This window comes from Rissa tridactyla, chromosome 5 (assembly GCF_028500815.1).
Source record: "Rissa tridactyla isolate bRisTri1 chromosome 5, bRisTri1.patW.cur.20221130, whole genome shotgun sequence".
In the NCBI taxonomy this organism is placed as follows: domain Eukaryota; kingdom Metazoa; phylum Chordata; class Aves; order Charadriiformes; family Laridae; genus Rissa; species Rissa tridactyla.
In genome coordinates this window covers 32715503-32786207 of record NC_071470.1, presented here as the reverse complement: position 1 = coordinate 32786207, position 70705 = coordinate 32715503, and the positions used below count along the sequence as shown (strand labels likewise).

General features: G+C 46.8%; 1 protein-coding gene across 5 annotated transcripts; it reads left to right on the top strand.

Moving 5' to 3' along the window:
- The first annotated feature begins 12019 nt into the window (after nucleotides 1–12019).
- FGFR3 (fibroblast growth factor receptor 3) lies at nucleotides 12020–69202 on the top strand. Of its 5 annotated transcripts, XM_054203363.1 has the most exons (18): nucleotides 12020–12153; nucleotides 12338–12563; nucleotides 34826–35089; nucleotides 39510–39563; nucleotides 45717–45886; nucleotides 50524–50647; nucleotides 51065–51255; nucleotides 54960–55110; nucleotides 59063–59250; nucleotides 60177–60325; nucleotides 60417–60538; nucleotides 62120–62230; nucleotides 62389–62579; nucleotides 63902–64024; nucleotides 65692–65762; nucleotides 67224–67361; nucleotides 67840–67945; nucleotides 68032–69202. In XM_054203363.1, the coding sequence occupies exons 2-18, from the start codon at nucleotides 12386–12388 to the stop codon at nucleotides 68194–68196; spliced, it is 2496 nt and encodes an 831-aa protein (XP_054059338.1). In that variant the 5' UTR covers nucleotides 12020–12153; nucleotides 12338–12385; the 3' UTR covers nucleotides 68197–69202. The 5 variants fall into 5 exon arrangements, with proteins under 5 accessions (XP_054059338.1, XP_054059339.1, XP_054059337.1 ...); XM_054203364.1 differs by having other exon boundaries at nucleotides 12074–12563; nucleotides 60180–60325; XM_054203362.1 differs by having other exon boundaries at nucleotides 12074–12563.
- The last annotated feature ends 1503 nt before the right edge of the window (nucleotides 69203–70705 follow it).

The following is a 70705-nucleotide window of genomic DNA, read 5'->3' as shown; positions in this document are numbered from 1 at the left end:
GCCTCTGCAGAGGCTGCTCTTTGATCAGAGCATCACCAAAGCCTCACCAGATTAAACTCCACGGGGCAGACCATCAGCTGTGGTAAATCAGTGCTGCTCCCTCCGGGGTCGATGGAGTTCTGGCATAACCCCCGCTGCGGAGGATCCAGCCCTGTCTTTCATCCAGCTCGAGCGTTAGTGATAAACACAGCTAGTTTCAAATGCCTTTGTCCCTCTTGCTGGAAGAATGCTGATTGTGAAATGGGAATTTGCAATGCTAACAAAATCCTGAGGAAGGGCTGCGGAGAAAAATAACTGCGAACAAACAAGACCAAGCCTTTTCCTCAGTTAGAAAATTGACAGCATCCCAAGGAACTCATAGCAGGGAGGCAGAGACCGAGAGCCTTTGAACCCTCCTCTTCACTTCATGAGGAAGATCTGCGGGCAAAGGGCACCTGATGCTGCTAGCTGCTTTGCAAGACCCTGAAGCATCAAACACCCGGGCTGGCTCCAGCCAGGACGGAGGTGTTGGGCCATATGGGTTTGATGCTTGCGCTGTTTTCTCCTCACATTTTCACTGACTCTGGACACAATTCTCTCCTTTCTGCTAAGCTCTGGTGCTCCCTTGGCACATTGCACCGATGAGGTACAGCGTTGGTGGGTGGAAATGATCCCCTGTAAGGAATACGTAAGCAGAGACCCTCTCTCTGCCCACTCTGCTTCTCACTGTTTTCTTGCACCTTCTCTCATTTCTGAGAAACTCACTCTCGGCTCAGTTCCTCCGCTTGCAATGTCTTTCATCTGGAATTAAAAATAGAGTTGGTGCAGGCAATTTCTAAACTCATTGTGAATATGAAGAGGTGAGAAGTGAAAACTAACTTTCCACCAATTCTGGCCCAAATTGCCTGGAGCCCACTTGTATTTTCTGTCTGAGTGAAAGGGCTGTACACAGAGCTTCGAGGATGAGAAGGGTCAGCTTTCATCGTTTACTCACAGAGCTGCAGTCCTCAGGCTTTCCTTTTAAGGTTTTAGCATCCTTGGAAAGTAAAAATTATAATACATACCAAGGTGTGAAACACAGAAAACAGCAAGTACCAAAGCAAGCACCCCGAAAGTAACACCAGGTGATTTTGGCAAGGCAAGACTTCCCCTTTTTAGAGGCCACCTGCTTCTCCTGCAGACCTCAGCATGGATCTCCCACACCTCTTACCCCAGACCCTCTCTCATAATAGTCCTCAAGGGGCCCCTGTGCTCCCCGCTGCCATGGGGCAAGTAATGCACACCAGCATTTTTTTCCCCAAACAACATCGTGTCTTCTAACTTGGATTTGCCAGTGGTGACCGGCGGTGTCAACGAACAGCCAGGTCCAAAAATACAGAGGCTCTATATAAAAAAAAGGTAAGTCTGCAGGTGTGACAATGGCACAACCCTTTTATTCCCAGCAATGACCCAGCAACCCTTTTATATAGAGCCTCTGTATTTTGGGACCCTTTGTATTGACCCGTGTCATTGCAGGCACCAGGTGAGTTTGAGGCATTTAAAATATGAAGAGGGTGATGGGGGTGGTGTGTGGTGTGGGGGGAAGACTGGGTACAACAGAATAAAAGGAGTCGGAATAAGGACAAGTGATTATCGCACAGAACAACCAAAGGAAAAACAACATTTGTCAGTCTTCCTCTGTCAAGTACCTTTGACAGGGAAACAGTTAAAGTCCAAACCTTACTCTTTTTTTTCACGAATAAGTGTCACAGTCTCTCGGCAGAATTAATTTCGCACTGAAAATTTCACTGACCCCGTTCAGTTAAATTCACAGATCTTTTAAAGTTTTCCGACATCATCAAGCAGGAAAATAAACACTCTCAATGTTGAAAGCGCTGCAAGAGACTGTTTGATTTGGGGAATTTTCCTTATTCACTCTCAGGCCCGAGCATATGGTTAGCATTTCGACATCTGCCGGCAGCCAGGGATGGGCTAGAGGTGGGATAACCTCGGCTCTGCTCAACAGGCACCAGTCATTGCTGAGGCTCCCCGGATGCAAACAACGAGGCAGACGTTTCTCAAAGAACACGAAAACCCTTCAACCACCTGCAAAACACACAGCGTGACACCAGCACAAGATCACTAAAGGAAACAACCTCCTCCTCAATTTGACGTTGATGGGAAAGGAAAGCCACAAACGTGGAAGAAAAGCAGGGGCAATAGCAAGGAATCCAGATGACAAACTGTTGTTGCCTTTTAGATCCATGCTGGACTGAAATCATGGCCCTAAGCTGCCGTTTCCAACGAGATGAGCCATTGGCGATGGGGCCATGCTGTTTGCTTAGTGAAATTCACATATTTACAACAGTTGCCCACACAGGTTCTCAGAGCAGGGTGGGCTCAGGGAAGCATCCAAGCAGATTTCCTCTGGGACACGGCAGTGCAGGTACACCCAGCTGCAGGGACAACCCTTCACGGATGGAAATGATGCTCCAGTGTTTAAGCATCTCCAGCTGAAATGTAATTTCCTTAAGGTGCAGCCTGTATTTTCATTTGCAGGTAGGCTTTTCTTTTGCTTTCAGCCGGGTGGTTCATTATGATAAGCCACAACAACTTCTTTTAAGTCATGGTTATTACCAGTTTGACACGTTACACTAATATTTATTCTTCAAATCATTCCATGAAATGTTTTACTGATACAATTGAAACTAACATTAACCTAATGTTTGGTCTTATCAGAACCAATATTCACCAGGTTTCTTAAATCCGTCCAAGCCTGCTTACAAAAGGAAAACGTATTTTTCAAAGCTGCAGTGAGGTACAAGCAAATATAATATATTTCAGACATTGTAAGAGACCGAGAGGTCTCGAATTTAAAGTTAACACGAGTCCATTTCCTAACGCGAATGCTCTCCTCATTTCTCCAAACACAATATTCCTCCTGCAAAGTGATCCATAACCAGCCGTTTGTCAGATTTCAGACCTTCCAGTAACGCTTACAATTTCCTGAAAAGTCAACATTTATTTTCAAGTGGCTGAGTCAGGCCACTGGTAATTTATTGGCTGAGATCAAAATATGAAGCAAGGCATTTTGAAAGCTAATGTCTAATGCTGGATGAAATCTGTAGTGCCACGATGTGTTTTAGATAGCAGTAATATTTACGACGAACGATTGTCATCATTTGTTGTGCTTATGCCTCAATTACCGTGTTATGTCATGCACTCCTGGGCAGTCAAAATCAGAGTTTTAATTTTAGAATCATCTCACAGCATACCACGAAAAAAATGCATGAAATATAAGTAGCATACTTTAGTCATCTAGCATGTCTCTCCATCAACCTTATCTTTCTTATCTTTAAAGAAAACTATAATTGGATAATCTTTACTTAATGTAAACTTCTGAAAGCTGGAAGCCATTTCAAGATTACACAGATTAACCGTGGCTACCTGTGAGAACATGCTTCAACATTTCTATGAATTCGGGGTGGATAAAATCAAGCGTCTCCAGTATTTATGAAACTATTTTGGCAAAGAAAAGACTGGAAATTTGTCACACGGCCTTCAAGAAAAAATTATAACTTTTCTATAGTGTCCTTGTCTTTCTTTTTACCCTATGAGCTTGTCAGATGGAAGCAAATAGTGGTTTAAATTTTCTGTTGGTTTGCAGACAGAGTGCTGTCTGGTTCCCAGGTTAACTTTAGAAGGAATATATTTTCAAAGTTCAGATCATTTGATTTTGGTATAATTCTTACACGTACAGATATTCCTCGCTGCCTAGCTGCACAGCTGCCCGCAAAGAAATCAGCCTGACAGTGGATTATCCCCCTTCCACTGTGTAGTAAGATACAAACTATTACAAATATTTTCATATTTCTATGGTTTGAGGCATCAACAGCCACAGAGAAAATATGCCCTTTTCAACCAAGTTCTTACTTGTGTTCTCAATTGAAAGAGGAGCTAATATATTCCTGGCAATACGCAGCCCTTTTGTCTTACCATGGTGTACAATTAATACTACGCCTGAATTTTGGAGGAGGACACAAAATTGCTGTCACAATCAAGTGACTTGTATGAACCAGAGTGGATAGTGCAGCTGCCTGCTTGTTGTTGTTTCGGAAGTGCCCAGCTTTGTACATTTTTCCTCCTGAAAAAACAAGGTTTGTGCTCAGCGCTAGGCTAGAGACATTTGTCAGATCTGCACTGTTGGTACGCCGTCTCCCATGAGCCCACCACAAGCAATGAAGAAGCAATTAAGAAGCAATTTCTGGGTAAACTACATTGAGCCTTCTGGCAATTATTGCTATTTTCCTGATTAACTTAAACTCTTTTCTCCACTCATGGCATCAAGTTCGGAAACTCATGATTTAGAGGAGTAACTTGATTTTGTCCATTAGTATTAGTTCCCAGTTACGGTCGTACTTACAGTTCACACAGGGATATCACTGAATAATTGAAAATACCTAAAAAATATTTAGATTCAGCTCAGAGCAACCCTCTGTCCCCCCTAAAACAGGTTCCAGACACTATAGAGACTGAAGCAGACAGTCTATATAAATATATGGAAAAAAAAAATCATATTTAGTTACAGAAGAATAAGTATATAGTAGTTTTCAATCGGTTTCGCTGTAGTCTGTGGGTCTCTGGGGTACACTGACTTCTGAATGGTCTACAAAACTTAACAAGAAAAATAAGCCTATTGTCAGTAGGCTTCAATTTAACTATACATGGGGCTGAAGCTCTGCTGGAAAAAATGTGGATGTCTGCAAATGAAAAAGATTGAAAACCACTGACTGCAAATCACTGGCTATTCTGGCTGGGTTTTTTTAAGGAAGACTGGAGTTACGCTGTAAAAAATGCCTTCAGAAGTATCATTTACCTTTCACTAGTACTGAAGATGTATTTGCGATTTGCAAAGAAATTGTGATCCTGGGAGTTGAACTTGATGATCCTTAAGGATCCCTTCCAACTTGAGCTACTCTATGATTCTGTGATCTTTCAGATATAATGGTGATGCACAAATGTGAAATCACGCTGTGTGTGAAACAGAGGGCGCAGACCCTGACCTCAGGAAGGTGGTGGTTTGGAGACACAAACCTTCAGCCACCGTGGATCTCCCACCTTGCACCATCTCTGGCACTTCTAGACAGTGCCTGCAGGACAAGTGGTATCCCGTTCCTCTTTACACCCCTACAGCAAAGCCTTGAAGCCCTCTCCACCCACAGAAAGTAAGACCGCAGGCTGCTAAAATAGGGTGAAAACTTTCCTGCTTCAGCAGCTGAGCATCCAGGATCCCTACATGATCAGCATAGAGACAGGCACCATCAGAAGCAGTTTAAGTTCAAAAAGTCATATTTTGGAGGCACCCACCTCTCCCTGTTGACCATAGGGACAGCCCAGGTCCATCAGGTTCCTAACTCAGGTGCTTTGCTAACTTCACTTGAAGTTACATGCGTTTTTCAGCCTAAGTAGACATGGGTGGCACAGTGTTGCAGAGGCACAAGATGCTCAAAGAGGATGGGGAGTTTCCACGGTCACACAGTTAATGGCAAATCTAGGGGTAAACCTTGGGTTTTCTCCATAAATAAAAACCTTTGACCAGTCGGTGAATCTTTTACAAGGTGCTCAAGATCAGCGGTACCTGGCATCCAGTGTTTCCAAATGCTTATTAATGATTCATCTGATCTATTGGCCTAAAGTAAAATTAGCTGTGAAAAGCATGGTAAAGCCATGGAGGCCTTGCAGGGCTGACTCTCAACAATACATCTGTCCCCCAGCACTTTTCCGGACACATTTTACATGACTCAGGGTTTTCTTTCAGGACAGAGCTGACCTGTGTTAAAAGTATATGAAAAAAAAACGGGGGCAAAATGCAACAGATGAAGGGGGGTAGTCACCAAGTTCTGGAAAAATGCGTTGCGGGCAATTTCTGCATATAAAAGGATAATAAAGAAGATAATTTCTATCCCAGGAAAAGCTCTCAGCACTGAGTTCACTTCTCTTCTAAGAAGCCTGCAGGATGTTTGTCCAGTTTAGCAAGGAAGTGCTCTTATTTATTCAAAATATCCATTTGCCCATCTCCCCCAGTGCCACCAGGACCACCCCCCACCCCTGCCCACCGCGGCATCCCAGCTCGGCAGGCGCTGGCGAGGCTGTTTGCACGCTGCGAACTGCGCTATAACTCAAGCAATCAATTCCCTCCCTAGGAAAGAGGCTGCTAGAGCATCGCAGTGTTCCTGGAATGTTTGGAAATACTTGTCAAAACACGACTCCGGTTTCATTGTTAGTTCTATTAACATTCAAACATTTCCCTTGTTGATTAAAGTCATTGGCTCTATGCAACATCTTAAAGTCAATACCTACCTGCCTCCTATCCAATTTCTTATGTAACTGCTGCTTTCCACACCACGAATGTTTTTCTCTTAATGATGAATGAAATGATTTATGCCACAATTACTATGCGAGGCCTTTCAGGGCTGACGGAGGCCAAACCTCCCTGACCACAGGTTGCATTCTTCATGATGTTTGATCTGGACATCCAGCACTCTGCGTGAGGGGAATCACGTTTCTGCAAAAGCACAAGATCCCTGAGGCAGTTATCACTCTATTATGACAGAGCTGGACGTGGTCCCACGAGCCAAGCTGCAGACCAGGAGTTGGTATTTGGGAAGGCAGTTCACCTTCCCGGGCTTTGGAGTGACCGATTGGACCATGGGGATAATAACACTTAACTATCCCCCTGTAGAGTTATCTCTGTTTATAAAGTATCCTGAGACCCCCAATTGCTTTTCCACTGCAAAGCTGCTGGATGCGCACATTGGATCTGGAACACAGTTGCTTCTTCTTATTTCAGAGGCCAGTAAAAGCTATTGAGCCGCCCAATTCTGTAACACGTCCTGTATGTTTTATATACCAATACGTGTCTGATCCACCCACCCTATCTCTGCAGCGGAATATACCCACAGCGGAGCTGGTGCAGTGCTCTCTGGAAAAATAAAGCTACCACAGGAATTGCTAGGAGATAGCCATACAAATCAGCCTCTAGATGTGGCTGGGCTGCAGTCAGATGCAGCACTGTGTCAGCACCGGCTTGCGGGAGCACACAGGCTGTATTAAAGCAGAATTAAGAATGGCTGATTTGTCCCCATATTTGAGCCTCCCCCTAAAGTAAGACAACGTGCCACTGAGAAAGAGCTTGCCTAAAAGTCGTAGTAATAATGCCCTAATATTGACTAAAATTCTGCCGTCCCTAACAGATGAAAGCTCTCAGCTTGTATTTATTTTAGGATGTGGCTGTTTATTCTGAAAGCTCCCATGCTGCTCACTTCGCATGCCTTTCCCTAGCTCAGAGTGGGGCAGAGCAGGGGAAAAGCCCCTGGAGAAAGGCGGGTAGGGATGCGGCCAGCAGGTCACAAGCAGGGCCAGGACTTGGGGAACAGCCTGATACGTGACATCTCCAAAGGGCTGGAGACAAGGGGTGTTTCCGTGGGCAGCCGGGGTGCATGGGCAGCAGCAGGCAGCTGGCGCCCATTGGTGGTGTCTGGTCGCATCCAGGAGAGAGGACTTCAAGTACGGCCATTAGGCTCACAGAAGCCCATCTTGACAAGCGTGTGGTTTCTCCTCACAGGCATCACAGTCTGCACAGGCTGGTGGGGGATTGTGGCTTCATTTCAAACACCCCCCAAAGCAAGGCGTCCTGCTACACCCACAGGTGCAATGCTCCAGCCCATGTTTGCTTGAAATGTCCTACGTGGTGTCTGGCAGGCAGAAGTGATCGTTGTGTTTTCCTCTCCAGGCTCCAGAGCACTGTTTTGGTTTATTCCAAGGACGGGGAACACCAGCGCAAGGAACATTGCACTGGCGGTCAATGGCACCTCTGAGAGCCACTCGTGACCCCGGCACAGTCCCTCAGCTGCGCACGCAGCGGCTGTGCTGAGTAAGCATTATTGCAAGGTCTGATTTTAAATCTTTGCTTCTCACACCCTCCACAGGCTCTCTCCAGGTTTTCTGTCGGTTTGTTGTTTTTTTTTTTTTCTCTCTGCTTCCTTCAGTCATCTGCTTTACTCTCCAGGCTGCCGAAGTATTTTACCTCTGCCAGCACCTCCGCGTACGCAGCTCTTGCAAGAAGAGACTCGGTGTGTCTCTCCAGCTCACTCATTCCTTCTTATTTCACTTCAAATCAAACATCTCGCCCCTTACAGAGCCCTCTATTCCTCATCTGTCCGTGCTATTCAGTGGGAAACAAATCACACAGGATGAGGTTGTGTTGCAACCAGCTCCCAGAGGGTGCAGGCACAGAGAGAGCCTTCACAGGGTGGCTTAACCTCTCGCAGTGTTTACCCTGACAATCATTTGGATCCTTAATCTTAGCAACAATGACTTTCGGCTTGAAATTCAATAAACCTGCCTGGAATGGTGGTCCTTTGGGCTGGCTAGCTAATAAAAAACGGTTTAGCCATTCCAATGCACCTCGCTGATACAAATGGATAGTGACATGAGCTCTGGAAAACGTACCCCAGTGTCTGCATCCACTGATGCTATTTAACCCTTGGATGCTAGGGGTGGGCAGCTCGGGCTTCCACTCATGCACACTGACACTGATCTCTGAACCAATATTTCAATTCAGTCTCATGTGAGCTCGCAACAGTGGGTCGGGCTGAAGGAAGAGCTCGTTACAGCACTGCGGGGCTGCAACACTCACCCTGGCTCACAAGCCGGCTCACAAGTCCCAGTTTTCATAAGAAATATTTGGTGATATTTTTTTGTGTGTACCTAACCCGATATGATTCAGAGATTCATGTGACCGCATCTCTGATCAAACTTGCCCAGCGTATTGAAACTTGCATTGAAATTTCTCCTACTTCATGGCTTTGCTCCAGCTCTGTATTGATGGGGGAGTTGCTTTCTGCCCGCTAAGGAAGCAAGTTCTGCATCCATTGACTGGGATGTACGGGTGTATCAGTCCCCAGGATCATTTTTGCATGATTCTCATTGAGCCCAGCACTGCGTCGGCTCAGGGCGGTCCCTGTGCTCCGCTGTCTGCTTTGATAAATACGACAGCTCAGATGTGCAGGCGAGTGCCTTGCAACCATGCACCAGAGAGATTGCAGGGGGAAGGGAAGGGGCTTCTGCCACCCCATGCCGTCTCATCACACACTCTCCTCCAGCAACGTCACCAAAGGTGACTCACAAGGAGCCTCAGCCCCAAGGGCTTTCGGACAGGATTCTCACAGCCTGTCCCGGACGGAGGGGCAGCAGGGTCTGCTCAAAGCATTCACGCCTGGAGCCGATTTTGCTGACGGCAGCCTGCGTTTAACTGGTTTTGAGACTATCAACAGGTTGCACTTTCAGAGCGAGAGATTAGCAGCTTCCCTCCCAGGCAGGGCTTTGGAGAGGCATGAAGGAAGAGAGGGGTTTTAGCCATGCTAACACCCCCAGGGCCTACGTAAAGCCCCCCCAATTTCTTCCCAAGACAGCTGCTCTCGCTGGCTGAGCCCCCGGCAGGGTCCGGACAGACGGAGGTGCCACGGGAGCATGACAGTGACAGGCTTGGACATCGAGAGCACTGCTGACCACCTTGTATTCCAGCCACTCGCTCGGGAAAGGGCAGCTGCTCACCATCCCTGAGCTGCCGAAAGGGGCTTGATTTTCATCACTGACAGCTCTGGATATTAAGAGAATAAACAAATATAAAGTTCTGGGAAGGGAATGTTCAGAAAGGGTAAAAGGAGAACAAACACATTGACAGTGAGAGTGTCCCTGCATGAAGGGGAGAGCATGCTCCTAGCTTGAGGGGGAAGGAAAACTTTGGGGGTGATACGCAGCTTACGGCATAGTAGTCCTAAAATAAATGCAATTGTGTTGTGCAGAGTTTACTACTCTACATACATGGATTTTTTTTTTATAGGAAGAAAGTGGCTGAGACACAGTCCAGAGCCATAGTTTTTGCTGCACAGCACTACATCCCAGGCTCTGTTCTGGTGGCCACCGCAGTGACGAAGCAGCATCAGAAAATCTGCGCTTAATCGGGTCTGTGCTCCCCAGCCCCACGTGAGTGTGCTGCACCAGAGGTTAATAAATGGCAAACCTAAAAATATCCCACTCTAGGGAAATCTGCGAACCTTGAAGTCCTTCATACAGGACTATCTCAATACCCCTTTGATTTCCTGTTGTAAAGGGCTTCCAAATGTTATAAGCTTTTAGTTTTCCTCCAAATGAAAACCAGTTCAAAACCATTAAGGGGCTGAGCTGACTTGATCTGAGATGCAGACCTTGACGTCTCCCAGCAACCTTAAAACTGCCCGGGTTCAGATTGGCTGTTTCAATCCTATTACCCCACCCCAGGAGCATCACAAAAGTGTTTGCCTTCACCTGACATGGAGGCACCGTCACCGCAGTGCTTCTGGAACACAGTCACAGTGTGAGAAACCACCCTGAATTCTCACTATTTTAGCTGCAGGCTTAGGAAAGCTCCTGATCCCCCTTTGCTGCTCTCCCCTTGGCGAATGGGGACCGTAATAGTAACAATAACGGGTGTTGCTCTCACCCTGCTGACTTTACATGAGGTCAGAATTTGGCCCTGCTTTTTTGCAAACAAAAAGTCATCTTCGAAATAACGATGGCAACAACTCCTCGTGCAGTGTTACAATTATGCTGCTGTTGTTTTTATTTTTATTGATTTTCTGGCACCTCCAGCACAGCAGTTGTGAGAGCAAACATCGTGCCGTTTGACATGCTGCCAAGCCATCTCTGTGACGGTGAAATAACCACATTTTATTTATATGTCTGCTTTTCCCCCCATTGTTTTCATGTAAACTGACGGTGTCACTGGCGAGGGTCTCCGCTGACATGTAGGATTTCCTCGCCGCAGCCCTGTCTCAATGCTTCCCCACACAATGCCACAGTATTGAGATGTCAGAGTCTCTGTGCCTGATAAAGGTGTCAAGACAGATCCCGGTCGCAGCAACAACAGCGCGAACTCCGAGCCCTCCATGGCTGCCGGGGACGATCCCCGCCGTACGCCCTCACTAAAAGCCAAACTTTCCCGCTCCCACTGCCCCGGCTTTTCCTCTGGCTCGAACAACCACTGTTGATTTTTACGGAGGTTGGGTTTTTTGGGCCCCCTATGCAGAGCATTTTCAGCTCTGATAATATTTGCATCTTTTTTTGGTGAATGAGCTGCTACATCAAGGGGGATTAAAGCAGAGCTGTGACTTCTCTGTACGAAGCAGCTCAGATCGGTTGTCAGCAATAACTGATGAACTTAGGCAACTCCGCCATGTCAGGGGGTCTCTGAGATGACCATAACATCCCAAATCATAACTATGATAGTAACTAGGTCATCATAGTCCTAACTAGATACAAGTGACATTTAATCAGATTTTATTGAAGTAGCTAGTCCAGCTAGTGGCAGCAAACACGCAGAGTGCGTGGAGGCTGTGATTACTCCCATCAACACAACACAGCGATCCTGGGTGTTTGGTGGGCACAGTCAGGGTGCTCGAAGCAGGTTGCACGCTGGTGGCTTTGCCTCGGCGTACAGTGTGGCATCCCTGCCGGGAGAGTGGGTGCCCTGCCCTCCTGCTGTGGGAGTCCCCAGGCTGAGCCAAAGCTTTACCCGCTGCCCGCGACCCCCGGATCCCCCCTCCGCCCCGTTCCCGCCGCCTCTTTTCAGAAAACGCGCTGTTGCAGGGCCAGAAAAAGAAAGTCCACGGCTGAGCTCCGCGGCACACGGTGCCACTCTGCAGCCGCCGCGGGAGCCCCGCCGTGGGGTTTCGAGTCAACTTTAATCTCGTGCGTATGGGAAAAGTGTGCCCGCTTCGCCCCGGGGAGGTGGCGGGAGCCGCTGCCCGCCCCGAGCGGGGCGCCCCGCCGCCCCCTTCCCGCCGGAGACCTTCCCCACCCCCCCGACTCCGCTCCCCCCCACGCAGCCCCGGGGACCGGGCGCGGAGCGGCGCGGGCGGCGGGCGCGGCCCCCCGCGGCGGCGGCAGCGGGGCGGGGCGGGGCGGCGGGGCGGGCGGCCCGGCCCGGCGGGCGGGGACATCGCGGCCGCCCCGCTCCGCGCCCCGCGCCGCGCCGAGCAGACGCAGGAGCGCCGCGGCGGCGAGCGGGCGAGCGAGAGGGCGGCGGCGGAGGCTCCCGCGGGCGCGCTCCCTCCCTCCATGCGCGGTGCGCGGCCAGCCGCGGGGCTTGCGCAGGTAGGCGCCCCGCCGCCCCTCAGCGCCCGGGCTGCGTGCGTCCCTTTGCGCTTTTTTACTCCCCCCGGCACTTTTTCTGTTATTTTTCCTTTTTGTTGTTATTTTTCCTTTTCCCCCTCCGTGCCGGCACCAGGGGCGGGGAGGTTCCTCCCGCCCCTGAGCGCCTCTCTCCCTCTCCCGGCAGCGCGGCGGCGGAGCGGAGCGGTGAGCGGCGGCAGCATGCGGCCGGGGGATGTCTGAGGCGGGCGGTGCGGCGGCGGCCGCCCTGCCCCGGCGCCGGGCCGGAGGCATGCGGGCGGCCTGGGGCTCCGTCTGGTGCCTGTGCCTGGCGGCGGCCGTCGGCGGGATGCCGGCGGGGCGGCGGGGCGGCGGCGCGGCGGCGGCGGAGAGGAGCGGCGGGCAGCCGGCAGGTAAGGCTGCGCGGCCGCGCACACGTGCTGCGCGCTGCGGATGGGCGCGGAAGGAGGCGGGAAGCCGAGGGGGGGGTGGGTCGGGTTTAGGGCTGCGAGCCCCCCTCTCCCAGAGAGGGGAAGGATGGAGACCGCCGGAGCCGTCTTCGGACCGGGAGTTACAAACGCGGGGCCGGGGAGGTGGCAGCCGGGCCGGGGTGAATGCTGCGCTCACCGCGGTTCGGCCAAGCTGCAGAGGCGCCCAGGAGGGGAAAAACTCCTTTTGAAACGGTCGCTGTCCCCCAGGAGTCCTCTCCCAGCGGTGGCGTTACGTGCAGCTCCCGGGGTTTGACCCGTTTTTGCGTTGGGGAAGGAAAGATGCCTCCGTAGATGTGTAGCGCGCATCTTTAGCGCGCATCAGAAATGCTCCGGCTATGCGTGTTCGGGTGGGGAAAAGTAAGGAGAGTCATTTATAGCCACATCTCGGGGAGCAGAAGAGTTGCGACAGCTCCGGGTGCGCACACGCTGGGTCGCAGCTTAATAACTGCGGCTTTGCTGAGAAGGGGACAGCGTTTCGGGGAAGCCAGTGAAGATTTCCCCTCGAGTGGCAGCACTGTAGTTGCAAGTGAAAAAAAAGTTAACACGTCGGACAGAAGCTGATTTTTTTTTTTTTTTTTTTTTAAATATACGGCGGGTTTGAAACGTCGTGTCTCTCTGATATGCCTCAGCTGCTACCTGAGTCCCTGTTTATTTTTCAAAGCTCTTTAATGGAAGGGAGCCCCCTCGCAGCCCCCCGTCTTCGGGATTGCATGTACCCGGCAGAAAGTTTCCATTGTTCAGGAAAGGGTTTGAAGCCTGTTTGCCAAAAAAGTGACAGGGGAATAAATGGGCTTCGTGGAGGCTGGGGGGTGGGGGCATTACTTTCATACCCCTTTTGGTTAAAGCTATAAATCACACCGGGGGTTGGTTTTGTTTTCAAGAAAGTCCTAATAAAACACCAGATTCTTAGTGTAACTCGTTTGGCTCATTTTTCACAGCCAAAAGAATTGATTTATGGGGCAACATCTCAGCGACTTGGTCAGAGCAGATGAGGTCGGTGTGCGGGAGGAAGCAAGCAGCCTGTGCTGGTCACAGCGGGGGGAAGCGGCAGAAACGAGGTGTCCCCGGTTCTCCCTATTTTAGCCTGAAGCACGTATTGGCGCTGTCACTTTGGTCACAGTTGAGCCCACAGGCGTGGGGAGCAACTTCGGTGGCTGCCTCAGTGGTCCCCTGTGCTTCCATCTGCATCTTCAGACCATAGCTTGGGGCTGATGATGTGGTCAACTGGTGCTAAACCCTTCCCGTGCTCTAAGACACCTTTGCACATTAAGGCTTTAGGATGCTGCTTGAATTGTAACAAGTGGCACGTACCCGGAGGTCGCACCGAGGGAAACGTCCCTCTGGTGATGTCTGTGGGCTGAGCCACAGGTAGGGATTTCCAGGGGCTCCAGTGGAAATCCTCAGGATGGGCTCTCTTGCCACTCTGTCAGATTTCTCCAAAGTGAAGGTGTTGCTGTCAAACCCCCCTGCCCCCGCCAGTGTTCCCTGGGAACAGGATTCAGCCCTGAGCAAGGGGCTCTCGTTAACCCTGAAACCCACCGATGTCTCCAAGGGTTGTTCCGTTGCTGTGGGCTGCTGGAGGCTGCCGCGGACAGGGGGCTGCGAAGGCAGGGGCAGCTTTGCGATGCTGGTGGCTCTCCCACCACCAACCACATGCGTGGGCAAGCGTGAAGCCGGCACTGCTGGCCCAGCTCTGTGCCGAAGCCAGCGGCCCTGCCAGTGCAAGGACACCCGCTGCCCGTCCGACCCGGGGGGGAAAAGGTTGAGCAAAAGAAACTGTAAAGAATATAAACCTTCAGAGCCAAGTAAAAATACATTTTACTTTTTCTGTCTTTTTGAATTGAATGGTAAAAAGCAAATTCTTTCTTCTAGTCAAATGGGCCATGGGGTATTGGCTCATTACTGAGGGTTGTTGTTCACTGGGCTTTGCATTTACAGTCTAAGGCCTTATTTTCCATAAAGGGGCTTGGAAGGATTTTTCCCCAGTGATCTAATTCTCCACACGGGGCTGTGAAGGCTATAACAGCTACTGCTTTGTGCCTATACTCAGCTACATAAAACACACATTGAAGGGAGGCATTCTCGAGGTATGTGTATGTTTGCTAATATGAATACTCGCTATTAGCGGAGGTGGAGGGGGTGCAGGTTTTAACATCTCCGCAGGGAGGTGTTCGGCTGTTGGCAGGAAGGAGGCAGATGGCGGGGCTGTTGCTGAATAGAAGCTAAACTAAAAACACCAGGGGCCTCATCTGGGCTGAGTTTCTCTTCTCTCCTTTTCTCGGGGCTGCTGCAGGAAGAACAATGTCAAATTTCCCCCCCCCTTCCCTCTTTTTTTTTTTTTTTTTTATGAATGAAAGTAGAGAGGCAAGGCAGGATTGAATGTGTATGTCATTCAGGGGCTATGACAGAGATGATTAGGGAGGTCAGTGAACTCCTTTGCAGCCTTGAGCAAGCGGTCACTCTATTCAGCAGCCACAGAATAGACATCAATATAAAAAAGCCCGTCCAATTTGCATTAGTATTCAGATAAAGATATTACTTCGTACGATTTGTGAATGTCAAGTAACGCTGCCCGTTTTCTTAGAGAGCAGACCAACTGCAATGGCAGCGTTTCACTTTTAAAAACTTCTGATAACCGGCCCGGCTCCTGTATGTAGCTGGTTTGTATGTGTCTGTCTGCACACAGTATATGGGGAAAAAGGGAATTTCAGGGCTTCTTAGGATTTGTATTGCACTAGTTAGCTGCTAAAGCTGTCTGCCTGCATTGTAAGAGTTGTATAGAGAGCTGCTAAGGTTGGAGCAGGTTTGTGTGGGAAGGGGAGAGCTCTCCCAATCTGTCAGGAACAGGGACCAGAGTTTCCCTATGCAGCACTGGAGTCAAATTGTCACCCAGAGCTACTGCACGGGCAGTTTGCAAGCTGAAAGAATGGAAAAGGGCCCTTTTTGGGATTTTGCTTGAGTTGAGTGGGAGGGCACGTACTGATTCCTGTGACTTTTCTGCTTGGAAAGAAGTGGTGAAGCACTGGGTGAGATATTTTTCTTCGTGCGGCTGACGGCAGCTGGGCTCTTGTGGCCTTTCAGCGTGTGCCCAGCGGAGGGTCCAAGGTGCTTCGCTTTGTGTATCTGAGCGTTTCAAAGTTCACCCTGAAATTATAAAGGTATCAGAGTGCCAAATTCCTGGAGCCGGCCTTGGGGTTTACACGTTAAAAACCCTCTGAAGATTCCATTATATATTTATGTTCTTGCCTACTTTGTGCCTGAGGCAAGATATCCTTTAGATCCAGTGGGCAGCTATGAGCGACACAGTTTTAAGATTAAAAGTTGATGCATTGTTCTCATTAACATTAGTAGGAGCTAAAAGAGCTAATTAAGTCTAATGTTGAGACTAGGATATTTTGCTGAGCAATAAAACAAGAAGACATGAGTAAAGATGATGATTTATGGCTTTTTTTTTAAAAAAAAGTGTATTTCTTAGCAAATGGCAAACTAGAAATTCTGTTTCAGTGCAGAGACAGACTCATTAATGTATTCGATACCAGCTCTATAACGTCACGTCTTCTACGCGTATTGACAAGGGTCACTCCAATTAAATCTGAGTTGTTTTTTTTTTTTTCTTTTAATTAAGACTTTATTAGCAACCACTGAGTAGGGAACGTGATGAAAGTAAATCTGAAAGTTGGGTAGCGAAGTGTTGATCTGCTAATTAAATCATGCAATTAAAGTAAGCCACTCTGACCAGCATGTTAACTTTTACGACTCCCTCCAACAAATCTTCAGTGCTGTTCGGGAAAGCGTACCTGTCCAGAACCCTGCCTGAGCGTGGTTTTTGAAGTTAGGCGAACGCTAACGGAGTCTTGATTGCTGCATCCCCGCTACATCAGGACCGTTGCCATCCAGCAGGACCCAGTCTGCTGCCTGCACAAAGCTGAGTTTTTTCTAGGGGAGGGATTTTTTTTCCACTATACAAAGCTGGGAAGCAAAACTTTTCCTCTAAAGGTCAACAAAAGTGAACTTTGACATCCAACTACATGCTTAGAAACCTGTCCTCCCTGAAAACTTACTGCGTACCTCTGCTGTTTTAGTTAGAGACCCTAAAAGATAGGGAATAACTCCAGTTTCTGCGCAGTTCATAAAATTTCCATTTAACAAAAGCATTTGGCCAGGATGTTTCTGACAGCAATCTGTCAGCTGGCAAACAGAGCTGTGACTGAAAGCATTAACTGAACCTGAATTTCGGCTAAGGTTTGGGCACGGCCTGCTGCTAGGTTTTTCTGGCTGGTCATTGAAGTGCGTAGGATCCAGTCCAGGAGCCTGGGCTTGGGCCCTCAGGCTTCCAAATAGGTGGAGAAATGGCTGTGTTCTCCTCACAGTTTAGCTTTTCGCAGTCTTTAGTATATGTGGAGTAGAACTAAAAGGAATGTTACAAATTCAGATATTTGTCCTAAAAATACAGGTGAAATTCCCTCCCCAGTTGGAAGACTTTTTTTCCCCAGCTGGGCTGGACCTGATACACAGATGATCAATTGAACAGACTTTATTTTTATTCTGTTTCCCCATTTGAATAGGCTTTTCTCTTTTTCCTAGTGTGCTATGTGCTTGTAACTTTTCCTGTGTCCTGGGAGTTTGTCTGGCTCTGCATACCTGTTTCTTCATTTTTTCTGACCCTTCAAAAAAAACCAAGAACCGCTTGAAATCGCCTACTGACCTGGCACCCTCCAAGCCATTAGGTAGCGTCAGTGTTTGTTTGTCGTTTCATCTCCTTTAATACTTGTTAGTTTATAAACTTTATTCTCCTCCACATACCAGCCTGGATGCCAGGATGGTGGATTGGTAAAAATTTGCCATACATCCTTTTTTTTTTTTTTGCAGCAAGTGGGCCTGCGGTTCAGCAGAGCCATCCGTGGTATGTGAAAGCGGGCAATGAGGGCACTTGGGAGGAGCAAATCCAATAGCATCCCCTGTGCAAACTCCAAGCTAAAGCCATGTCTGAAGACATGTACGATGCCGAAAGCACCTTAAAATACCTTGTTACACTCTTGACTTTTTCTTGACCTCCTACATAGTTTATCAGTTTACTGTTTGCCCCTCTTTTGGCTGATTATCTGGTGATCATGTAAAAAAAAAATGTACTTTTTCTCTGAAATAGAGCTGACTGTCCTGGTGCCCCCTTTCTGATATCCTTACAGCTCAGCTTGCCAAGTGCCGTAGATATGATTTAGAGCCCTGGGTGTGTGAAGAAGGGCTTTTATTCCTGCGGTGAATGCGGTATTCCCGGTGTGCTAGAATATCTGTTCCTTGGCTTGAATGACCAGGAAGTTTCTGTAATATCAAAAGCAAACAAGAATTGTGAGATATGAGCTGAGTAAAACCTTTGGTAAACTTAGTAGTTAAAATGTGAAAGGTAATCAGACGTAAACCTGCCCTATTATTCTGATAGGCTATCTGGGGAGTTGTCACGTTCAGGTGGACAGGGACTAGCCAGGTAGTTAAATCTTTTTTTTGTTTTGTTTTGTTGGTGTGACACTCGGGTTACACCATGTAGCAAAGCTTTTTTTCTTTTAAGAGTAGCAGCACAGTCAAGTAAGAAAACATTTCTCCAGTAACCGCTTCAGTTTCAGATGTATTCGTCTAGAAAAGGTGTGGTATTTATTGCAGAGGGGAAGGTAGGTCTTGTGTGCTGGCCTTGCTTTCTCAAATCCAGAAAGCAGGGGAAGATAAAGAGTTGGTTTAATAAAAAGGTTATGTTAAAACTTGGAAGCAGATTTCTTTATCACGCAGAACTGTATGCAAAACAATTACCATGTGCTTACACGTTTAGCATCTGTGAGATTTTGGGGCTGTGCCATTTCTGCAGGTCGCGAGGGGTTAAAAGTATTAATGACTCAGAAGCGAGAAGGGTTCCAAGTTTTCGGGTGAGAAAAGGACGCAGTTGAGGATCGCTCTCTGCGAGGAAGCAAAGCTCCGCAGGCTGCGGTGTGCGCTGAAGGCACTCTGCCCTGGGAACGCCGCAGCATGAGGACCCCAGCGTCGGTGTTTGCACCCAGGGCTTGTACTGGGAGCTGTTGAACTACCTGCAGATGTCAAGCTGACACATGGCAGCATGTCAGTTTGGGTATTTTTCCCTCTCTTTTCCTTTTCACCCCAGAAGCCAAGCCATCGCTACATCCCTTATTTTGAATATAAGGTTTTTAGGGAAAGGAAGTAACAGGCAATCATGGTGCACCATGGCATGCCAGAGACCCACAAGGCTGGCTTCCCAGCTCCTGCTGGTTGATAACTGATTAAATTATTTGTCAGCTTATCTTCGTTTAATGCTTTTGCCCCCCCAGAATGGAGTGTTTTGTAGTTGTGCCTTTATTACACTGAATTACCTTGTGCTGTTCACAAGGAATCTCACTGAAGTGTTTCAGCTGATGTTAGTTAAATCAGTAAAGCTTTGGAGAATTGGGCTAGTACCCAGCAGTAAGGGAGTAAAATGGAGTTGAAGCATTTTGCAGTTGACCTGGGGCGAGCTGGGTGTAGGGGAGTCAGCAAAATAGCTGGGTGTTGCTTAGGGGCCAAACCTGGTGGTGGTTATGCGGTGCGTAGGTGAGCTCTCACCGATGCCAAGAGAGAGGAGCAATGCAAAGTAACAGGCAAGAAGTGGGGAACTTGCCTGTCGTAGAGCTGTGAGGAGGATGCTAAGGACAAGAGAGTCTCTGACGCTGCTCTCACAAAGTGCAGGCGGCACCTGGCTTCTGTGGAGATGGGGTGCAGATGTGGTCCCCGCAGCAGGACCCACCTCCCAGGAGCCACCTGGTCCCCTGCGTTGCTGGTGGTGGCACTGCAGAGGGACCTACTGGTGGGTTTCATCATGGCGTGGGACAGAGGAGAGCATGGGAAGGCCTGAGGGTGTTTCTGCTCTGGGCCCCATGGGGTGCCGCAGGGCAATGTGCATCACCCTGGATTGACAACTCGTCCCCTCTTACTCAGTCCCCCTGGGGAAAGCAAAATACGCATCTGTGAAGGCTTTTCTTTTGAGGAAAAGGGAGCTACGGGAGATGTTCCTGGATCCAAATGATGAGACCAGCCTTTATTAACCTTGCGCTTTCCCTGTCAAAAAACTGAAAAGCTCCCAAGAATTGGATTTTTAATTTTACTTTGATGCTTGGCAGAGCTTGTAAAGATCCTTCAGGGCAAGTTTGGCTCCCGGTTTGGAGGGTTGTTGCTTTGTTTGGGGGTTTTGCCGGTCTCTGCTGCTTGTAGTCCTGTAAAAATAATAATGAGGTCCTGATCTTGCGTCTATTGAATCTTAAGCAGAAAAGCCCCCATTGATTTCCAAGGGAGCAGGCTGAAGCCCTTCACAGATCGTGGTGGGAGCAGCTATTTAGCATAAGCAGGGATTGTTTGGCAAGTTTTCTAATGACCCAAACATTTTAACAAGCAGAGGAAACTCGGCGGGTAAAAAAGGCTCCCTGGTTTGGGGGTGGGGAGGTGCCTTGCAGTGCTTCGTGGGGGCGATCCCTGGCGCCGGCTCTCCGTGACCTCCTGTTCCTCTCAACCTGCTGTAACGCAGACGTTCACTTCTTCCCATCTCAGTTTTTATAACCCTAGTTTTGATGCAAGCCCGAACGTGAGCACCAGAGGCCATGGTGATGGCCACTGCCTGGGCCCCCTGTGACTCCGGCGCGAGTCCCGCGTGGAGCTGAGCTGCAACGCCGGCCTCCATCCCCTCACACCCCATCCTTGGTGCCATCGTATCAGTGTCGGCCGGCATTAGCGCCCAGCACCGTGATCTGCAAGCCACACAATGCGCCGGGGAGAGTGTTAATAATCCCCTGCAGGGGTCCGGGGGCGAGCTGGGGCGAGCCGGGGGTGAGCTGGTCCTTCCCACGGACAGGACGGGGCTGCCGAGCTCCAGGACCACTTGCACGGGGACAGGAGCCGAGCAAGGAGCTTTCCCAGTGTTTCACAGGCAGCCAGAGTAGGGGAAAAAAAAAGAGTTTTCTCAGAGGATTTGGGTGGTTTTGGTTTTTTTTTTCATATTCCCCCTTTTGCATGCGAGACTCAAGCACAAGAAATTCCCTCCCAGCAAAATATTTCAGCAGCTTGTTTGGAGACTGGTGGACTTGAACTAACCTGTGATTTGATTTTTTTTTTTTTTTTTCTTAAAATTTTTTAACTTCTCTATATAGATTCCCCCAGGCAAGCATTTTGTTTTAAACCTGTAGCAGGATCCGTGCAAGATGAGCGTGCTGATTCCCCGAGATGTGCTTTGGGAGATGGGGGTATCGGAGCTAAAAGTGAAGAGGAAAAGCCAGTTGCAATGGGAAGATTAGGGAGTTAAGAGTGCGCCCTGACAACTAACATGTGCAACCAGAGATAAATCCTCCATGAGCCTGTCTTTAATTAAAAGAATGATTGGAATTAGGCATAGTACCATTTCTCCTGATCTGTATCGTGTGCATCTGTACGAATAAAGCATTTTTGGGGAGGGAGAAGAGAAAAACACCAGATTTTAATCTTCCTTTGGTAGCTGATATGTCTGCCTTTTAAAAGGGCATATTTCTCCCTGTTTTAGAGTACCCAGGCTTGTTGACAGTAAACAACTGTCACTTGGCAGTTTATGAAAGAAGAAGAATGTTTAAGAAAACATGTCCAGTTTAAATAGTTGTGTTAATAGGCTAGGGATTCATGCACAAGTTGGGGGGGGGGGGGGGGAGCTGGTAAATTGAGGTGCGTAAATTAGCTGGTGTTTACTGCGTAAGAGATGAGCTGCGAGCGAATGCAGTTGGAAAAAAAATTATATTAAAAAATATGTTAGTTTTTACAGCCGGTGTGTTATGCATATACTCGCAGCTTTCTGTGAAAGCTTTTTTTTTTTTTTCTTCTTTTTTTTTTTTTTCTTTTCCCCAGGGAAAACTCAGAAAAGCCTCTTGCTTGCAGCGTGCAGTGGGTCGGGCCCCCGGAGGCCCCTGGGTGGGCCGAGCCGCAGGGCTGGGAGCCCAGCACCCCCCCTCACTGGCCCTAATGCTGCTTCTCGCCCCACGGGGCTGGGAGCCCAGCACCCCCCCTCACTGGCCCTAATGCCGCTTCTCGCCCCATGGGGCTGGGAGCCCAGCACTCCTCCTCACTGGCCCTAATGCCGCTTCTCGCCCCATGGGGCTGGGAGCCCAGCACTCCTCCTCACTGGCCCTAATGCCGCTTCTCGCCCCACAGGGCTGGGAGCCCAGCACTCCCCCTCACTGGCCCTAATGCCGCGTCTCGCCCCAGGGGCAGCGCTTAGACCTTGCAGCCACCCTAATGCGTCCTTCGCCTTTGCGTCGCAGGGGCGATTGGAAGAGGAGACTGCAAGGGAACTCTGCCTCCCAATTTGCAAATTGATTAATTACAGAAAGGAAGGGGGGGAAAAAAATAAAAAGAGAAGTAAGAAGTGGCAGATGGTGTCCTCTCTGCATCCCTGCCCAAAGTTGCTACAAATCCATCACCCACCTTCTCAGGAGTTAAACACTGGTGAACGCAGTGAGTGATGAGCAAGCGTAAAGCATTCATTCCAGCTCAGCCCAAAGGCATCAGTGTCAAAAGTGTAATGAGCGAGGGACTGGTGTCAGGCACTTCAAATCTGTAATTAGGCATAAAAATAAGGTTCGGGCTTTCCAGGCACTTGATTTCCCTGGCTTAGGAACAAGAGTATAAGCCGCTATTGGGGGTTGCCGATATTGGCCTTGAAGGTACTGGGCAAAGCCACCCTCCTGCACCCCCAGCTCCCATCCTAGCTGGGATAGAAAATAAATACAGTATGTACTGTGGAGTTTAAATAAATACGGTGTTGATATTGTGTTACTGTTACTTAACCTTTCTGTCAGTCTTCAGTGCCTCGGAGGGGGACACCTTGACAGCAGCACCTTCTCTTGCCCTTGTTTCAGGTAGAGCAGAGGGAGCTGCAGGAGCAAACGGGAACCCCCAGAGGGTGGACGAAAGGGTCACGCTTAATTCTCTTTTGGCCAGTGGTTTGATTACTATAGCCATTATTTGGACAAGGAGGCAAAGGAAACCCAAACCTGAAACCTACTGCTGCAGAAATGCTTTGAGATCTGGCCAGGCAAAAAGGAAAATAACTCCTGGAAAGTGTTTATTGAGTTGTACTGGGACTCCAGCCTGTGCATTATTTAGTGAAAGAGTGAGATTTCCGCCTCGTTTTTATGTGTAGATGGGCTGGCATCTTGGGATTTGAGAAGGCAGTGGGCTTCTCTGTGGGGAAAGTCTTTGTGGAGGGATGGGAGCCACAGAGGTGGGTGGGGGCACAGCAGGGGTTCTCCTTTGCCCCGTCGCCCTCGGTGCAGGGGCAAAACGGGGCAGGTTTGTACCCACCTGTGCTGGTTCTGGTGACCCCACGCCATGTAAATCCTTCCTGTGAGGAGCTGTCTGCATGCTCCGAACAAGGTCGTCTTGTGGGTGGAATGTGTTAGTCCTGGCAAAACGGGCCCCAAGCCTCCTCAGGTGCTTTCAAAATACATGTAGATGTTTGAAGTGGAGGTTTTCTCCCCCTCCTCCCAGTGCATAGCAAATGAGGTGTGGACAAGCAGTGCAGTCTTTGCAGGAATAACTTCACCCAGTGGTCGAGCCTGGCCATTTTGGGAATGAGAAGGAGCAGTTGGAGGAGCAGTGCGTGGTGTCTCAGGGCAGGGAGGAAAGGAGATGACCCTGAACTAGCTGCCAGCCCTCGGAAATGGAGTGGAGGGGCCAGACCCCAGGTTTTGGGTCACTCTAAACTTGGTCTCACTGCTGTGGGCATCTCTTGCTCCACATATGGATGTCTACATCAACATGGATAAATAGGCGTAAATATTTGAGGAGGTTGTCCAACTTCATGTCTTCTCTAGTGGTTGGTACGAGGTGGTGGTTCTTCCGCCCATCCCACCCAAGGGAAGTGTGGCTGAAGCTTAGCTTCGGTGACTGATTTTCAGACAAATCCAACCCTCCGGTGGCTGCTGGGCTCAGTTTTTATCATCCACATTTTCCATCTGACAGAGAGAAATAGCTACTTTCTTTCTCCTTTGGCTTGCCTGTTGCAATGACCATCCCTGCTGTCGCAACAGCATCCATCTTACTCGGACACTTGGGTGCTCGTTCGCAGAGAGGAAGAGTTTTTAGAAGTGTTTCTTGTGGGGGAAGGAAGGAAAAAGCTGGGAAAATCAGACTGTGGAGGATGGGGCAGGTGTCCAAAAGTACCTGTGGAATGTCCCTGGCTCGTGCAGGTAGGACCAGCCATGTCCTGCTGCAGGACACTGGAAGCGGCACTCTGCAGAGGGTCTGCATTTCCTTATGGCAGCATTAAAATAGCTGTCTATAGAGGTGTCTAATCTACTTCTGGCATCACTGGAGCCTAACGTAGTACACTTTGTAGATGGTGATTATTTGGGGGCGTTAAAACTGCTTGAAGGGAGTGGGAACCGAGACACGCATGACTTCCTTGAACTCTCTCTTAATTTATTACGTGCAGTCCAAAACCCGCTGTAATAGATACGGTTGCAGGAGACCATTAAAAGGTCCGTCCTGGTGAACCTGATGCCCCGCTGTTGCTGCTGGAAATGATAAACCGCCGCGTTTGGGTCGGATGGTATGTGATGCCCTGTGTGTGTGCGCGTATGCATGGAAGCCAGTAAGTCCTGCTAATTTAGGGTTTGTTTTCCAAGTCTGTTTTCTATAACTCGGTAGACTTAATACAAATAAAGAACTGACCAAGTTTCCTGTGAGAAGCGCAGAACAAACGCTAAGCGTGGGATTATATGCAGAAAGGTGAAAACACAAATGTATACAGGAACAGCGAGTCAAACAAGCTGAAAAAATATTTAAGGTTGATTTAACAGAGCAGTGAACTCAAAGCTGTCTAATCCCTTTAGCAGCCTTCTTTAAGGAGGAGAAATAAAAGAATTTTTGACATCTACTTTTCTTTTGCCATCTCTCCGAGCTCTTTCTAATAATGCTGAAGGATAAGAGTTGAGTTTAGCACGAGGATGGAGTGTTGCAGCTTTAGTTAGATGTGCTTTCTAAATAACAAAATCTTCATTTGTCATTCGTGATTTTAGATTAAAGTGGATCAGGCTTCCCGAAAGGAGATTACTGTTAAACTTCTCCAATTTGGGTACCTGGCACCTAAATCTTGCTTGAGGCACTGAAATAACAGGCTTGGTTTTGAGAGATGCTGAGCCAGGTCAGGCTCTGCATTTAAATCGCTTAAGCACTCTTAAAATCTGGCTATTCATTTTGATGCCTAGATATGGATTTCTGGGCTTAATCACCGACCTTTGCATTTCAAATGTTTGGCCTTTGTTTTCTTTACTAAGTATGCAGACAGAGTGGCCCCCAAATTATTATTTTTTTTTCTTTTACATAGCTAAAAACAGCTAGCAGAGAAAACTTGAAGTCCTGCGTCTTATTACAGAGAAATAGGAATCTTTGAAAAATACCATTTTATGTAACTCAAGGGAAACTTGCGAAAAGGGGAATATTTACTTATTTTCATTCATGTGAACATGATCCATCATATATCTAAAACCCACAATCAGTTGGAAAAAAAACCTACCCAAACTACCGTAAACCTTTGCCCTCTCTTAATCCGTGTACAAGAGGGTGGTTTTTTTTTTTTTCAGATGTGCTTTTTCCCCCCCCTGAAATAGAGGCAATTGATAGGCTCATAAACAAATACCAAACATTAAGTCCTAATCTCCATATAGAGGAGCCTGACCCTTTTTATGGAGAGAGAGGGTAGAGGGAGGAAACAGGGCCAGGAGTTTGAGGTTTAATGCTTATTAAAGTTTTAGTGGGTGGGAAAATGCAATCAATAAATTTTGTTTAATGCCTCGAAACTGGTGTTAGTTTTCACTAGCTACACTGGAGAGTAGTTTTCATTTTGAAACTAGGACACTCGTAGTTGGAATGACAATTAATGTGGAGTGAATATGGTCCCAGTTGGAAGCCGATTTTTTGAATAGCATGAAAACTCCCCCCACCTCCCCGCCTTGGCTCCAGAGTGGGGTAGCTTCCGTTTTTAATTAGCAAACCGGGCAAAATTTAGCTCATTGTGTCTTTCTGCTCTTTTGGCCAAGTGGATAGCTTGGATTTCTCCATCTTGCTGTCATGAGGCTGTTCTTTTTATTTTTTTTCCTTCAGTTTTGGTGCGGGGAGGAAGCGGGGGGCTTCAGGATACTTAGGATTAAAGTCATTGTTCGGGGGTATTTACAGCCAGCTGCCTGCATTAAATGAAGATTAGAGGAGCGCACATTAAAAGTGCGAGGGAAATGCAGAGGAGCTGGGATTTGGGAGCTGCATAGCTGTGAACCGAAGGGGAAAGGTTGGGGCTTTACGGCAAATTTTTTCTGATGCCATGTGATCTCAAAGCCCATTTCAGAAAAGCATCACAAGTACCAGAAAAGCGCCACAAGTAATTGCCAGGGCCAGGCCTCTGGGAATTGTAAGGGGATCGTGAGTCCCTGCATCTCTAAAAAGTCCCTCTGAGGTAAAGCTAAACACTTCTGGGACCTGGTGAACTTACGTATTGTTTAAAAAATGCATCCACAAGAGGAGTTAAGAGGTGGTGAACATTTTGCTAGAATTCACTAAATAGCTGAAAACCTACCCTGAGGGTTGAGAACTCCAAAAGTAATGAATTTTTGAAGGATTTTAGGAAGGAAATGAGGGCATAGAGGAGGAGGAGCCCAGAAAAAATATCTGAAAAGAATTGTTCAGCAATGTATGCTTATTCTTTTAAGGATTTAATAACACAGTTTAAAAATATTTCCAAAGATTGAGTTTCTCTCCTGTGGTGCTTTGTGGAGCGCTTGTTTGTGTAGTCTGTAGGTCTTGTTGCAAACTTTGCTAATTACTTGGTGAGCGTCGCCTACGAAGCCCCACCAGGTAGCCTGGTCCAGCAAAGCAGGAGGGATGGCATGGAGCACTGATGCTAAAGAGCATAGGTTTGCTCGGGGCCTCCACGCTTTGGCAGGACTCAACCCTGCTCTGATGGAGGCTGGGGACAAGCTTTGCTCAGTCTGTTGGGATGCTGGGAAGCCTCAGTCTGTGCCTCAGTTTCCATAGCTGCCTCCATTGGCTTTGGAAAGGAGTTATGGTGGTTGCTTGCTTGCTGCAATGATGAGGATTTTTTGGACTACTTCAGGCATGAGAAGCAGGAATGCAAAAACATGAGCTGTTTTGTGGTAGGATCTGTCTGTCGAGATCAAGCTGGGATGCCCCTGCTGTGCTGTGCAGAAGCTGGGGCCAAGTTGGCCACCGTTCTTCAGCGGCAACAAGAGGCAGATACCAAAAGGATGACGACCCATTAGCACAGTCTCTTGTGCTCCACCAAGGATCAGCCCAACAGGTGTTTTGTCACTCTGCCTTGAGTAGGGAGTGGTCTGGCTTGACCACATTTGGCCATCGCAGTTGGGTGAGGTGGGCTGTGGGTCCAGCTACAAGGATGCGCTCACCCATGTGCCAGGCTGGGACTGGTGTCATCCCCACCACGGACGTGAGCTGCTGAGATCTGATACAGCTCATTGCTGCCCTCCTCTTGAGTAAAGCACAAAGGCTTTGACATCCAGGAGAGCAGGAACCATCTGCATGGGCATCCTTGAGGTGCTTTGGCATGAGCCAGGAACTCCCATAGGACACATGGAGCAGCATAGCCTGGGGACCTCAGCATCCCCATGCTGATGGACCTCTGCTCCACTGCTCCCTGTCTTTAGGGACCATTGATGAAGAAGGGGAGGGTGATGTCATATCAGTTATTTTATTTCTTTTAAAAAAAAAAAAAAAAGAGTGCAGAACTGTGAGATAAATAGATGCTGGTGGTGGTTGCTCTGTTCTTTGGTGTTTTGAGTGGGGAACCAAGGAAAGTGTTTGATTGCACAGTTTGGCCAGATTTTGAGGAAGACCCTGTCACTGCCTGTTCCTTTAAGCCAGCAAAGCCCAGCTGAAGGCTGTCTTTGGGACAGGCTCTGCACTCTCAGCAGCGACCAAAGCTTTGTGTCTCTGGGGTTTTGCATTCCCATTCTGGTTAGGTGCAGACAGGAGACCCCTTTGGTTTGTTCTCTGGGTTTTTTTTCCTCCTCAGGGCTTTCCAAGTGCCAGAGGAAAATCCTCCTGGCCAAAGTGTTTTTGTAACTATTTTAGCTTTGTGACGATTTATTTCTTCTTCTAACTCTCAGCATCTGAATTGGGTGATTTGAGAAAACAGTCCATTAAAAGGAGGATACTGTAGAGTCCTGATGAATCCTGTTTTCTACTTGGCCGGTGGAACAGAAAGCTAATTGCCAGTAGTAAATCCATTCAAAGGAGGGCTGGAGGGAGGGAGAAAAGCTAATATTCCTCCTTGAATGCCATTTAATCTCTGAAACCTTTCATGCAGATGTAAATTAGGATTTGCACAACAGAGTCAACAGTTGCTCCGTAGATAAGGCAGATTTGCAACATCTGCTTTTCCATTTGAGAAGCTCTTCCAAAGTAGCTGTCGGGAATAGCCAACCTAAACACTAGAGATTTTTTTTTTTTTCCTTTCCATAATCTCTTGTTTATGAAGAAAGCTGCATATGACAGAACTAAACCTGGTTATCGTTCTGCTAATTCTCTAGGAAAAAAAGCTTGCTTTCCTCCTAACACAGATCCAAAAAAAAAAACCCATGGGGATTTTTTACCACGGGTGGTAATACAGTGCAGCGTGCTTGTTAACATCTGTGGAAGAAACCTTGTCTGGTAACAATTGCATAGGCCACTGCAGTGGTAATACAGTATAAACAGTTTACCTTGCATTATTATTAGGAAAGCTATTTTAAGCTTTTCCAGGAGAATTACACCCCTTCCAGCAAACACACGCAATAGGTGAAAGATAAAGTGGCACCTTCAAATGACGGAGGCAAACCCTTTTCAGACGTGGTTTCCTAAAGGCACGTTTCTCGATCATGGTTTAGGCTTTTACAGAAGCAACCAGATTTTTTTATTTTTGCTGTGGTTTGGGCCCCATTGAGCAGAGGAGGGAACCCAGCTGAACACCACATCGGGAAATGGTGTTGCTTAGGCAAAGCATCCCTTGCTGCCGTGATTGCCGGAGCTCCTTCCTGGGATGGCTGCAGCCTGACACTGGGAAATGTGCTCTGAGAGGGGTCTTGACCTTGAAGGGGGAGAAAAAGGGAGGAAGGGAGAAGACAGGATATCTATTTTATATAATACTTTCTATTTTATATATATATATAATGTTATATATAATATCATATACATAAAATGCTATATACAATATTATGTATGTATATATGTATGTATAGGTATATATAAATACACAATATATTTAATATTATATATATAAAACACATAAAACTTTTATTTTATATATTGTAGTTTGCTGTGCCAGGCTGGTGATGTGCCCTTTGGGCTGGCAGGGCCGTGGCCAGGCAGGGATGCTCTTCCACTGGCACCTTCATGGCTGCTACAGAAAGGAGAAGCCGTGCCTTGCATAAAGCACCGCCAAAAATTCGTGTATAAAAGACATCCCAGCAGCTCCCCGCGGTGCTGTGAGGGTAAATGGTGACTTTAGGTGAGCTCGCTTTGCTGCGGGGGCCGCTCCCTCGATCTTATCTGCCCTGAGAAGGCAGGTACTTGGGGAAACTGGCGATCCCACGATCTTATCGTGTCCCCACCTCTCACGGGGGCTGCTGCTGGGTGCAGGGCCTGGGGCTGGTTTGATGGTTTTCAGTATTCCTCCGTGGCCGTCTGCCTGGGGGACAGAGAGATCAGGCACATGGCAGGGTGCTCGCGGGGAGGTGGCACTGGGGCCACTTGTCACCCTTCCTGGCTGCTTTTTAAATTAAGGCAGGTCTCAAATATGCAGCGTTCAGCAAGAAAACTGTTTTATTCCCCTTCTGGGCAACAGGGTTTGCTCTTCCCAGTGGAGAAGTCCCAAGGTGAGGTGGGGAAGCGGCCCCATCCCACGAGCAGCCACAGAGGTATTGGGAAAAACACTGTTGGGGAGGTGAATAATACTATGGCCCCCATTAACATGGGGTGGGACACTTATTTAGAGTAAATGAGGGTTCAGCATGCATGGAGGACATGGCACTGGTCTGGGCCTGGGGATAGTCTATGTGCTCTTTGCCAGGTTTCCGTATCCCTCCAGCAGTTAGCCACTGACTCAGTGGCTGTGACCATCATCCCCCTGGGAACAGGATGCCAGACTCAACAGGAGAAAACTCTGGCATGGTTGTTGCTCCGTGATCCTGTAATATATCCTGTCACGGTGGATTTGGTGCAATAAAACACATAGAACAAGAAACGTTTTCGAATTAACCTGAAGAGAGAAGTGCGTGGAGTGCTGCTATCTTTCTGCTTGTTAACGTGCCAAATACAGCTTGTCCAGCTTGAAAAGGGGAAAATACGCTCCGCTTGGAAATGAGCCACTTAGTCCATTCCACCACCAGGCTGTGAAGCAATCCCAAAAAGCCTCACTGGAATTGCCAGAGATCAAGGTGGGGTGAGGAGTATTTTCCGGGTGGTAGTTAAGGTCATGTGCCTGGAGCCCTCTGTGGTGGGAGTCCTGGGTTTTGGTTGTATGGTGCTGTGCCCCAGCTGCGGGATGCTTGCTGGAGGAGGAGGATGGTGATGGGGGAGACATGTGCCCACCTGAGCAGTCCCTCAGTAGGCTCCCAAACACTTTGATGTTTGGAAAAGCAGGATCGTGGGAAGCTATTCCAGGAAGAAAAACACAGGTGAAAAGAAAGAAACGGATGGAGTGTCCTGGAGCCAGGACCCAGCACCCTGCAAGGTGGTGTGGGGCCCTGGGGCTCCCCCACCCCACCAAGCCTCCCACGGGCACCGTGGGCCTTCGCCGCCCGGGAGCAGCCCTCATGCTTTCTGCCACAGCACCTAGAAATAGTCACTGACACTGAGGAGGGCACCAGCCAGGCTCTAGGTTGGCTTGAAGTTCTTGGGGGGGGGGGCATAAGCAGCCCAGGAACACCCCATAATCTTCTACCTCCTCATCCTTTCGTGCCTGAAAAATAAAAACATGCATATCTTCCTGCAGGTCTGGAAAGCTGCCTGCGTTAAAACCAAAATAAAACATTTCCAGGCTCAGCCAGAAGCAAGTATTGATGTCTGAGAGGAGCAGGCATCTGATGGAAATACTGACACACTTAAGCAGTTGGAGCTGCAAACCACACAGAAAGTGAATTATTGCTGGGATGAGCCAAGCAGTTACGGAGATGAAGTATCTTATCCTTATAAGTGAATACATACAAAAGCATTTTAGCATTGCTGGGTCAGCTGCTCCTCGTTGTGGAAGGTGCTTCCCAGCTAGTTGCTGCCTTTTTGCTCCTCTGAACAGCTTAAAAATTGCCTCTTTCTCTGTAGCATGTTTGCTGCAAGCAGCAGTGATGATGATGCAAGTGCCGATCTCCATCAGAAGCATCTCTTGGTGATTCTCAACTCATTACTGCTTTGGCTAAACTAATAAATGATTGAATTTTAGTCATATCTTGGGAGCCCACAACCTAGATAGACTTCTCCTCTCCAAGAACCCATTAAAGCTGGAAATGCATTAATCCCTGCTCTGCTGGCAAGTAGTGGACTGGGCTCCTGTGACGCCTACACAAGTTAACTCCCCAGTAATTTATACCTATGTCTGCTGTGGATTTTGAAAAGTTGCTGTTAATGCCAGTTAGATCCCAAATGGGATTTTCCTGTGGGAGAGCCAGGGCCAGGGGGGACAAACGTTTGCAACCTGACTTGCAATAGAAACGCATTAGGAAATTTTTTAAAGGACGCATGGGTATAGCTGTTTTCCAGCAGTGAGGATGGTTTTCTTAGGACCCAGGACTGAGATCCAGGAGATGTGTGTTCATAGCCCCGGTAAATGTGAAAACCTGCCTTCCCGCAGTGCAGCTTTGTGGTGGGAGGTTTTTTGACTACCTCAATCAAAGCTGTGTGTCCAGATGGAAGAAGCGAGCATGTTAGGAGAGCTCAGTGCCTGCTCCCCTCTACTGGTTTCCTTATGATTTAGCAATGGGAGATGCAGGATGAAGGTGGTGGCCAAACCCTCGCCCAGGTCCCCAGAAGGGCTCAGCCCATTATACGTTAAACCCCTTCCAAGCACAGGCTGCGCATACAGCTCCTGCCACTTTGCTCATGCAGCATGGTTGGAGAGGTAGATCTCTGCAAGTCAATCTGATGGCTGGATGCTTGGCCTCAAGAAAGGCAACTTCATGTCTCCTTTATGTTTTGGTGGGGGAGGAACTGTCCTTCTTGAGAAGGCGTTGGAAACACAAGGCACTTGCGGCTAGAAGGTGGGAAGGAGATTCTGGACACCTAGTGGGAGACATGAGCTCTGGTTCCCTGCTTTAAACTCCAGCTGTTCTCAGCACAGAAATGAGACCGTCTCCACCTTCAGATTTATCATTGTATTTGAAAGCTATATGAGGAATAATAATAGTAAAATTTCATTCTCCAAAGTCACAGTTGGGCAAAGGGCTCCAGCACTTAAATGCACATTTAAGTACTTTGTGGAGGTCTCCAGTTTGGGTCCTGTTTATTTTTTAAGCCATAAGCATATAAACTGAAATTTGAAAAGCTGTTTAAAGAAGTGAGATTAAAACCCTTAGTAACATTCTCCTTTTAATTCACCGCTCCATCTTTCCAGATATCACTGCCGGTCAGTAGGAATAAAGTCACTAGGACTGAACTGCGCATTTAAGAGACATCAGGGTATCTGCTGGAGACTGGCAAGGGAGACTGAGGGCAGAAAAGCCAAAATAAAGTTGTCAGAAACAAGAGGTGACGCTTCTTTCCACAGAAGAAGCTTCAAACCTCAATCATTCTGCTCTGAGTCTAAAGTGAATTTCCTCTGCATTTCAGCATTCCCTAATTATGTTTTATAAAAATAATTTGTCGCTTTGTCATTAATCCAGGTTTGTTATGGATTTCAAAAAAGAGTGATTTCCTTTTAAATGGCTAAACAGTACGTTTTGGCTTGTGTTTAGTCTGGGCTTGTTTCTATTTGGTAGGTTTATGATATAAAAGCCAAAATATACAAGTCTTGATCATTTGGCAAACAGCTTGGGTAAAACCATGTATTTTGTATGGAGGAATTGTGCAGCTCCATGGGGTTTGTTTTCCAGTAGATTAAATTAGCAAGAGCTTCCATCAGAGTCAACAAAGAATCAGTACCCAGTCCTGCAACTGTAAAGCTGTATACAGGGCTTTTTAATTGGAAGCCAAAGTTGGTGCCATTGAAAAAATCCCTATAGTCTAGAAGGAGGAAGAAAAAACCCTGAAAGGAACACTTAAACCAGAATATTTCTCAGCCATATTTTCCCCAAGGATGTATCCCAGTTGTGAAGAGACCATGGGTGAACACTCAATGTCACAACAGGTGCTGATCTAATAGGAAGAAGATGCTGGAGTTCTGTTTTCTTTTTCTTTTTACTAAAAGTATATGCTTTCAGGGAAAACCTTTTCATTAAAATTAAAAAAAAAACAACAACACTCTAAACCTTTGACTGTATGAATACCACAAAATTCTGGCCAAAACCTAAAATATTTGAGTTGGAATTGCTGCCAGGGTATCACAGGAAAGGTTCTTTGTAACCCCAGTGAGTGTGGGCTTTGCCTCCTGCGAGATGATACCTCCCATGAAATACCACATTTTCAGGCCCCCAGGATTCTTCATTTCTACCCTGCAAGGGTATTGACTGAAACATTTTTGTATTTTTAAATTTCGACAAACATAAAAACTTGTGTGATGAGAAAAGCAATATATTTTTCTCATATAACCTGCTCCAACTCTCACTTAATGCCAAAAGAGCAGCTTGAAGCCAATGCCACATCCTCAGGTATTCAGAGCTGCTGTAATTGCACTGATTTAACAGTCAAATTGTAATCTATGAATATGCTTAATTAGGATCTGTGTCCATATCTGATTACTGTCGGAGATCAAGTCAAGGCGATCTGGGTTTGGATCATGGCATTAGGTTCAGACCAATCTGTTTTGAATTACTTTTTTAACTTGTTAATTAATTATATAATCATAGCACCAGCGTGTCTTCACTGTGGAATAGGATCCTCTGTGATACATATTGTACAAAACCAAGACGACTCTTACGCTTGGTGGAGTGTACAGTCTCAGAGCAGGTGTAAGCCAGAAGATAGAGGTAGGGTAATGCCGAGTGCAAATGTTGGTTACTGTAGACAAGGTGGGGAGAATGGCGTTCTTGCTGTTGATCTAGATGGGTTGAGGGCGGCTGTAGAGGGCTATTTTTTCTTTATTAAACTGGTATAAAGGAGGAATAAACCATTCAATGTCACACATGAGTTTATGTCACTAAAATGAGGACCGTTTAGAACCACACGTTCAACATGCCTCGTGTTCCTCCATGAGGAGACTTATGAACTTGAACGTTTCCTCGTGTCGTTATCCTACAGTGAAACAAAATTCTCCAGCCCATGGCAGGGTTCACTGTCAGCACTCGTGGAACAAACTGCCACAGCTGGTAGACAGACTGAAGAAATAGGTATTTCAGCTTTCATGCTCCGTCTTTGATTCTGTACTTCGTTGCACAGAATAACTCCAGTGAGCTAGTGATGGATTCATTTATTTTAGCTATCCAGCCTGCATCTTCTGTCCCTTTCTTCCTTGTTTGCTTCAGCACATAGAGGTTGCCTTTGGGCCATCCAGAGTCACTTGAATAGTTGGGTTTATCCCCATTAATGCTCCTTGTGTCCCTCCCTTGCTGGGTCTTGCAAGGGGTTGTGGACTGTCAGGAATAAAGACATTGAGATCCAGAGACTGAACTGTGAACTTTCAGAACACATACTTATTTCTGCCAGGTCACCCTGACATGAAACATTGGGCATTGCAATGACCCGACAAAGAGGTCTGTGCTGTTAGTTGAGATGTATGTGATGGGGTGGCTGTGTTTTGGTCACTATGGGGTTGAAACCATCCTTGTAGATCAGCTAGAGACCTGACTGTAGTGAGCACAGCTGTCTTTTTTTCTCCATTACTACCTGCCTGGGGAAGGCAAGCCTTACCTCTGGCAAGGAGGAGCTCTGGGCACGTGGAAGCATCAATAGGGCAAATATAAGATACATTTCTTCTTTAAATGTTCTTTCACTCTCCAACCCTGCTCTTACTTACTCATTTCCATTTCTTTCTCCCTTTGCAGAATACTTGAGGAGCGAGACCGCCTTTCTGGAAGAGTTGGTGTTTGGAAGTGGAGATACCATTGAACTTTCCTGTAACACCCAAGGCTCTTCTGTGTCCGTTTTCTGGTTTAAGGATGGTATTGGGATTGCACCTACCAACAGAACTCATATTGGACAAAAACTGTTGAAGATAATAAATGTGTCCTATGATGACTCGGGGCTGTACAGTTGCAAGCCAAGGCATTCCAACGAGGTCCTGGGAAATTTTACAGTCAGAGTTACAGGTACGTGTAGAAATACAACTGTCTTAGTGCTTTTTTTTTATTTTTATTTTAAATTTTTGCACCTACACATGTTCAGCACAGCTGGTGTTTTGCGGTCTTCGTCGGTACTTGGTAGGTCTCTACCTCCCTGGTAACTCCTGGCAGTGATTAGACTGACAAAACAAACCAATTGAAGAATGCTTGCGTGTCCATACCAAACGTTAAAGCTTGATGTTAATACTGAGAGAGACTTAGAAACGGTGCTAGTCAGATTAAACCCCAAATCCCCCTTAACACTCAAATAGATGCAATGCTACATGTGCCTTTGAAGTCTTTTGTGAGTGAGTGAACTGTGGCTCAGGGAGGTTAAGTGACTTTTTCCACTTTATGTGACAAATCACTGGCGAAAATTGCATGTAAAAGCTGGAGGTTCCTGAAAACTGTGTCCCCGTTGTAGCTGAGAAATCTCTTCCCTCCATCACGGTTATCACAAATTACTACTTTGTTTCGGAAGTAGCTTATCTTTAAACTGTGTATATCTCGAATATGTGCTTCATCAAAGGTACGTATTGGGATTCATATATTGCAAACAACTGCTGTGTTAGCGAAGCACGTGCTGTCATTAGCTTGGCCGTATTTTTCCATGATTAGGACAATGGGAGAGAACAGCTACAAGCTGACCAAATCTGGATCACTAAACAGAGTGTGCCAGAAAAATCTGTTGTTCCCAGATAGCTAACCGCTAGCTCTGAGATCATCTCCATGATTTCAGGCTGCTGCATTGGTAGATGGGTGCCCATCACTGCGAGCAGATAGAAAGCTTCCTGATCACACAGATTAAAAGCCTGACTTTTCAGAAGAATTAACCCTGTGTGGATCTAAGGTTTTGAAAACTTTCCTTTCCCCTTGCACTGTTGGAGCTTTTTCAGGCATCCCCAAGCAGTAGGTCCTTGCCTCCAAGAGTTGAGTTCCCTCAAAAAGTAAAGGGGCTCCGTTTGAAAACCAAACACAGAGATGTTTGTGATCGTAAATCGTTCCATAAAGGGCTTTCTCGTGCCAGAAATAGGATTTTGTGTAAGTGAGAGAATCAAACCATCGTGAGAATAAAAGCTCGTTTCAGCAAGCCGTCACCAACATCTGCTTTTCATTGAATGTTACTGGAGATTGCTGTGAATGCTTCAAGGTCATATCAATTAAATGGTTAAAGAAGTATTTGGCCCTTGAAAGGCTTTCTTTAACTAGGTATGATTATTGGAACTATCCAAGGAACTGCAGGTTGCTAGAAACGTTACTCTCTTTTTTTTTTTAAAGTGACATTAAAATGCTTTTGAGTTCAAGGGGCAGCCGGGAGACAGAAGAGGGCAGCTGGTTACACGCTCAAATGAAACAGCTGCTAGCCCCAAAAGTTCGTAAAGTGAGAAATTGTTTTTAATAGTGGAAGGGCTGATAATCCTCTGCTTTTAAAAAGTTTAAGCCCCTGTGTTTTTCCTCTTCACTAATAATAGCTAATAACAGCTTAAGAACAAGCGAGTAACCTGAACCTGCTTTCTGACAGCATTATGAGTCTTTGATTCTATTAGCCCACTGTTATTACCACCAAAGTGCTGGTAATGTGGGAGTCTCTGTTTTAGCTGTCAGCAGCACTTGTTTTAAACTTTGAAGCCCTGCTTTATGTGGCAATGGTGGCGCCTCTCATGTGCGCAGACATTTCTTCATAATTAGTATTGATTGCTCAGCGTGGCACTGCGGAGATCGAGATTGTTATCGGAGATTTGTGGTTTGTGTTCCCACTTCTTGGGGGTAATGCCAGCGATTAGATTGGGTATCTGGTCGGGTGTTTATGTGGATACCTAATGTTTGGGGCTGGAGTTGTTCTCTGTGTTAAACTGGTTTAAATCTGTACTAACAAACTGGAATTGCTCTGATCCATATTCTTAAGTGCACAAAACTAGGCTGGTATATTCAGAATAGCTGATACTCAACGTCAGTCCCATTTTGAGAGATGCTTCCAGGTTCTAGGAGCGTGTCAGGATTTTCCTACGTGGGGCCGCGAGTATTGAGTCTGCAACAAATCGGCTCTTTTGCAGCGACTCTCAGTGTGCGCAGTGAGATGCTGAAGGGAGAGCAAGGAGATGCTGGAGCTGGCATTTCAGGGTTGAAAACCAGGTTGATTAATAGCAGGGTTTGATCTCTTTAAAATGCCTCCCTTGACAGACATGGGCTTGAGTGTTTTGCTAGTTTACAAAAAGAAACGTACTGTCCTCTTAAGACCTGAGCGCTTGAAGAGGGTCACAAATAGCAGCTGCGTGCCCAAACTGCTCCCCAGCCCAGTTGGCAGAAGCTCCGTTTCTGCAACCATTTCACACAGAAACCTTTGGGTTTAGCAGCACCCCTGTGACGAGCGCAGACTGCAGGCTGGTACCAGTGAAAAGAGCTTTCAAAATAGCCCAAGAGTAAGCTCTAAAAAACAGGTGACTAAAAAAATCAAGCCCCTTTCTGATCATAATTAAAGCCCTTCTGAGAATAGCATCTACAAATTCTTGCTGATGCCAATACTCATCAGCTTCTGAAAAGGATTACTATTTTAGTAGATGATCGACAAATAGCTTACAAATTTTTAGTCACCTTCTGAAAAAGGTGATGTTTTAGTAACCTGAATAGAACAGTAGCTCTGAACATGGGGTATTTGGTCTTAAAACCTAAGCTGCATCTCTCATCTGAAACGCAAACAAGGTCAAAGACTTCCCTCAGTCTTGTGGAAATGTTTTTGAATTGGTTTAAAAATTGATTCTGCTCCTCTGGTCACGATTGGTTCATTGGAAACCAGAGGAAAACTATAATCACATGTTAATGTATGAGTAACCAACTCTGAGTGCAGGGCTGAGAACGTGCTGGTTTCTCTGTTGGTGCTGGTGGGGATTTGGCTCAGTTTCTGCCTTCTCCGGGACTTGAGTAAACCTGCTGGTGCAGCCAAAACATCTAAACATCCACTTCACTTTCAGCAAGCCCCGTGGCATTTCCCTAGTTCTGCTGCCAGCAGGACCTCAGCTGGGGATTTGCAGTTAGATACGTCCTTGAAGTCTTCCTTGGGACTTTGCCAAGGAGAAGGTGCACAGCACGATGCACCGCTGAAGTCTAAAGCAGGGAGATGGTTCCTGTGTTACTTGCTCCCATAGATGGTGAATATGTCTGGGAGGTCCCTCCAGATTTTGCAGAGAAATACTATTTGTTGTTACCTTCCCCTACCTTTTTATATTATCTTTTATTTTTTCCTCTTTTTTCCCTTTTTTTCCTTTTTTTTTTTCCTTTCCTGCACCCCCCCCTTTTTTACCTCCACTGAGTTATTCAGAGAACGGCAGAAAACTCGAGTGCATCTTAAAATGAAGGAGGTTCTGCCTGGCTTAGTCTAAAGTGGTGCTTTACATTTCTGGCCACATGCTGAACACTCATAAAGTTTCTTACTTTCTAATGTTTAAGGCCAAGTTCTTTTACCACTGTCTCAGAATATAAAGGTTGCTGGGTTGTTAGCATTTTGCCTTTATTTAAAAAAGAGATTCCTGGAAATTATATGAAGTCAGTCATGGTAAATCTTCTAGAGACTGGATTGTACTAAATCATCTAAACTAAATCAAACACGAAGTTGCTATTTTATCATGGGATTTACATTTACAGTAGTTGTTTGTTGGGGAAAAGGCTCTGAGGCTTCGTTGTGGACAGCTTGGAGAAGGTGAGATGTTTGACCACATTAAGAGAAACGATTCAGGATGTTTTGGGGAGATACAGATGGAAAATTCCCACCAGTTAACCTGGATTCAGTTATCAGCATCAAAATGCCTCTGTAGGAGGAATATAATCGAAGGGAACTGGTTCACGGAGTAGCCATCAAAATGTCTATTGAGAGAGAGGTTCAATTGCAAGGGGAATTTTTAAAAGCTTTGGTCTGAGTGGTTTAGCGAGGAGTTAACAAGGGGAGACGTCGCAGGGGTGTACTGAGTTAAAAATGCAGGGAAAGTGAATTAGGAACACTGACCTGTCATTTGGAGACTTGGTGAAATAAAAAGTTCTTCAGAGTGAATGCTAGAGGGGAAAAAAAAAACAGGGTAGAGCTTGTTCTGCAGAAAGAAACTTCCCCTTTTGGAATTGCTTTTGTATTTATGAGGAGAAGAGCACTTTGCACAGGGAGAAGTATTTGGCATTGGACCCTGCTGTTTGGTGGCAGAGCACAGGCAAACTCATGACACCTCTCTCCCAGTTCAGAAAGCTCCTGGCTGGTTGTCCGTGTGCCGGCAGTGTGGGAGAGACAGGGTGGTGGGGCTGCAGGGAGGGGGGACCCGTCACTCAGATGTCCTCCCTCGCTGGAGCCCACCAGCAGCAGCCTCGTCCGATGTGGTGTCCCCACGTGCTGTCCTCTTTCTGCTTCACTTCTTTCTCCTTTTCCTAGATTCCCCTTCATCGGGTGATGATGAAGATGACGACGATGAGTCCGAAGATACAGGTAATTTGTTTTTCTGGGATACAGAGGCCTTTTCTTTTAAAGAGATGTGGCTCCCAAGTGGAGTGGTTCATCTGGATGTTTGGATAGCAGGTCTGGTCTTCATCCATGTTGAAATCGGTGACCTTAGGATGGGGAGAGCAAACTCTCTGGATGTGATGATGTTTATCTAGAAATTTAGAAATAGCTGCCAGAGTGATATTGCTGCTATAATACCTTACAGCAGCAGTAGCGTGATTTTTTTTTTTTTTTTTTTTTTTTTTTGAGACTTGATTTGGCAAATCTGCCTTGATGAGCTGGAGTTATAAATTCTCCTTGCATGTAAACCCAGAAAAAAAACACTTTTTTTTTTTTTTTTTTTTTTTTACTACACTGACATTACAGCAGTTTTAACTTTTAACACCATTGCAAACCATGGCCTGCTTTATTTTTAGCTGGTTTAATTCTGGTCCTTACCAGCCTCTTAGCTGGAGGCAGAGCGCGAAATTTATGCTAGCCAGGGGCCAGATTTACTGATGCCGTAAGCGGGAGCAACCCCTTTGGCTTTACTGGCTTTTTTTCACTCACATGGGGTAGGGAGCCCTAGGACAGAGCCTCTCGGTGCTTTTACACTGAATCCCTTTCAATCCCAGTGCTTGTTTCTTTAAGTGCAATAGCATTAATCAGGATCATTACATGCTTCAGAGGCGTTAGTGTTGTGTTTTATTATGCTCTTTATATTCCTGCAAAGCGAGCTGCCTGTATGTATGTGTTTTTAATAAATAAATGTCTTGCATTTGAACTCCCAATCAGCTATGTACATTGGCAGCAGTTCAACATGACTGGAAAATTTCTCCTGCCCATAGCGTTGGACATGCAGGACTTTAAAACAGGTCTCCCACTGTAATAAACTCATACCGCTGTGTTGTGCAGTATGTGGACAGTAATGGTGAGTTACGGTGCCAGGCGACCCATCAGCAGCAGTTAGTGGTTTTCTGATAGCTTTTAATTAAGGGCCTGATCCTGAGAGGTGACAGGCACCTTTGCAGAGATGCTGCGGTCTCCTGATGCCTGCTGAAGCCTGGTAGAGGCATAGCGAGGGTTAGGTTTGGTCAGGATTTGTTCCTGTTGCAGAGCAGCTTCTGATGAGCACAATTAATAGTTCTGTACTTTTTTTTTTAATGTGGTTTGTAGTAAAGTCCATCTCTTAGCAACAGGTATCACAAAACATCAGCTGGTTTATGGTACAGAAAGACGCGTTTCTCTTCACTGAAAAGGAAAACACACGTTTCACCACATGTATTTATAGCCTGCATTCTGGGTCTTCTTGACTTCAAGGCTGTCTCTTTTTTTAGACCCGAAGGTAACAACTGGCTTTGCTTAAAGGTCTCGTTATAAAAAGTTGGATTCTCTTCTGCTTTAAAATCGGTTGATTAGCTTAATGTGCCAGCATGGTGAAACCTCATGGCGTGTTATGACGTGAAAGTGTTTTACGTTGCTTTGTTTGATGTCAGACCCCCTCCAGACCCTCTGGTTAAGCTTCACGGGTCTTCTCTTGAGTCTGGGCAGCTGTGTTGTTAACCCCAGCACTGCCGCCACTGGGACATCCCAACAGGAGCAGGAGCTGCAGGACCATGCCAGGCAGGCAGACACATGAGTCTAGCCAGTGCTGTGTCCTATAGGCAGCCCAAAGCCCTGTGTCCTCCATCTCCTGCAGCAAAACAAAACCCTACTAATGAGGTGTATGAGCCCCTGCTTGGCCACCAGATGTAGCCATGGTTGCTAGTTGTCGGGGGGAAGGCAATAAAGACACTTTCATGCACAAAAAAAAAAAAAAGTATGACCGAGAGTTATTCATATTTAGAGGGAGGTAATCCATCCAGGATTGGTTCATTGCGTGTTGCCATGCTGCACATCACTGAATAAAACCTTGTCTCCTGGCCCCTTGCGGTGATAAGTTAATCTTCTGTCTTACTTGTCTTGTTCAAGAGTTTCTTATCCTCATATTTAGAGAAGAGCTTGGGGAGCCGATTCCAATAGTGTCATGGGTTTGAAGCCAGTCTTGTTAATTTTGGGGTTTTGACCCAAAATTGTTGAATGACAAGAGCTGGAAATACCAAAGCTAGAGAACAAGAGGAAATCTGTCTCAGAGGAAATGAATATTTAGTGCAAAACCCATTGGAGAGCACAGAGACAGACCCTCTGCGCGGAGAGCCCTGCTCTGCTCGCCCTCCTTTAAGCATCCTCTCCATAGTGCATTACAGAAACGGGACATCCCTTGGGGATGGGCGGCAGGAAAGAAGAAAGAGGAACTTGAGCAGCTTCAAATCATCAGCCTGGTTGTTGCAGCCTTGTCACAAGCTGCGATCCACCTTTGCAAAAAGAGGCTTTCCAGTACCTCTGTTCTCTACAGCTGTTTTTCCTGGCCCTGAAACAAAAACAAAACTCCCTTTTCACACACTGCTCTTCTGCCCCAGTGCTCCCTACCCCTCTGTATCTGTTTGTTTGGAGCCCCCGCTGTGTAGCCCCAGCACCTTCAAAGAACCCCTATAATCTCCAATTAAATCTGGCTGTGTACTCGGAGGCGTCAGCTGGGGAAATTACACAATTAGGGTTGATTCTGTCTGCCGCAGAATTTTGTGGCAGCTCCTAATTGCTAAATGAGCGCTCGGCTGTATTAATTATTCCAAGTATCGCTCTCGGTTTTTTTTTAATTGGTCATTCCAGTCGGATGGGTGGCCGATGTCTTTGACGAACAAAACGGACCTTCGGGTTTAGTGTTTGATGATGGGAAAGGGCCGGTGATAATGTTTGCGGGTCCCTTTTTTTTCCGCACCTGCGCATGCAGAATTGTTGCTCATAATTAATTGAGAGAGAGCTGGTCTAGAAATTTTTCCTGTCTTTCATCCTTCCTCCTTCCTCACTCCCAAAACTCTCCGGAGCTTTGCAAGCTTTTCTTGAAAAGAGGAGTTAGCAACATTTTCACCCCCTTAAAAAGTGGTAATGAAAGGACTCTGGGGGCACAGCAAACGGAAAGCAGTGATGTTTTGTTCACTGCTCTTGCGAGTGAGAACAAAGGCACCACTTTCAATGTGTAGACACTTTATTCCAGTTCCAGCTCGACTGGAGAGTGATGCCCCGATTGTTGGAATCTCGGCATGTTATTCCTGGGGTGCGCAGCCCTGGTGAGCCCCACATCGCATGGAAGAGCACCCGAAAGGAGGGGAGGCGCTCGGGCAAGAAGCTGTGTGTAATTGCAGGAGGGAGGAGTGGGTCCTGCCTTTGCTCCACATGGAGAATAGCCCCAGCTGGAAGCTTTCCTGGGCCCCATCTTGCTCCTCTCTGACGTCCGATGGCAAAATCCCCCTTGGCTTCAGTGGCAAAATTTGCAGCCAGTGGGTTGATGGGTCTCCTGTGAGATTCAAGTCCATCTTTTGAGTGAGAAAATGTGGTGAAACGTCGCCCCGCAGCACACACAGCTGATGTACAAGCGGGAAACCCCCCAAAAAAACACAGCGCAAGGAGGAGCTTTGTCCTGGCGGAGCAGCCATGCGATCTAGTTACACCCCCATGCCCGGGTGAGTGTCACTGACTCCATAAAATGGGATTTATTGTAGGCAGATACGTTAATCAAACAACAGACAGGAGGTTATTCGGCTGCCCTTCTTAGCTGTGGCAATGGGGGACTTTTCCGTCCGTGCCTGGCCTTTCCCTGAACTCTACCCCGTAGCCCCGTTAACCTCCTGTAAAGTCCCCGGGAAATCAGGGTGCGTTGCCAAAAGGAAGCATTCAGCCAGAAAATAGCCTGTGCTTCAGAAGCCACCTGTGAGGGCCAGATCTCTCCCAACATGGTTTCTGCAGCTTCCTCCTCTTCAACCTTCCCAACACCACCCGATCTATCCTCCAAATTCGCCCCCCCACTGCTGCCAGGACTATTGCCCAGCCTTTGCTTGGTTTCTGCCCTTCCCAGAGCATGTGGTAGCAGCATCTTCCTTTACCTTCAAGATCTGCTCTTCCTTTAGGTGTTGCGCCCATTCTGCTGATATTTTTTGAAATGTTCTCTCCTTTTTTATGCAGTTCTTTACCATTTTTCTAAGCTTAGATATTGGAAGGTAGATGGTTGCATGGTGTCCCGCTTTAGCCCAAGATACTGTGTAGAATTTGAGGCCTCTTCTGGACGAGCTGTTTGCTGTAGCTGGGATTTCACAGGAGCACGGGAATTGCAGGCGTTCCTCATTTTGCTTTTGTTTGTGCCAGCTGTACTTCTGCTCTGGTGCCATCCTGGCAAGAAAAGGGCCTTAAGCAGTTTTGTTGTTTAAAAATTGAGGCGTACACGTCATGGGTGAGCACCAGATCCCTCCGATACGTGGAACTGACTCTGATAGGGATCACGGCACATTGTGCAAGTCAGTTTGAGGGCAGATGCAAGCTCTGAATACTGGATTTCAACCTTGGGACCGCATTACGGAAGCACCTGTGTCCAGCCAGACGGCTGTGGAGGTGTGGAAACAGCTGAGACATGAGAGCGATGCGCCCAGCAAGGACATCTCCAGCAAATGGAGGGCCTTCTGGATGTAGCTCCTGACATCCAGTTCCTCGTGGCCAGGTGGGCTTCACAAGGAGCCACGGGGGAGAAGGGACCATGTGGAGAGCGTTAGCGGGTGCTGAAAATCGGTGGGTGCATGGATTGCCTTGGCTGAGCTATGTGACCTTGTCTGCAAAATCCCTGGAGCTGAAATGCAGCAGGGAGCCTGCACGGGGGACCCTGGGGACATACACCAAGATGGGGTCATCACTGACTTACCTGGAATTGCAGCGAGATGGGTCTCGTGTGGCCAAACACGTCGGGGCTAAGTACATTGGGGAGCTCTGGAGAAAGGGAGCAGCTCGAGTGCATCTCCGAGGGATGCAACAAGGGGAAAACTTTATACACCCTTGTCGTTAAGGCGAAGTGGGTTGCAGAGGCTTCAGAGTAGCGCTGAGGTGGGGCTGTGATGCTGGCTGTTGTTTCTGAGCATTGTCGCCACGGTGGGAGAGGCCGGCAGCGATGCTTTCCTGACAGCTTTGGCGGCCATCATGTTCTCCAAGGCAGTTCTTGAAGGACTTGCACCTTCAGTTTGTCTTGGTCCAGAAGCACACAGGTCTCTGCAACCGGTGGGTTTGGGTGCTCTGTGCCTGTGGATGCTTTCTTTCCATCTGGAGGAGATGCCAGTTACGCTCCTTGGCCTCCTCTTGGCTATTTTGCAGCACAAATGCTGTCTGCCCCCATCTCGCTTTGACCTTGGTGTGCAGCACGGCGCTGGGGGGCTGGATGTGGCCCCCGGCATGGTAGGAGAAACATCCCACATGCAGCTCTGCAGTGTTTCCTTAAGCAGAAATGAAAGCTTGGGAGGCTTTTTTTAAAAACTTTCTCTTTCTTTCTTCCCAGTATAATGACTTTGCTGCTGCTGCTGCCTTAATTTGGAGTTAATATGTAATGTTTGTAACACAGCCAAGAAACATCACTGTACTTGAGGCAGATTATGAAAAGTATCTCATGCTAACACTGGTGTTTTAAAACTTATCCCTGTTCAAAGGTAACATGAATCTTTAAAACTAAAATCACTTGTACTTAAAGAACATAAACATGATAAACCAGTTTGGCACTGGCTTTTTTTTTTTTTTCTTTCCTTCCCTTAAGGAGGTTACACTACATTTGTGCTTACTGAGAAGCAAAATTTTCCAGTGCACTCAGCTAATACTTTTTCTCTGCTCCCTTGCTGGCCCATCAACATTTTTTTACAATTCCAACATCTTTCTGCTGTTCATGCTGCTTGGCTACTATTGTCCCAAAGGTACATCTGTGTCTTTTTACATGCTGAGGCCAGATTCTCATCCTGCTCTGGGATAACTCCCCCTGTTGATTTAAAAGCAGCTACTCTAAATTTATACTGGCATTACTGAGACAAGAACCTGGTCATGAACCTTTCATCGCAAACCTAAAATGCAAACACCCTGTCTACGTCTGTGAGAGTCGTTTAGCTGGAAAGCATTTCTGTGTCATTTATCTTAACTGCAGCAGGTAGCAATTTAACTGTCACTCCGCACATGCCAAAGCCTCCTCAAATGCGTCTGCTCCCCAGCTGATATCCTCCGTGGCAGAAATGGGCCTGTTCAACTTGGTCTTTCCTTTCTCAGGTGTCCCCTTCTGGACCCGGCCAGATAAGATGGAGAAGAAGCTGCTGGCAGTTCCTGCCGCCAACACCGTTCGCTTCCGATGTCCGGCAGGTGGAAACCCAACTCCTTCCATCTACTGGCTGAAAAACGGCAAGGAGTTCAAGGGAGAGCATAGGATCGGAGGCATCAAGGTAAGGCCTTGGTTTGGATCTCTGTTTTTATCAGGAGTTTTCTACCAACTGTAGAAAATTGCGTTTCACAGTGATTAACGTTGGTACATGGAAGAGCACGGTGCCGACTGCGTGGGAATGGGGACATTTCTTGCAGCCTTAGCAATTGCTTGACACCAAAGTATTAAAAAGGGCTGCTGTCCCTTGGGATTGAGGGCTAAGTCCTTGTCGGTTTGTCTATAGTGGTCATTCGGGGACTAGGTAAAAGCGAGTCTGGGTTTATGGTTGCTTGGTGGACAGTGATGAGAAAGCAGGAACAGAAACTTCTGTCCTAATTTCTGGAGATCAGCCCAGTGCGTTGAGACGCGTTAGACCAAGCTGTAGCTACTCCCAGCTTTCAAGGAAAACTGACTCGGCATCCTTTGAAGGTGTAGGAAGGACCTCACCAAAGAGCTGGTCTGTCGTGCTGGTGGCCATTAACATTCTTGTGGTATAAATCACTGACCCTCGGTCGAATGTTGGATTCCCTTGTAGCCAGAGTAATAGCATCTGCTCCTTGGCTGCTTTCTTCCCCCTCCTTCCTTTTTACCATAAGGTGTTCTGGAAAATGCTTTGGCTTGTGTTTACAGATAGAGCTAAGGGACGCAGAAACTCACCACACTTAAATGATTTAATTAGCCAGAAGTTTCTGTGCTACTGTTTATGACGAATTATGGCAGGATTTTAACAGGAGAATCATCTCTGCTCTGATTTTGTTGTTACCATTTTTACTACTTTGTCCTCTTGAGTCAGACTCCTTTCTGGTTTTATTTGGGAAGAATAAAACCAGCAGCAGCTGCTTATAACAAAACCAGCGTAGCAGGAAGGGCTCGACTCCTGCGCAGCGAATTTTGCCTGCAGTCTGCCAGCCCTCGCATATCCCCGGGTGCGGAGAAAAGATGGTTTTTAGGACGACACCTTCATCAGTACTCTGAATAGCTGTGTGCTGATGCCTACCACATCTGTAGCGTTTTGGAAGGGGGCTAGGCATGCAAAGCGTGCTGGGCTCCAGAAACCAGAAGAGGGTTCAAAGAAGTCTTCCCTCCCCACAGTTTTGGGCTGTTTCTTTCCTGTTAGCTCAGACCTGTTCCTGAAAGAGCCTTTTGTGATTGCTTCAGTGAAGCCTTTGAAGCTCCCTCCTCAGCCCTGTCCCTGCTCCAGCCTGGAGGAGGCTGAGGACACGCTTGGGTTTGGATCTTCTGAAAAGTTAAGGAGAGAAAAGAAGCGAGGAAGCAACTCCTGTGCGTAAACAGCCTTTTGGCAGATAACATTCACAAAGCACAAGCATCTTTTACTAATTGCAGGCTGTAAGGATCATCATGAAGTGTTTTCAGGCTTGCGTGCGCCATTCGAACGGCTTTTTAGAAAACTATGTGACATCAGCTGCACTAAATTATGCTTGCAGAATAAAATCTAAAGCTGAAAGCAATTCCCTTACCCACTTCCCAGTGGTTTTAATCTATCCTTGAGTTTAAATTGACACGTTTCATCCTCTGCAACACGGTAGTGAGTCTTTGGCATCACTGTGCTTTATTTCTCTAGGGGCACCTTCCAGCAACAAGCCGATGCTTAAAAGAGCTATTGAAGGCAATGTCAGGCCAATTACAGCAAGATTGGTTTAAGCTCTCTATCTGTCTAGGTGTGGTTCTTTGTCCCTTTCTTGATATAGAGACATCTTTCTCTGTAATTTTCCTTCTCTTATTTGCTTGCTTTTACTCTTGGGCCACAGTTGGATGTAAGGAGTCTAATGTAAATCTCATCCAGTATAAATATACTGATAGATATCAGCTGAGATTTGAACCAGAAAAAGAGATTGAAAACCTGCTCGGTATCTCATGTATTTAAGATTTAAATTCCGTGTTACAACTTAACTTCATAACAGGATTAAGGCAGCTTGAAAAGAATGGGCAAGATCCAGATCTGGCAGAGTTTGGTTGGCTTACTTCATCTCGAGATCTGGTATTAACCCAGAAATCCTTGAGCTGGGAATGTTCTCATTTGTTTTCAGTGTGTGGAGGAGTTTAAATGTTGATTGTGAAAGGTCTGTGGTCAGCAGATGAAAGCTGACCACGCTTCCACGTCTGCCTCTTGCAAATGGCGTTTAGATCCCGTGTGATTGCCTGGAGTAAAACCTGCAAGAGAGAGGGGCGAGTGTTGAAAACATGAAGTGCAGGCTAACCTAGTTTTGTTACAGTTCATCCTTAACTGGTAAAGAAAATAAATTCATATGACTTATCATATGAAATTTCCTAAAGAGCATTAATGGTTAAATCCTTGTTGGAATCTCTAATATTGTAAGCCTGTGTGTGTTAAATGACCCTAGAAGGGAAGATTGAGGGGGAGGGGAGGTAGAGGATTATCCCTTCCCCAGACCATTGCACTGACTTGCATACCAGTCTGGCAAGCACGGACTGAGGTTCCAAGTGCGTCTGCAAATGTTTGTTTCACAAGGAGCCAAGAATGACAATGCCAAATAAACCAGAGGGATTTCCAGTATCTCACCGACTTGGTTAATGCCTGCACTAAGTCCCTTCATGTTCCTAGTGTTTTATCGAGTGCAGCGACTGTCCTGACCTGGGAATGTCCCTTTTTATTATCCTTTAAATCTAGACACCAGTCTCAACCAAAAAAACCCCACCTTGTTGGTTCTAGAAGAGTTTCCAAACAAGTTCTGCCCCATGAATCTGTGCACCCCAGGTTCTCCTCTCTGTTCAGAGTCCAAACGTGATGAAGTTCTTTGAAAGTGTCATAAAAGTATCTTTGAAAGTGCATCCTAAGCAAAACACCTAATTTGGACGTGATTTTATAATACAGGCCAGACTAGGGGATTGTCCATGTATCTGGAGACCCATTTCCTTGGAGTAGCTCCTAGGAGTTCTGGACGCAAATGCTTTGCAATGCTGAGCAGTGGATTAAAAGAAGTCTTTAGACGCAACTATGAGACAAGCCAGTATGGAAATGAGCCACCGAGCAGCCACAAATTTGCATTGAAACTTCCTTGACGGTCTGGTGTGTTCAGCTGTGAACTCAGGGTCCAGGCTCTCTGTTCTCAAAGCTCCTCTTAGCCTGCAATTGCCGTGCTGTTACAGAGATGCACCAAGAGGGGTGTTGCCTTACAAAAGGTGTAATGTGGATTCTGCGTTGAGCTACATCTCTGCTGTCCTGGGTGGGAAGAGGGTGCAGTCAGACCTGATCAGACATCTGCAACAATTGAGATTTCTGTACAGACTGTTTAGCCACAGCCTCCTATTACCTAAAACCTAAAATGAAAGGAAATGCTATATTCAGCAGTCTCTGGAAAGTGGGGGTGCTCAGCAGAGCTGTTCTCTGGGATGCAGAGATCTACAAAGCTTTGTTAAAATGACTTTTGCTTGCTTATCTTGCAACTAAGCTGTCTAGTCCTATGATTTCGAACCTTCTCTTTGCAAAATTCTGGCTTTAATTGCAACTCGGCCCTTTAAAGGAAAGCATGTGGATGCAATTTACGTGTAGCAAAAGAGGTTAAATGACTTCATATTTGAGTTCACCTGCTGCAGCAAGAAACCTCCAGGAGCAATTACGCCCTTGTTTTTTCCATCAGCCCTTGACATTCTGTAGTGCAGCGTTATTGTAATCTCCTGCTTCTGTGTCCTTAGAGTCACCTTCAAAATATTTAATAAAGTTAAATCTTCTGCTCTGGGCAGTAGAAGGCATCAAATTAATATCCAGAGATTTGGAGAGCTTTCATACGCGATGCATCCTGAAGTCATCTTTGTTACTGTTGGTTGCTTTCTGTATTAATTCAAGATCTGCTTTCCATATCCGTTATTTCCTTTATACTCATTAGAAACAAGCGTTCTAGCTGAGATCACAGGGCAGCAGGTCAGGGCGGAGACATGGGTTGTGCTTTCCCTTCTGCTACTGCACAACCAACAACTCTGGACATGAGCCACATCCAGAAAACCAACTAGTGTAAAATTTGTTGCCAAAAGAGAAGGGCTGAGCAGGCATCCTAGGGACCAGACTTGAGGCTGGGCGTGTTTTCTCCTGTTTTTTACAGGGAATTTAGGGGATTAACTCAGTTGTAGACACCCACTTCTGCTCAGACAGATGCCGTGGGCTGTTGCCTCCGTAGCACACATATGTTATAGATAGGGTAAGAATTATGATTTTTATTGTTTATAGACATCGTATGGGTTATATGTAGCAATTGGTAAAGATCTGCAGATGTGAGTACAGTATTTTGAGCTGACAGTGTCTGTGGACCAGAGTGGTCTGGCAGAGGGGACCAGCGGATCAGAGTTATCTTAGCTGATGCCTTCTGAAGTCGTTATTCTAATGAGAGATGCCACATTCAGCTATCAGCTGGTTTCATTATTGTTGTTGTGGAAGCATCTACAAGTCTCCCTTGCAATCTCAGTGTGTTACATTGTGTTGGACTGTTCCTGCGTTGATCTTAATTCCTTTTCACATTAAGCCTTTAATGACCCTTGAAATGGGTCCTTGTCACATTCAGGCCTTCTCTGGGATCCATTCATGCTGGCCAAGTGTGTAGAAGCTCACTGATTGTTCACCGATTTGAATGGTCTGGTGATGATGGTATTTGACCATGAGCTTGATGGTTTGATTTCTTCTTCTAGTTACGACACCAGCAGTGGAGCTTGGTGATGGAGAGTGTTGTGCCGTCAGATCGAGGAAATTACACCTGTGTTGTGGAGAACAAATACGGCAACATTAGGCACACGTACCAGCTTGATGTATTAGGTGAGGTTTCACTGTTTTCCCTCAACAGCTGATCTGTTAGGATGTTGAAAAGGAGCGTGATGGGATATGGGAAGCATATGGGAGCTTGGTTTCTTTCCCAAAGCTCTGGATCATGTGTCTTCTAAAAACAGCGAGCTTCCTTTTGGCCAACAATTCGTCCTCAGATCAGTGATCAATAAATTACTTAGCTGGTCTACAGAGGGGCCACAGAAGGAATGTCAGGGCTGAGATGCCTCCTCCAGGTGATTGTTCCCTGTTTGGCTTGAGAGGCACTGGGTAGAGCGGTGACCAAGACACCTGGGGGTACAATCCCAGTCTACACCCTTTCTGCTGAAAAGCCAGGAGATGAAGGGTTCAGAGGAGAATCCTTGCTGGAAGAAGGACAAGTAAATTGGGATTTACCTCTCTGTTTTTCAGAAAGGTCACCCCACCGACCAATCCTGCAAGCAGGGCTCCCTGCCAACCAGACCGTGGTGGTAGGGAGCAATGTGGAGTTTCACTGCAAGGTCTACAGCGATGCCCAGCCTCACATCCAGTGGCTGAAACACGTGGAAGTCAACGGTAGCAAATATGGACCCGATGGGACGCCCTATGTCACGGTGCTGAAGGTTGGTACACGTTCCTTCTTCTCGCCCTCAGCACAGTCCTTCCTCTGCCTTGGTCTCAGTGTTAGAGAGACAGCAGCTGGATTGTGGGGATGCTCCTCAAAGAAACCCACTGCCATACTCATAGCAAGAGAGCAGCGCTGAGTCAAGGTGCTCACCAGCAGTGGAAGCCATAAACTGTATATACATGTTTATAAATAAGCCCTAGACTAGCAGTGCAATGCGAACCAGAAACTCCCAACAGAATATGTTCAATGTCACAGCTCCTAACAGGGTAATCATTATTTAAATCAGATTTTTGGGAGCTCAAGGTCTGATTTTCTGTGATTGTTTTGTGTCTGTAAGAAAAAGTCATGAGAATAAGCTGTTGGGATTGTTCTTTCCTTTAAGCCCGCGCAGTGGAATACTCTGCTTTTTGGAGGGGGCACAGCAGAAATGTCCTAAAGTCGATGTTCCAGACTCTTCTGTTTGCCAGAGATAACACAACTACGGTAGTGGCACAGATAAGCAAAGTAGTTGTAAGAGCTGAGGCAACTATGAGAAATGCAGAGTAATACAAGAGAAGCTGTTAGATCGCATTTGACCTAAAATTGTAAAAATAACCTTTTTTTACAGCTTCAGTAGAGGTATTTTCAGGGCTTATTAAAATAAAAGGCTCCCAACTAAAACACATTCTTTCCTTCTCCAAGTAAACACACTGCAGCGTGCACGTACTAAATAATGCTGAACTACCAGCACCTGAGAGCCAAGATACTCTTGTTCCAGCCACTAACATTTGTGAACATTGCTATTAGGCATGCTCAGGAAAGCCGTTTTGTTTTTTTTTTTTTTTTAATTGAGGAAAAAAATCACTGAGTAAGACTTTACTTTGCTAAAATGGTTTCTTGAAAGGAAACTTCCAGATTACAGCCAGAACAAAGCCAGGGCATCCGGTTTCCCCTCAACCTATGTAAATATAAAAAGGTAGAGAATAGAGAGTGAAAAAAACATTGGACTTTTAAATACCTTTTTTTTTCTTCCTTTTAATAATTAAAGGCATCCTGTGTTGGTGTTTATTACAATATATAGGGCCAAATGGAGTTTTTCTGGCTCTGCAGTTACAGCTGAAAGCAGATTTTGTCCCTGCAGTTCCAGGCTGAGGTTGTCCTGTGCGTGGACGTTCCCCGTGCACATCCTGCTGCATACACCCTTCTTTTTGTATGGAGTTTAGAAAAAAAACCCACTTAACAGACAGCATCTACAAAACTGTAACTCAGCCAGATACATGATAATAAAAGCCAGAGACCCTGGAAATAATTACACAGATTGAAATAACAGATTGGTTGGAAGAAGTGGCTCGAGACAGTTCTTCAGGATTGGCAACGCACGCTTCTCGCGAGTTGATAAAACTTTTTATTTTCTCGCTGTCTCTCCAAATGTGTTTGAATTATGCATATTTGAATTTCCCCCTGGTTTCACAGCCCAGTACCAAGCTCTGAATAGCTGGCTGTGTCACATGCCATCTAGTATAGTCTCCGAGCTCCGTGTGTGGTCCCTGTGGGATAAAGTGCTACCTTTTGGAAGTTTGCAGAGCCGCTGCGAACAGTGCCTTGTGTCACAAGCACAAGCTCCCATTTTGCTGTGGCAAAGAACATATAAATAGTCCGTATAAATAGTGTTTTAAAATTAAGTTGGAGCGGCACCGGGGTGGCTAGGTAATTAGAATTGCCAAATACCTTCTCTTCTGTGGACGGCAAAGGCTCCACATTCCTCGAAGGGGAGCACAGGCAGGCGTTTGAAAGCACAAGTTTTGTTTGGTTTTATTTTTTTGCTGAATAGGACCAGCACACGTCTATTTACTACTTCTGGTTAATCAGGAATGCTTTGAATTGTATTAATGCCGGCATCAGCGCTGGGGTACGGAGCATTTCCATTTTGGGATGCATCTTTTGTGCGCCAGTACTGGGCCTCCGTGGAGCTGTGTCAGGCCCAGCTTTGCAGGGATTTTTTTATTTTTCTTTTTTTTAATGTGTGTGTACTTGTTTTTTAAAAAATGAAGATCTGATAAAATGATCTCACCGTCATCTCGGGGCCATTGAATTGGCTATATGGACTTGTTCCCCTCGTGCCACGCAGTGATGATGCTTTGACCCAGCATCCTTGGCCACGCTGCTGGAGCAGGGTCCTGTCAACAGCCCTTCCCTGCCCACGGCTGCTTTCGAAAAGGCGCTCTCCTGCCCAGTGCTGTGGTGCCTGCAGGGAGATAAGGCTTTTTTATCAGTCTGCCCTCCCCTCCTGCTTTCAGGAGATTTTGCGGAGTGTAGGAGCTGCTACGGGGCAGTTTATACACGGGGAGTAACCTGGTCTCCATCGGAACAAGGGGGACAGAGAGGTGCCCAGCACATTAAATTTCCCCCTCACATCTAAATGGAAGGGCAAAAAGCCCACCCCAGTCCAGATGGATAAATTGAATGCTGTACTTTCAACCCATTTTTTAAACAGCCTGACAAAACCAAGCCATCACCTGCATCAGTTCCTGAAAGCCTGGGCTAATTTGTGATCAAAGGAAACCCCTTTTTCTTTGCAGAAGAGCACTAAATGCATTCCAGTTACGGAGGGAGGGCTGGCAACACTGTGCCCAGGCTTTGTCAAAGGCTAAATTGTATGTTCTGCATTGAAACGTGCCCGGTTTAATTATAAACAAGGCAGCAACAGCAGGCAGGCACATTTCCCCACTAGTTAGGACAGACAAACTTGCCAGCACGTAAGCTTTAGAGATGAGATCAGGTCAAAACCGGTGGTGGTGTCATGAGACATGGACATTGGGGCTCCTCTCTGATGCCCCCTCCGGGTTCAGTTCCATTGGTTTTAATGGGCTGCGAGTCATATTGGCAGGATCAGGCCCTGAAATCGAAGGCACCGAGACTGGGCTGGAGAGCGTAACACCAAAAATGAGAAGACCAATTGTTTTATTTTCCTTTCCAGAACTGAAGCTGATATTTTTTCTAGACTTCCCTAGGCTACTTCTGAGGCCACCCAAACCAGTTGTGCATTCTCAACCAAAATGAAAACAACTGTTTAGGGAACAAACTCATGTGCTGTTGTGGCAGCGTGGAAGAAGAGAAATAAACCCCTTGCTTAACAGTCTGAAGTTTGTTTGATTTATATGCACCACTTTATTTAGTAAAGAAGAGGCTCCTATAAGCAGTGGAAAAAATTACAGCTAATTTCTGAAAGGCAAAGTCAGCAGCGAGTTTCAGACCGCCACTGCTTATATTTTGTTTCCAAATTCTATTTTGGAATCCGATAATTGAAACAGTATTTGCTGAGCCGGGTTGCAAACACAAATCTCTGCTTAAGCCCTTTCTCTTGTGCTCCTGTCTGCAGAGTTATTAAGAAACTGTAGGGTCTTTGACTGCTGTCAGATGGAGAAGTGGGAAATTGGTCTGTTTTTAAAAAGAAATCACATGAGTTGGTCTGTTTTAAAAAAGAAATCGCATGTGTGCTGCTCGTGAAGGGAAGGGAGTTCACTTGCACGTGGTTTGGGGGCCAAATGCAACTTCTCTTCTTCGCCCAGGCCCTGAGTTAGGTCTCTCACCGCAGGGTGAGCCGGGGATGTTGCCACAGCCAAAAAGAAAATAGCCGTGAACGGTCAATCCTAGCTGATATAGGTGCGATGAAGGTATTGTTTGGTTTACTGAAGTTCAGGTTTCTGTCTGTTCCTGCAGTCTTGGATCAGTAAAAACGCTGAAGCCGATGCTAACCTAAATCTGTTCAATGTGACAGAACAAGATGAAGGAGAATATCTGTGTAGAGCCAACAATTTCGTAGGCATAGCCGAAAAACCATTTTGGCTCCACATTCGCAAACCAAAACCAGGTAAACCACAGACTCTGTCCCAAGGCCCTGGCAAATGCAAGAATGAGCTATAACATTTTTAAGAAGCTAGTGATTAAAATTACTATTCATTTTGTATTATACCCTGTCAACTGACGCTGAATGGCTTTATCTTATTTTCTTGCTAATTTTTTTTTTTTTTACAAGAATGTAACGCCTATACAGCAATTGCCATGGAAAAATTCCCACAATAAAATGACTGTCAAATTTTGCTATCAACTCTTCACGCTTTTATTCCTTTCCCCTCCTTACAATTGAGTGCTGATAACAGAATTGCATGTTAATGACCTGTGACGTTCAAAGCTCTGGAAAACCAAGCTGTTTCAAGGTTTTCAACCCAGAAAACTTATATAATCAGTATATAGATTTCTGTCCCTTGGAGAAGTAATGGAGAAATAAACACCAACATTGGCTCATGCAGGCAAATATGTTAAATAGAGAGGAGCAGCAGCAGCAATCTCCTGGGCTCTGGGGTTTGACTCCAGCCTGGAGGGTTTGGCTGCTGTGCTGCTCAGTGCCACTGCAGGAAAGTTCTTTACAGGCACCAGAGTTATATTACAGCATCGAGGGCTGTGTAATGAATATACGGCTCCGAGATGCCCACTCTGAAAAAATTCTAAAAAATTCTAAAATTCTATATTTTTCCATGAACCAATGAATCAAAAAGTTTGTGTGTTCCTCTGATCAGCACTTGAGTCTTTCCCCACTACATCTCCCCTCCTTTCTCGTCTCCTTCTGTCTTTCCTCTCCTCTTTTACCATCTTTCTTTCCCCACCCCTGTGCTCACCCTACTAACCCCAAGTCAGTCATATTGTGGGGGCAATTTTTCATTTGGATGCTTTTGCTTGCATGCTTCTTTAGTGGGACAGAGTAAGAACCTGGTGAAGGGAACTTTTTTTTGCTTTTGACTTCAGGTTGCAGAGGGGAATGAATAAATAAATGTGGAAGATGGGCCATTGGAAAAAAAAAAAAACCACAAACAAAACACCTTAATCTGCTTTTGAAATTTGCCTGTGGTGTCCTCACACTTGCTGGGAATGTGGCTTATTCTCTGTTTTCCTTCTTTCTATATGTGTGTGTTTTTTTTCCCCGTAGACGGCAGGTGTTAACACAACGGATAAGGAGCTAGAGATTCTGTACTTGCGAAATGTTACTTTTGAGGATGCTGGGGAATATACTTGTCTCGCAGGGAATTCTATTGGGTTCTCACATCACTCTGCTTGGCTGACGGTGCTACCAGGTATTTCCTTCTGTGCTGGCCTCTCTTTCCTTCTCCAGGGGTGCCTTGACGTTTTGCTTTAGAAATGCCAAGTTCCTACAGACCACCCCTTGCTTGGAAGAGGGCACATTATCCAGGGAGGGCTGTCCTCTGGGATTTGCTGTGCCTGTGGTAAATCCATACAGCAGAAGACCTCTGTTGCATATTCACAGCTGACACTTTTTGCATTGCATCTCAAGATCTAAATGATTTTTGCAGTAATGATTCAAAATGCCCAGTGTCTTTTTCTGATCTGGAGAACAAGGAGGTGTTCACAACCTCTTTTTTAGGAGACTGTTAAGTGCCAAAATTGGGAGCTTTGTCTCCTTAGACTGCCCGTGAGAGAAGGAAACCTCCCTATCAGATGATCCAGGGCACCTAAATTGGACACGGACTGTGGATCATCTTATGAAGGAACCTTTCTGTCTAACCTCATATCTTAACCTAAAAATAGATGCATAAGTGGTTGGTGTGTCTACACCCTTCTCTGCCTGTAGCATTATTTCCGCTTCACGGATGAACAGGCCAAGATAGCAATCTCAAACAGAAGGTGGAGGAGAGTCGTCTGTAGAGAGAGCCCAGGAGTCCTGGCTCCCAGGGGCATTGCACGCTGCCTGCTCCAGCTGGGACTGATGAAAGCTGCAGTGGGCTTGACACCCGAGGCCAGAGTGACCTCAATTTTGTGGTCCTTTCATGTGCAAAGCTCTCATCGACAATGAAGCCAGCGCAGAATATGCAACAGAGGGGTCTGCTCTCCAAAAGAGGGGAATGAGGCTGTGCTGTCCCTTCACCTGCAGAATCTGCCTCCGGCTATGAGGGAGGCACGAGCACAGTCCAGGAAAGCACCGGCAATATTCATATTAAATCTCATGGGTGCTGTGCTGTGTAGATGGTGCAGGAACAGACCCGGAGTATGTTCAGTAGACTCTTACTGGAAGGGCACTCAAAATCCTATACACCCCACTTTGGCTCACCCAGTCATAGACCACATTTGAGTCCATCTTGCAACACATCCATCTCGGGATGTGTTTAGGAACCGGGAACTTTGGCATTTCTAATCTTTACTTTATCTGTGCGGGTGATTTGGATATTACAACTTTTACTGGGGCTCAAGAAGGTCTCCTCCATGCCCAACCTTGCAGCCGGTGGGATCTGCTGTTTTTTTCTCTGTTTATTTGCCAGCTCTATAGTAGCTGATCTGATCCTGTTTCTGCTTCTGCCATCCACTGGATGAGAAATCGTTTCCTTTGGTTAGAAGACTTATGTCTCTTATCTTGAGAATCTGCTGATACTGTGTCGTCCGACTGTTACACTGTTTTTACAATGTATGAACTCAGATCTCTTATTTAAGCAAAGAATAAGCAGAAGAAAACCTGCTAAAAAAACCTGAAGGAACTTTATATTGAAGTCGCAGTGAAGGACAGCTGTCTGTGCAGCAGCAGGCCCCGAAGCACTACCCACAGCGAGGGAGCAGAATACAGCCCATCTGGGGAACCTCTGCTTGTAAACCCCTGCCCACACTCAGGGAGGAGAGACACGGAGCAGAGAGCAAGACGGTGTGAGCCAAGGCAGCAAAACTGTGGCACCAACCATAGTGTCTGATCCCGGGAGATTTGGTAACCCTTCCCTGCAGGAGGAGATGGCCGCTTGGCAGGATGAGTCCTTGCACAGCTGGCACACAGGCTGGTGCAGCCCCCAATGTCACCAACAGCCCTTTCTTTGTGTCCCCTTGGAGACAGCCACGGGAAGACCTGTTTCGGAGCCTGCTGCTGCCAGGGGAAAGCTCTCCCACTGCTTGCCAACGACGCTGCTTTGGGGCAGCAGTCATGTACATGAGCCGTGAGTGAGCTAACCCAGCTGGCATGACTTCACTATGAAGTTTCCCACTGCTGACTGTTCCTCTGACACCAGACCACCTTTGGGGAACAGAAAACTGCTCCCACCATGGCCCCTTCCTCTGGGCTACGTGCCTGTCCTGAAAGGAACAAGGGGACAATCACAACTGAGCTTTGCTGGTCCCAAAAAAGTCTTGCTAGCAGGTAGCCACTGCTGATGGGCTCATCACCCTCCCAGCTCCGCCACCTCTCAGTGCCAGACCTTCCAGCCTCTTTGCAGCAGAACTAAGTTTTCATTAAATAATTATGCGCATTGCCCTTGTGAGGCTTTTTCCCTGTGTGATGCCTTACCCCTGGGTGCCCTTCGAGCCCCTTGGTCCCTCAGGGCAGGCACTGGTCCGGTGGAAATTGTTGCTGGAGAAGGCAAATCAGTGAAGTGCAGCAAACACCAGTCCTGCAGCCTTTGCACATCCGAGGCATCCAGCTACATGATGTGGATGTGCAGGGAAAGCAAGACCTGGGTCAGAGGGACAGCACAGGCACGTGAAGATGCCTCCAGCCTAGAGCAGTGGTTTTCAACATGTGGGCTGAAGGCTCTTAGAAACCCCAGGGTTGCATCCAAAGGTGGTAAAATTAGCCTAAAAAAGGCAAACTGAACTAATGCTTTAGCTACAGCCGCAGGTAGAAAACCACTGGCCTGGGAGAGTCCCCTCACTGAAGTCACTCAGAAAATTGGTGTAGGTGAGCAAATCCTCCCCAAATTCTTTGTGCTGCGTGTGTGTAGTTGTGTGCGGGCAGCTGCCCGCCCCATCCTGACTTGCCATCTCTTGTCACCCCGCAGCAGAGGAGCTCATGGAAATGGATGATTCAGGCTCAGTGTACGCTGGCATTCTCAGTTACGGCACTGGCTTTGTTCTCTTCATCCTGGTGCTGGTCATTGTGATTATCTGCAGGATGAAAATGCCAAACAAAAAAGCCATGAACACCCCCACTGTACAGAAAGTCTCCAAATTTCCACTCAAGAGACAGGTAACAGAAAGTAGATACAAGATTCCTATTCCCCGCTATGGTCATCCCTATTTCCCACCCACCCCACCCCCTTGAAATTTTCTCTCTAGGTGAGAAGCTCTACCAGAAAAACATTGCCCTAGAAGGACATAAGTTGGCTGCAGTCTAGGAGTTTAACCCCTTTTATTTGTTTGTTTCTGTTCCAGTGGAGCAGTAGCTGGTGGCAGCTGACTCTGGTTCATGAGCAGCTCCCAAGGAGCCGCTTTCCTGTCACCCTTGTCCAAGAGGGCTGGCAGTGCAGCCATGGATGCCACAGAAAGCACATCTTGCAGGGGAACAGTTTAGTCCAGACTCCCTGGTGGAGCAGGGATCTGGGGAGCAAGAGCACGTTTAATCGTGCTTGGTCCTGCTTTCACCGAGGTCACTGGTGAACCCAAAACAATTCTCATGGAGGTGGGAGAGGGTCCTCCTCCATGCAGTAAGTGATGCTCTGCCACGTTTAACTGCAGGTGGGCAAGAGCAAAAGGCACTGTGTAAAACCACCTGTGAAGGATACGGATTTCACGGCATTGTCTGCAAGCTTGTGGTGGGCATTTACAGTGCTAGAACAGGAGAAGTCACTCCATAGCTCCATAGTCTGTATGTGCTATGGAGATGCACACAGAGCAAACGAACGGATTATACCTCCTGCCTGCTGGAGGGCACTGGCTAACCTGTCCCTCCTTTCCACCAGCTAAAAACCTTGACCACAGGTGCCTAGATCAGTGCATTTCTGCAAGGATGGGGGGAGAGGTGGATGGGAGGGGTCAGGGGGGATTTCCCATTTAGAAATTACCAGAAAGGTGTCAGTGGTCAAAGACAGCTCAAACCTCCTCAGTGATCCATCTCAGGCACCGCCTTCCCTAGGAATACAGTTGGCAATAACACTTCCATTTGCTCTACCCAAGCAGGTGTCGTTGGAGTCCAACTCTTCCATGAATTCCAACACGCCCCTGGTCCGGATCACGCGTCTCTCCTCCAGTGATGGGCCGATGCTGGCCAATGTCTCTGAACTAGAACTGCCGCCTGATCCCAAGTGGGAATTGGCACGCTCTCGGTCAGTCAACCCACCGATTGGGGTCCCCTTGCCTCCCAGGAGTGTCACCACCCCGGTAGCCACTAACACTCCTGCTTGTTCCTCCCTCCAGCCTGACCTTGGGGAAGCCGCTCGGCGAGGGGTGTTTTGGCCAAGTGGTGATGGCAGAAGCGATTGGGATTGATAAGGACAAGCCAAACAAGGCCATCACTGTTGCTGTCAAGATGTTAAAAGGTATGGGGAGTCCACAGGGGGCACAACAGCATATTGCACTGGGATTTCCTCTCGTTCCTTCTCTTTTATACAAAGAGATACAACAGAAGAAAACAAGAACAGCCATTCTTCCCCTTCACCCCCAATAGCCTGGGGGTGAGTGCTGTCTCCTTGGAGAGCATGTAAAGGTGAAATCCCATCAGGAAGAAAGGGAATTAACGCAGTTCTCTGCCAAGGGGTAATAGCATCCCTGAGAAGAAGGGGAACCCCCTTCACTTTAGCCAGCTCTGTGAATCAGCCCACTCCTTACTCCCGTAACCAGCACTGCCTGTTCTAGCAAATGCTTGTGCAACAAGCTCCGGTGGAGTTTGCAGAGATTTCGTTGACACACTGCTTCTTGAGGAGTTTCTTCATTGAAGAAACTCAATCCCAAACTCCTGAGAGGTTAAGTGGAAGCCAAAGTGGGGGATTCACTGGGCATCTCCGGAAGAGTCTCTGTTTCCCATCCTTCCCGCGGGCACAGTAACCACAGACAACACGCAGACAAAATCACCCTGAGGAGTTCAGCTGGAGCAAGCAGGGCAGATGCTGCAACAGCGAGCAGTGACATCTTTAAAAAAGTATTTCTTATCAGAAAAGGATTTCTTTAATTTGCATTTCCTTCAATCCATTCTGAACTTGGTTTTGGAAGCAGGAACATTTCCATCTTTCCAAACCAAAGCATTCATGTGGCAAGTCATATGAGGAGAGGCTGAGGGAGCTGGGCATGTTTAGCTTGGAGAAAAGGAGGCTGAGGGGAGACCTCAGCTACCTGAAAGGAGGTTGGAGAGAGGTGGGTGTTGGCCTCTTCTCCCAGGTGAATAATGACAGGACCAGAGGAAATGGTCTGAAGTTGCGGCAGGGGAGGTTTAGATTAGATATTAGGAAGAATTACTTTACTGAAAGAGTGGTCAGGCACTGGAACAGCCTGCCCAGGGAGGTGGTTGAGTCACCATCCCTAGAGGTGTTTAAGAAACGTCTAGATGTGGCGCTTCAGGGCATGCTCTAGTGGCAGAGATGTAGGGGTTTGGGGTTTTTTGCGTGTGTTTGGTTGGACTCGATGATCTCAAAGGTCCTTTCCAATCATGAAGATTCTATGATTCTACTTTTGTAGAAAAATTACAGCTTTCCATGCAAAAATATCTTCCTTCCTTTAGCCACTTTCCTAGCTCTGACTTTCCCCCATCCTTAACTCTTTGCCCCCTGGAGATGGGGGAGGGCAGCAACTAGAAAAGGAAAATGGTCCTGGGTACCAAAGCTGACTTTTTTCTTTAATACTTATCAGGATGAAATGGAAGATGAAAGGTTTTATGGATTTCCATGTGACTGTTTCTCTCCGTTTATCTGTTTTTTCTTCTTGAACAAGTATTCTCTTTTTCATTATAATAATTTTAGGTTTTACTTCAGTTCTTTTTCCAAATGTAGAATAAATGCAAATACTTCCATATTTTGAATATGGTTTCACTATGAAAGCCCCTCATGTCTACACAGCAGTTGTATTAACTACCTTCACAAAACACTTATTCCTGATATTTTTTTGCTTTCTTCTCTTGTTTTCTCCAGATGATGCCACTGACAAGGACCTTTCTGACCTGGTCTCTGAGATGGAAATGATGAAGATGATTGGGAAGCACAAAAACATTATTAACCTCCTTGGTGCTTGCACGCAGGACGGTAGGTAGCAAAGAAGCCTGGTACTCGCAGGGCAGTGGGAGGCTCAGGTTTGACTGTCCCTTCTGTGCAATTACTCACTGGCTGCCCAAAATGTCCCAGATGAGATTTCGGTGCTCATCTGTTCCTCCGCTGGATGCTGATGGTGCTCTTTCTTGCAGGACCGCTCTACGTGTTGGTGGAATATGCATCGAAGGGGAACTTGCGGGAATACCTCAGGGCACGTCGCCCACCTGGCATGGACTATTCCTTCGACACCTGCAAGCTGCCCGAGGAGCAGCTGACATTTAAAGACCTGGTTTCCTGCGCCTACCAGGTGGCCCGGGGCATGGAGTACTTGGCATCTCAGAAAGTGAGTTGAGAAACTTCATTTGGTAGAAGCGTCGGTCAGATCCGTGTGTTCAGAGGCATGCAGTGCTCTGTGTGTGTGTGTGTGTGTGTAGGAGCATTACAGGCTTCTCCCTTTAGAGACCAGATTTTTGTATGAAGTGTCTGGGTTTTTTTGCAGAAGGCTTCAGCTGTATGCAGAAGCTCCCGTGCAGCTGCACAACCCTTGCTGTCACCCGCAGGCCTGTTAGCATTCCCCAAAATACATACAAAAGCACAAGCAACCCAAACCTGGGTGTCTGTCCTCACCAACTCAGCCTCTACCACTCATAGAGATAACTGGCTTTCAGATGTGCGATCCTGGGGCTTGGGCAGCAGTGGTCAGGGTGAGGGTCACAGCAACTCATGAGCTTCCACCATGGGAGATGTTACTTTAGATGACAGTCAGGAGCTGCGTGCACCCCTGTCCCCCGCCACCTCCCTCCTGAGATCGCTAAAGATGTGGAGTACCCACGAAGCAGCTGAGATCCTGGGTGTAGCTCATGTGTTTGTGGCTGTCACCAGTGCATGCAGGCTCGGTGGGAGCAGAGCCGACAGTGGATTTGGCTCAATGCATGGCCGTGCCCAAGATGCTCCCTGTGGAGCACTTTGCTGACACTGGGCTGGCTGCTGCGTTTGCTTACATCATACCCTGGGATTAGTCCTCATTTACCCTGACGTCAGCAAGGGGAGAATGGGGCTTTGGGCTCAGGAAGCTGTGCACCAGCCGGCGTGACCTCTTTTTGGAGGCGGGGAGCACTGCGGCAAGAGCAAGTTCAGCTTCAGATGTCAAATGTGTTGGTCCTGTGACTGCAGTTCAGGGTGGATGGTTTGTGGTGGCTTTAAACTCCCTTTCTGCACAGTGCAGGCTAATTTAGATTCTTTCTCAGCTAGCAACTATGGTGTATTTTGGGTGTATTGGGAATGTCTTAATTTGAGGATTATTTTCCTTCAAACGTCAACCTGCACTCCTCTTCCTGAAGGAAGCAGGGCAGAAAGACAGCTTCACGTCCCGGTAGGCACCCACAGAAGAGGATGGTTGAGTTTTTCATCTGTGCATCCCTTTTGGAGACAGCAGGCACGTGGCTGTGTCAGCGCTGAGGCTGCCGATTAGGTGTTGCTAAGAGGTGGCTCCCACCGAGCATGCATGATGGGGCAGTGACACAGAAAGCGAGGAGTTAAGCAGTGCCCACAGCTTTATGAGCTTGGGAGTCAATGAAATGGCAGCTCATAAACCACACGGTGCTGTTGGTTCCAGGCGCGAGCAGCTAACAAGCCCTTATTTATTGACTTGCTCACCTTTCACAGTGCATTCATCGCGACTTGGCAGCCAGGAACGTGTTAGTCACTGAAGACAATGTGATGAAAATAGCTGATTTTGGCCTCGCCAGAGATGTTCACAACATCGACTATTACAAGAAAACCACCAATGTAAGTACGAAGCTGCCAAGCACGTGCAGTTCTCCTTCTGGCAGGGAATTCGGCCATCCCTGCAGCAAGTGGCCCTTGTCCCACATCTCCCTTTCTAGAGGGGCTTCGGAGGAAGAACTCTGCCAGTGGCCTCACCTGGTGAGGGACTGGAGATAGGCTGGTCCCAGGAGTCCACCCACCATTCTGTTTTCTTCCTGACAGATACTGCTGCTGCTCGCAGCTGGTTGTGAGGTCTCAGCTCTGGCCAGGAGGCTTTAGACTAAGAGAAACCAAGGATTTTACCAAAGGGGAATTGGGCCCTTTCCAGTCTGCAACACTACGGTTCATAAAGCTCCCAAGGAGCCATCCTCTGGTCCCACCAGAGCCCTTGGCAGAGGAATGTCACTTTTTGTATTTCTGGAGCTTTCCTGCATTTCTCTCTCTCTTTTACAACTGAACTCCTTGACTCCACTGCCAAGGGTGAGAAGATGGTCCCAGCCAAGGCCTGCATCCTGGAGCCATTTATATTTTCTGTAGAGATTAATTTAGGAATGAAGGGCTAGAGACACAACCCGTGTTACGGTTCAAAGCCCTGCAGCATATGCTGAGCTCTGAGCAGTCCGTGGGACATCCCTCCTATCGCTGCCACGCTGCAGAGAACAAAGCACGTCCCAGTGCGCTGCAGCAAAAGAGCAAAAGCCACAACTACAACATAGTGTGGAGATGGCAGTGGAAGAGGTTGAAGGTATTGCAGAACCTGAGGGTTTTGCAACTGCAAGTGGTATAAATGTCCAGGCAGTCTTACAAAGCCTACCATGCCCATACTGATCCTTTGCAATATCTTATCAGAAATCTCTCTTAATTGCCAGGATTTCTTAATCGTAAATTAATAAAAATTCCTGGGAATTTTAATTATCAATCAGATGTATTTTCCTTGTTTGAGCTATACTGGACAGCTGAGAGCATAATCCCATTTGTGCATCCTGGATATGTCCCATCTTTAGTTATCTGCCCCAGTGAGACCATGGGTCAGAAGAGGACAAAGCCCTCCCTTAGCCAAACTATGCCTCAAGCTTAAAACTCCCCCCAGGGGCCAAGCAAAACCCAAAAGAATTATGATTAATCTAGTCCTTCTCATCTCATATTTCTCATATGTGACAGCCCATATTTATGGCCCTGATGTAGGATGTTCCCCTGGAAACCTGGGAGGAGGCCTCCTCCTTTAGCCTTCAGCAGGACCGAGACTTGATTCTTAGAGGATCTGGCCCTTGCCTTCGCTCTTGGAAGTTCCCCTTCAAGTTCAGCCTAAGCAGGGTTTGGACTTGGAGTCAAACCGCTGCTTCCAACCAAGGAGATGGAAAGTGTTGTCCCATGCTCTGCTGCATAGCTAGCTGCATTTATGTTCCCATGCAAAGATTTAGATGCTCTGATACGTTAAACCTGCCTTGGCAGTGAAATACAGTCCTCTACGGAGAACATTTACTGCAAAGATTGTCAGCGAAGATCCAGGGATCAAATGCTCTAATCTGTTTATATGTGGCCACTCCTGCTTTGCCCAGTGACCGGGAAGGCAGATGTGTTTGTTAATGAAAATGTTTCAAACTGGATTAGAAAAGAAGATTCAGATGGTGCCGTTGTGGCTGGGGGAATATGCTGATGGGATCTTCCCATTGTCTTCCTAATTACAGGGTCGGCTGCCTGTGAAATGGATGGCTCCAGAAGCCTTGTTTGACCGGGTCTACACTCACCAGAGCGACGTGTAAGCATACCCGCGCTTTCTTAAAAAAAAAAATAAAATTACAGGGAAATCAGCACCTGTAGTATCTTGAAGACAAATGCATTGCTAAGCACAAGCAGGGCTCGTTCGCTGCTGGGGTGCCTGAGGATGCAAAAGCAAACAAATGGGTTCCAAGCTGCAGCTTTGCACACGTGGTTTTATTTTACCGTTATCCAGTTGCTTTCATCCGAGGATCTCTAGTGAGCTGCTGAAAAATGATTGGATGGCAGGCAGGTATTTCTTGTCCAGTTTATAGATGAGGTGATTCATCCTGCAGTCAAAAAAAAATCCGTGCAAAAAAAAATTCCATGCAAAAAAAAAAAAAAATAATTACCCTCGTCTTCCTCCACGCTTTGCCCCAGACAGTTACGCTTCAGTTGAGTACGTGGGATGAGCTTGAAATATTCCGTCTGCTGTTAGTAGAGCTGATCAGAGAATATTCAACAAATATATTCTCTGATTAATTTTGCTGCTTCATTTATTTGCCCTTTATTTTTCCTAATCCTGTCTTGTCCGTTTTGGTGCCTCTGCACGGTAGGCAAACAGCAGAGCCCGCCTTACGTGTAAATCTGCATCACGTCTGAACTTTGCCAGGGCTGAAGTCGCTCAGCACGCACACCGGCTTTTTATTTCAATATTTGGTCGATAACGGCATTTTTACAGTAATTCAGCAGCCAGCATGCCTGCTCCCCAAAGCTCCCCACTTGCAACTGGACAAATGAATCTTTTTCTATTTCAGTATTTTTCACATACTTTGGCTTTTATTGATCTTAAATCATAGTTTCCATGCTTAGGTAATGCTGCAGCGGGCATGACAGATAAATCAAAGCTAGAGAACGGGAGAGCGAGCGTGCGTGAAAGCGAAACAGAGACAGATAATCCCTGTTTTCAAAAAGAAAACGAAGAAGGCAAAAGATATTTTTGAAAAAGAGGACTTTTAACCAGAGCACAGCTGCAGGGCTGGAGCGTGTAACATTAGTGCTCTGCTGATTTTTGTTGGGGTATTTTTCTCCCAGCTTGGCCAGTGAAATGAGTGTTGTAACAAGCAAGTTTTGGTATCAGCTTGCACAATTAGTGGCCTGTGGTTCCAAGCCTGCAATTCAGTGAAGCTGTGCATGAATAATTTGATTTGTTCCATTCAGTGGAGCTGGTGGAAGACCTAACAAAGAGCTGGGGGTAATAGATGGGCTGTCACCTATCTGATTAAATGCTCATTTCAATTTCAGACTTGGTGCCTGGGATTTCTTTGCTATTGAGTTGGATCAGCAGAGATCTCCAAGTAACTAGTAAAAATGGCCTAGGCAATTAGTCATGCTATTGATGACTTTGTTAGCTATGCATGGCTGCACAGAAATAAAGCCACGCGGGGGGGGAGGGGATACGAGGAGGGGCTTGGAAAAAAAAACCCTCATTGAATTTTAAAGATCTTTCTTTGGTTTCCAGCTGGTCTTTTGGAGTGCTACTATGGGAGATCTTCACTTTGGGAGGGTCTCCATACCCGGGAATTCCTGTTGAGGAACTCTTCAAACTCTTGAAGGAAGGCCATAGGATGGACAAACCCGCAAACTGCACCCATGACCTGTGAGTTCGTAGTGGGGGGCAACCTTCTCTCCCCGCTCCCCCTTCCCTCTGTGGCCAAATGCCACTCCACGCCATGGTTCAGGCTGGTGTGGGACATTCCCACCGTGTGATTGTGGGGCTGGCAGCAGGTAGGTTCACCCACCCTGATGTGTTTCGGCTCAGTCAATGACTTCCGGGCTACCTAACGCACCTGCCCTTGTTTGGCGGGTGGCTGTTGGGGGTGAAGCTCTGCCATTTATAGGATGGTTCCTCCTCCTACTTCAGGACCGTGGACATGTGCGAGGTGATCAGTAATGAGGAGTGTGGCTCCACAAAACCCTTCTCCTCCTCCCAGCTGGTGGCCACGCACCAAGACCACCATGGCTGAAGTTGCCTTGGCCTTAGCTGTTTTCTCAGGCGATTTGGGTGTGGGTGGGCAGGCGGGTGGACACTGCTTAGCCCCACCATGGGTGACAGTCCCCTGTCCCCTCTCATGCAGGTACATGATCATGCGGGAGTGCTGGCACGCCGTCCCCTCGCAGCGGCCCACCTTCAAGCAGCTGGTGGAAGACCTGGACAGGGTCCTCACTGTGACGTCCACCGATGTGAGTGTGGTGGGATGGGCGTGGGGAGGGGTCACTCGGTCCCTGGTGGGGGGCACCCAGCATTGATGGGTCTGTTGCCCTGGCAGGAGTACCTGGACCTCTCGGTGCCCTTTGAGCAGTACTCGCCAGCCGGCCAGGACACCCACAGCACCTGCTCCTCGGGGGACGACTCGGTCTTTGCACATGACCTGCTGCCCGATGAGCCCTGCCTGCCCAAGCACCCCCCCTGCAATGGCGTCATCCGGACGTGAGGACACCCCGGGCGGACGGACAGATGGACAGGCGGGCAGCATGCCCACAGAGACGCGAGGGTGGGGCGCCGAGGACGAAACCGTAGTGAAGGATCTTCCAGTGGAACTGCGTGGTGGTGCCCAGAGATATGAGTGTTGTCGAGCTGTTCAGGGTAAAAAAAAAAAAGTTAACTTTTTTTGTTTTTTTTTTTTTTGTTTGTTTGTTTGTTTTTTTTCCCGTTTGCTGTATAAAAAGTCAAGAAGCACTGTTTGGCCTGAAGGAACTAATCTCTTGCCAAGATGATCTATCATATATAATTTTTTTGTTGTTGTTGTTTATTTTTCATTTTTTTGGGGTTTCTTTTTTACTAAGCAGAATGTTGAACCTGGGGGGCGCTGACCTCTCAACCTCCACGCTTGCGTTTCGAGTGCCAGAGTAGCCGTTCTGTGCCTGCAATACGAAGAAGAGAAAAAAAAAAAAATCTTCCTTTTTTTTAAAAAAAAAAACACAGACAAAAAAAAAGTGTAAAGAATGTAGAAATTCTTTGCTTATGCAATCTGTACATGAACCTTTTTGGTGGAGCTGAAAAGCCACGTTGCCTGCAGGGATTCATATATTTATAAAAATATCTATATTTTTGTTGTCGTCGTTTTTATAGCTTCATGATCTTGTTACCCAGCTACATAGAAGGAATCCTTTTTGGAAGAAGAAAAAAAAAATGAGTAAAATGCAAATCATCATGGAGAAAGGAAAAGAAAAAAAAAAAAAAAAAAAGGATCAAAAGAGACAGTCACGTCATCTGAAATGGCGGCGCTTTGGCCAGGCTTGGTGGCCGCCGGCCCTTGCACTGGGCTGGGAGCGATGGGTCTGTGCCGAGGCAGGAGCAGACCCTGGGGACGGGCAGAGACCTGGTGGCAGCCGTGGGGGTCTCCAGGGAGGAGAGCATCACCCATCCGAGAGCAGCGGGGGACCTGGCTCCTGGCTGCCCGCACGGCATCTCAAGCCACATCCCGACCTTTGGGAACAGCCGTTTTGGGGGGGTGGGAGGGAAATAAATCTCGCTTTTCGGGGTTTGTATAATTTTGCTTGCCAAGGGTGAGTGGGAGGGGAGCAGCTCCTCCATCCAACCCTCGACGCCAGCGGTTTGGCTCCATCTACGTGCAGTGACTCGGAGAAAGAAGTTACGGGTACCTGTAGGCAAGAGCCTTTAACTTATATCAAAAAGGTTTATTCCAGAGAATCTGTGTATATATCTATAAATATATCCTGTATATATATAAATAAATATATTAAAAAAAAAAAAGAATGTATAATACTAATGCAACATAAAGCAGTACTGAGAGAGAGAGTCTCAAAATACGAGCATTGCAATCTAGGATATACTGATCTGGGCGAAAGAAAAGATTTTTTTGTTTGTTTGTTTTATATCTTCACAGTTTTGTTTTAAAAATTGTACCTTAACATGTATATTTGTAAAGTTATTTATAGACATTAACATATCTGTTCATCGGTTTAAATAGCATAGCGTTACTGTAAACTTTAAATTTCACCGAGTTTAAGGGTGGGTTTGTTTTTTTTAACTTATTAAAAATCGAGAAAAAATATATTAATCAAGTTTTTCTTTTGTGTTTATGGGAAATATTGAAAGAATGTATAGGTGTACAGTCCTTTAACAAATTGCATTTAATGTTATAAATATATATATATGTATTCATTTAAAAAAATATTAGTTTATCCTGGATTGCAGTGAGCAAAGGTAAGTTTATTTTTCAATACATCACCAGTGGTTAAAACCAAACAAATAGCAGCAGAGAGATGATTTTTACATATTTCAGGAAAACAGGGCCAAGAATTCTTCCATCAGTTTAACCACTGTGCATTAAGGGGGCGTGGGTGTTTATTTTTCTATTTTCAAATGAAGGTATTCTTTGTGGTCGATGTAATAACAAGTATGCAGCAAAGCGAAATGTTGACTTTGGATGATGCGGGGTAATTTTTTTTTTCCCCCCCTTTGCCAGTACCGTTGTATTTTGGGCTTCAGAAATGCCATGCGAGCAAAATAGCAAGAAGTGTGACGCTGTTTGCAGGAGAGGAGCAACGACTGCGTATTTCTTTTCATCTGACACGTTGGAAAGGGCCAGTGACGCCTGGTTTTCTGTGTTTCGGATGCCGTGCTGTTTTGTTCCTCGATGTGAGACAGCTGTTTAAAGGCACACGAGCGAACTAGGAAATTTTAGCATGGATCAGGCTGACGAGGGGGGAGATTTGGTCTGGGGGTTTTTGTGGGTTTGCATTGGGGTGTTTTTTTTTTTTTGTCTGGAAGACTTTATCTGCTACCACGAAGAGGCAAAGCAAATTGCATCCTGAATTCTTTTTTTCCATTTTTCTCTGGTGCATGTTACATATCAACGTTTCAGAATAACAGGATGACAGCATCTCATTTTAAGATTTTTTTTTTTTTCCTTCTTAGAGCCACAAAATCCTTATCCTAAAATAAATAATTTATAGTTTGAGGTTACTTCAGTGGAA

Bases quoted from the DNA above. Each gene is read 5' to 3' on its own strand.
- FGFR3 (XM_054203363.1), top strand. From the start codon at position 12,386: ATGTCTGAGGCGGGCGGTGCGGCGGCGGCCGCCCTGCCCCGGCGCCGG. The intron at 45,887-50,523 runs GTAAGGCCTTGG...TTCTTCTTCTAG, and splicing joins ATAGGATCGGAGGCATCAAG to TTACGACACCAGCAGTGGAG. The intron at 64,025-65,691 runs GTAAGTACGAAG...TCCTAATTACAG, and splicing joins ATTACAAGAAAACCACCAAT to GGTCGGCTGCCTGTGAAATG.